The 53,940-nt window shown below is 36.0% G+C and overlaps 5 protein-coding genes across 5 annotated transcripts; 3 read left to right on the top strand and 2 right to left on the bottom strand.

The window, feature by feature from the left end:
• Positions 1-8,771: 8,771 nt before the first annotated feature.
• LOC131018633 (uncharacterized) lies at positions 8,772-9,401 on the top strand. The gene has a single exon (XM_057947347.1). The coding sequence runs from the start codon at positions 8,772-8,774 to the stop codon at positions 9,399-9,401; it is 630 nt and encodes a 209-aa protein (XP_057803330.1).
• Positions 9,402-9,409: 8 nt separating this feature from the next.
• On the top strand, positions 9,410-10,648 carry LOC131018634 (uncharacterized). Its single transcript, XM_057947348.1, has one exon. It carries the CDS (start codon positions 9,410-9,412, stop codon positions 10,625-10,627), a length of 1,218 nt encoding a protein of 405 aa, XP_057803331.1. The 3' UTR covers positions 10,628-10,648.
• Positions 10,649-10,901: 253 nt separating this feature from the next.
• LOC131014047 (aldehyde dehydrogenase family 3 member F1-like) lies at positions 10,902-26,458 on the top strand. Its single transcript, XM_057941970.1, has 10 exons — positions 10,902-11,262; positions 11,428-11,496; positions 11,581-11,677; positions 11,752-11,958; positions 14,381-14,505; positions 14,629-14,733; positions 15,682-15,854; positions 15,955-16,045; positions 20,792-20,941; positions 26,086-26,458. The coding sequence occupies exons 1-10, from the start codon at positions 11,065-11,067 to the stop codon at positions 26,326-26,328; spliced, it is 1,458 nt and encodes a 485-aa protein (XP_057797953.1). The 5' UTR covers positions 10,902-11,064; the 3' UTR covers positions 26,329-26,458.
• Positions 26,459-28,070: 1,612 nt separating this feature from the next.
• On the bottom strand, positions 28,071-29,081 carry LOC131018635 (uncharacterized). The gene has a single exon (XM_057947349.1). It carries the CDS (start codon positions 29,079-29,081, stop codon positions 28,071-28,073), a length of 1,011 nt encoding a protein of 336 aa, XP_057803332.1.
• A 33-nt stretch (positions 29,082-29,114) lies between these two features.
• LOC131018636 (uncharacterized mitochondrial protein AtMg00310-like) lies at positions 29,115-29,576 on the bottom strand. Its single transcript, XM_057947351.1, has one exon. The coding sequence runs from the start codon at positions 29,574-29,576 to the stop codon at positions 29,115-29,117; it is 462 nt and encodes a 153-aa protein (XP_057803334.1).
• Positions 29,577-53,940: the final 24,364 nt, after the last annotated feature.

Consider the following 53,940-nt stretch of genomic DNA (forward strand, 5'->3'; position numbering starts at 1 on the left):
TGAATAGATTCATCGAGTGGAGTGGATGAGTCGGTAGGGATTTTCTCAAGAGTTGCTCTTGGTGGAACATCAGTCGTAGTGCTCGGAGTGACAAGGTCAATTTCTATTGGACCTTTAAGACCAACAGGAGTTTTTCTTGACGAGGTTCTTGTTCGACTGAAAACACTAGTCGACGAAACAGGGCTTTTGCTGATCACAGTGGGAGGAGCTTTGGTATAGCTCTTCTGATCTTCGAACTGGTAGATGGATGAGAAAACGTTGGTGGTATCCTTCCAGTAGCACTGAATCCACTTTGTGCTGTGTAGGATTATTGATGACACTCTTGTTCCTTGTTGTAAGTATTTGGAAGAGTGAGTTTCACATTTTTCTTCTGCTAGAACTTGGAGATATGTTTTTTTCCAGTTATAGGGACCATCTTGTAAAAGCGCAATCAACACAAGTTTGTGAGGTCTTGATAGATGATCTTGCGATCCAAGAATACCAAACCAATATCTCTTGATCATCTTTGCGATCGGTCTGAGGTGAGGGTGAAGTCTTGACATGCTCAAGACATTCTTGATATTTGAATTGAAAGAGGCTTCGTCTTTCAGGGCTTTGTTCATGAGGCTGGTGGCTTCTTCGTCTGAGAAGGTTGGAGCAGGGCCTTTAGCAGGGAGATGGAACAATTCTCTTGCTGCTCTTGAGACGTTGATGACAAATTTTATCGATTCAGAGAAGTCTTCTGTGGTGAAGATGTTGATTTCTGCAAAGTAGTCTCCAGTTGATTCATCTAACTTTATTGTGTCGTAGAATTTCTTGATGGTCTGCTCGTCGAGTAAGAAGTCTGGCACTTTGTGCAGGAAGTTGATCCAGCCATGTCGACTTAAGATTTCATTAATCTTGTCGTGCTCTTCAAGATTCAGTAATGCTTCACGAGTGATTGAAGCTTCAAAACAAACAGATTGTTGTTTGACGGATGTGGAGGATTTTGCCATTGTGAGTAGGTTAGAGAGTTTCTGCAAAAACTAAGAAAATATCTCATAGGCAAATCTGTGGATTCAAATATTAGCCTAGTTGAAAGATATTTGAAGATTAAAGATCGTGTCAAGATTTGAGGTGAAAGATTCTGAGGGATTGAGTGAATCCTTGTAGGAGATGAAACGTCGTGGAAGAAGTTTTGGAAAAATGTGTCCAAGGGGGTTTCAATGAACTTTTGAAATTCGGACAAATAGGAGATCGACACGTGTCGTGGATTCCACTTGTTAGTAAAAAGAGCGGGATCGTGCGAACGTGGAGTTAACTGCTTTAAGATAAAATCTAAATAATTTTCATAAAAGGAATTAAATATGCTTAGCATACATAGAGCAGAAAACTTAGACTATTCCTAAGAAAAACATTTCAGTCAAACAATTTTAGTAACTGAGAAGTAGGCTTACAAATCAACTGATTTAAACAAGCCAGTTGAATTCATGATGATGATTGATTGATGTTTTGTTTTTCTTCAGTTGGTGACTGGTGGTGTCAGTTATGAGTTATCAGTCGATGAAGTTCCCACTTGACTGTTGTATTGACGCATGTTCTCATCTGATTCTTCTTCTTTAGTCTTGTCTTCATTTTCTTCGTCTGAAGTAGAGTCTTGTATATCCATGAGTGAAAGTTCGATCATCCAAGATGATAGGGTCTGCTGGAGGATAGACAACTGATCTCATTTCTTGCGATGAAGAGTCATCAGTCGAAGTTTCTTGATGCTTGGTTGTCAGTGAGGAATTTGTAGTCAGAGTTCTCTTTCCCTTGACATCTTCAATTTGCTTTATTTCAAGATAATATTCTCTTGAAATGGAAGGGAAGAGTTTTACATTAACTTTCTTTTGGCCGAATTCAACCCATTGCTCACACTTGACTCTTGTAGTTGCAGTTTTTATCAACGCCATGTCAAATTCTCTTCTCGTCCAAATGAGATTTGCATCTACGTCTCTGAGAAGTTGTATGAGTTGATTTCTCTCATTCTGACTTGTCTGCATCAAGATTCAAGCGTTCCAAATTAAATTGTGGCTAAAGGATGTGTACTGATAACACTCATGTTTCCATGGTTTTTAGTGTTCATATGATGTTAATTTTATAGGAATTTGAGTGTTGGATGATTGTTTTGTGCTTATACTTCTTTATCTTTTGAAATATGTTACTTGCTCGTACTTTGGTGATTTTTACAGAAATTTGGAGTTCGATTTTGGACTATTGGTCTTAATTAAAGTTGTAGATCGTCTCGATACAAGTTTGTAGGCGCAAACGGTTCGCAAATCCAAGTTCGGACGTGAAAGATATGGCCAGAACAAGAAAGTCGTGCGCAACAGTGAATAGTGTCCGACTGGAATTTCTGAATTTTCGGATTTTCTCAGTATTTTCGAGTCCTACACTGTATTTATCTCTTGTGCCTATATATAGGTCTTCTTTTGACCTATTTCCCAGCTTTAGTTTTTCAGTTTTATAGCTTTAGACTTTTATTGTTTTCCAGTTTTTCAAGCTGGGATTGGATTTTCACAAGATTGAAGATTCAAGTCATTACAATCGTTTTACTTTCGGTTTTTATACAATTAAGTTTTTAGAATTGCGTTCTTTACGATGATGTTTATGCTTTATTTTAATATGTCTGGCTAAGTTCTTAGTCTGATTCTAGGGTTTGTAAATAGTTGATTAAATTTATGTAATTAATTTGTTAATACATGTGTGCCTTCCAGTTTATGATTCATAATTCTTGGTGCTTAATTTCTTATGAATTATCTGATCAATAGTTTGCATGTTTAGCTATTCGGTTTGAGACCTAGCGGAGATAAGTGTTTAGCGGATTCAGGAATGTATGATACGATTTTAACCTTGAGACCTAGCGGAGATAGGTGAATCATAGGGAGCTATTCTTATGCGGTTTTGGGAGTTAGTAGATTTTCTTGAGACCTAGCGGAGATAGGAAATATACTAATCTACGATCGTTGCTGCTCTAGCGAGAGTAATTGATTAAATAAGTGATCTCTCATCATAACTGGATTAAACGGGTACATAGGATTAATAGATTAATTATGTAGATTTAGTTGATGAACTTAGTACCCTAGGATCAATTGTCTTTCTTTATTTGATTTAGATATTTGTATTGTTTATTGTTTTTGTTTGCGTTTTAGTTTAAGTAATTCGACCTCTACGTTCTGTTGCCTGTCTACTATTTATGTTTGTTTAGGAGATAGCTAGAGTGATTTCGACACTTCAATCCCTGTGGAGACGATATTCTTACTTGCTATTTATTACTACAATTGCACCGTGTTAGTTACGATTTAGTTGCTAGAAAAATAGTACATCATGTACATAGCGCTAACCCAAATGCAGAAGTTGGTTGACAAGTATTGGGAGAGAATTGGTGTCAAGTGCAAGTTAAAGTAGTTCTTGAACCTGAAGAGCAATTAATTTGACCTTATGGTTGTTGTCAAACACTTGGAGACGCACTTTGTGAAATGGTTGCATGGCCATGCGATTTGGTAAGTCATTTAATATTATTTTATAAGCCATTCCATTGTAAAACTTTTCAAACTTTTAATGATATGTTTACATATAGGTGACACCCATTGAATGACAATGAAACGTCAAGTTCTTCCATTGAATAAGTTTCTACAAGAAAAGCTACATGTTTCAAGGAAATTTTTGTTTTAGCTAAATATTATAAGTATTGTGTTTTCCATTTAGGAGTATGTACTTATGAGACAATAGAGTAGATTTGATATTTCTTGGTTATCAATCACTTTTATTAGGCACTTTGACTTTTAATTTTAGAATATTTCATTTATCAAAAGTAATATATATATTTGTTCATTTGTTATATACGTTTAAATTATTTTTATTTCCTAAAATTTGTAGCATTGAATTCATTTGAAGCTAATAAATCAAATAATGTGAATTTATAAATTATTACCTTATTAACAACGTTAAGAAATGTCGTTAAAAACTACTATATAAAATATATAACTACATATTTGAATGTCAGCAATTAATATAAAGTGACATTTTACATTGTCACAATAAATCACATCAGGTGTTGTAATAAAGTATATTTCTAGACAATAAAAAATGTAGTATTAGTCAGTTTTCGTGAAATTAGTAACTGTTGTATTATATTTTTAAAATTTGATAAATAATTAACATATTATGACATTATCAAGTGTCACCATAGCTAATTAACCCTTTAGCTACACTATTACACACGACACTAAAAATCAATGTGGAGATAGGTTAGATGTTGCAATAAACTATCTATTGGGACATTTCCAGGTGTCTTTTAAAGCTATTTTTTTGTAGTGAATTTTCAGCCATTAATTCAAGACCGAAAATTCGATTGTAAAAAATGTAAAAATGGCAAAAAATTAAAATCAAAATCGGTACTTATAATATTCGAATTTTTCGGTCACTAAAAGAGGGGGGACGACCATTGAAATAGTGATAGGCTCAAATAAATCGTTAATTATTTTTCTGAATCGTAATCAATCGTTAACCAATTTACCGACCAAAATTCTCATTTTTAACAATAGATTGCTCAATTATTAATGCTGGTTATATAGTAGTGAAATTGCGCCTAAATACAAAAATTTTCACTTAATTCTATTTTTGTCGATAAATTAAAAATTTTACCTCTAAATACAATAATTTTCAATAGTTCTACTCTTTCACACGATTATCGATTTTCGACGAATTAATGAGATCGTGACTAGCAAAAGTAAGATTGTTGCGACTAATTGAAGTGACGTAGACATTCCAACTACGTCGTTTAATATAAAATTCATTTAAACACTTTAGGTAAAAATTTCGGTGAAAGCCACGGCATTAAAGCGCTTTTCAGTCTTGTAAGAATCACTTAAAAATGTAACAATTTAGTTACGCATATATAATATTTTTAAACCATAGAGTATTGACGGGCAATGTAATTTATGAACTTGTCTCAACAACGTAGATTATCAATGCACATGCAAAGTAGAGGCAGTTTCAAAACTTAATTAATCGAAATAAGTGCTTTGTCTTTTGTTGGTGTTGGCAGTTAGAGAAAATTGAAGATAACATTGAATTTATTAGTGCGAGGCCTAGAGGACTGACCATATATGCATTCACAAATAATGAAAACATGAAGGAAAAACTGTTGTCCCAAACATCTTCAGAAACGTTGTGTTTAATGACGCCATCATTTAAGTAAATTTATTTCTCATCTCTTTAAGGTTCTCTTTTATGTATCCGGTTCACTTTTCTTTTCGAAATTATGTCCATATGTTTTTGTTTGTTACAAATATGGTTCTTTTTTTAATGTTTATTGAAATTACAATTAATTGGATCCATGATTTACGAAAATTGGCTCGTGTATTTACGTGTTAAAATTTGATCATTATATTAGTAGCATACTGTCTAATGCAAATACATTCAATACAAAAATTAAAGTATAATGCTTCAATTTTTATTTTTTTTTCCTTTTAAACGTGTCATTTGACACCTGAACTAATTAAATCTATAGTAATATGTTAAAACACCTAGTTTTCAAATTTTGATTCATCTATCGCATCGCTTCTAAATATCTTACTTAAGAGTAATATTATAATATAATACATTATATTTATTTATATACTGAGCCAGGATTTGATACATAATTTTGTTGCTTGGTTAATTTCTTGCATAACCATTTCCTGAGATCATATAATGAGAATAAGATGATGGATAAGAACATATATGGATGCAGATCAATCTGCTGCTGGAAACTCAACATTTCTTTAAATTTATGTTTCAAATGCCTAATAATGTATTCAATTAATTGAATACATTACTTGTTGTTTGGTTTAGGTGATAAGTTAACTATTATCCTTATTTGAGGATAACCCAATCATCCAATTTATTACACCTCAAAATACAGGGGAAACAAAAAAAAGAGAAACCTCTTCACGGACACCTTAGTCTATCGCTGATCTCTATCAAAAAGTTCCGTTTGAAACTCTTGGACTTTTTGAGGTAGAATAGTTGTGCAGTTGGTTTCAGTGAAATGGAAGAAGCAATTACGGGATATGCAGTTAAGTATTGATGCAAAATTACTTGTATATCATTTTATAAGTTTTATGAATAACCGTGTGTGCAATTGAAAGTAAATCTTGGCCATTTTTGTTTTATTTTGTTGAAATTAAGGGTTGTTATTGGTTTTTAGTTCTTGTCTTAGGGGGCTTCTATGTTAACCCGACTCTTTATATATATATATATAGGGAAGGTTAAAATAAGTACACTTTTTAAGATATAAAATAAGAATTATTTTCAGCCCTTAGATCATCAAGATCTACGATTGTCTTAGGGGGCTTCTATGTTAACCCGACTCTTTATTTTTCACAATCCGTAACCCTGTTGGATGAATTCATACGTGTTATACATAAAATTCGTACATTGAAAAACGTTTTTATTTTTATTTTAAGAAATGTTTTCACAGTAGCTCTACCCTATAAATATATATATATATATATATAGGAGGAAGTTCAATAGGAAAATAAATGTTTGCAAAGAAAGGAGAAAACAATCTCAGCCATTGATCATGATCTATCGAATGGTCAATAATTAAGATTAAATTTTGCATCCAGATTTTTGATGAACATATCTGTAATTGCGTTGAACGTATCCAGGTTTTGAACCCCAAAAACCCCAAACGTTTAATAAAATTATTGGTATGTTCAACCGCATTACTGATATTTTCAATGTTTCTTAATTTCTTGTATAAGCTCGTTTTCTTGTAGAACATAACCATATATATATATATATAGGGTGCGGTTATAGTGAGAACCACAATTATCGTGAGAACATAAGAACCAATAAAATTACTGCATCTGCTATACAAATTAATGCATCCGCTATTAAATTTAATGCATCCGAAAAAAATAATTTTTTTGCTCCCTTCAGGATTCGAACCCAGCACCTGCATCCATCCACTAAGATGATGCATCTACCGTAGATCTTGATGATCGAATGGCTTAAAATGGTTCTCCGTTCTTATTTTATTAGTGGTTCTTATTTGAACCTCTCCCTATATATATATATATATATATATATATATATATATATATATATATATATATTTAGAGAATAGAGAATCCGTGAAACAAAAACGAACAGATGTATAAATTTGATGAACAAATCAATGTACCGCATGAACAACAATTTGATGAAACAGAGAATGCTAAATATTTAGAGAGAGAGAGAGGTTAAACAGAGAATGCTAAATATTTAGAGAATGGAGAATTCGTGAAACAAAAACGAACAGATGTATAAATTTGATGAACAAATCAATGTACCGCATGAACAACAATTTGCCCTAGGTTCGAATCCTGCTGGTGGCGAATTTTTCTCTTTTTTTTACCAAATACGTATGTTCGTTAGTTATATTGATCTGTTCGTAAAATGTATAGATTTGTTCAAAATGAAATATATAATAATTCTCTGTTTAACTTGAACATATATATATATATATATATATATGGGAGGGCTAAAATAAAAACACTTCTTAAAATATAAAATATAAACAATTTTCAGCCCTTAGATCATCAAGATCTACGGTTGATTCGTAACCTTGTTGGATGAATTCGTGGTCCTGGGTTCGAATCCCAAAGGTAGCAAAAAATTATTTTTCACAATTCGTAACCATGTTTGATGAATTCGTAATCCTGTTGAATAAAATTCGTACATTAAAAAACGTTTATATTTATATTTTAAGAAGTGTTTTTATCGTAGCTCTCCCCTATATATATATATATATATATATATATATATATATATATATATATATATAGAGAGAGAGAGAGAGAGAGAGAGAGTGGGGTTATTATTTTTCGTGATAATAAAAATTGATATAAATAAGTTAAAGAAAATGTACGAATAAGTATTTTATAATGCACGAATAGTCATTAGAACTCGGGTTCAAATTCTGAAGGTGACAAAAATTTAAACAATTAATGAATTGTGACTATTCATATATTACAAGTAGCTTATTTATGGATTTATACTCATTGATTCGTTATTTTCATTTTTTATGCAAAATAGCATTATGAGTGGATCCTTCCCAACCTTAGACCACTCACATCGGTGACATGAGTGTCACCGCAAAAGACAAACAACTAAAGTAATAAATTTAAATGGAAATTGGAGCAATTGTTGTGACTTTGGGCGGTTCACCGCCTCAAAGGCGTGAGAAAGGCATGCATATGTGGCACCCTTTCATTGGGTGCCACTTAATTAAATATATAATTTTAAATACTATTTTTTAATAGTTTATTGTAATATAAAAAAAATAAAAATTAGGAAAAAAATTCTATATATAGACTTCCAATTTTTTTCATCAACACCACTTCAATATCCTTATTTTCTCATCAATCTTTCAATAGCCTTATTTTCTATCTTCATTTTTTCTTCATTTTGAAGTCATGGATCCAAATGACCCCAATTATTATTCAAATTTTGGATCTTTTTTTCACCCTCAAAATTTTTCAAATCCAGAAGATGTTCAAAATTCTCAGTACTACGAGAATTCTCAATTTTCTCCACACCTCAACCAAATTTCTACCCCTCACGAACATCCCATTTCACAAAATATCTCTCGGAATTTATTTCAAGATGTCGAACACCCAAAGAAAAATCAGAAAGCTGCAAAAAATGTAGCTTGGTGCGTGAAAGAAGATGTAGCGCTTATGTCTTCTTGGATCTGCGTTAGCGAAGATAAGCAAAAAGGAAAAAATCAAAGAGGGGCGACGATGTGGGAACGTGTGCAGAATATGTATCATGAAGCTCAAAAAGAAAATCCAGATGAGATCGGCCCAAGGAATATCGAATCAATGAAAGGTCGTTTTAAACGACTTAATGAAAATGCAAACAAGTGGATTGCTGCTTGCAAAGAAGCAAATGCTAGAAAAAGAAGTGGAATGAGCCAGAAAGATATAGAGATGGAAGCTCACTCAATTTATGAAGCAGGTGGCAGTAAATTCCAAGACTTGGTTGTTTTCAATGATGTTATGAGTAAACATCCGAAGTGGAACTTAGCAATCAATGAAGTTGGTGATGATCAAGAAAGTGGTGGCAGCACAAAAAGGTCTAAGACTTCTGAAGATGGTGATTACTTTATCCCGTCCAATCCAGAAACTCCAACTACTGGCGGATCTACTATGTCTCGTCCTACAGGTAGAGATAAAGCTAAAAGAAAAGGAAAAGGTAAGGCAATGGCATCTGAATCAAATGAAATATATGAAGAAATCCGTGCATTGAGACTTAGTAGAGATCATGAAAATGAGTTAATGACTGCTAAAATTGAATTGGAACGTGAAAAGCTTAAAATGAATTCTCTGAAGAACGACGTTATCAACAAAATCGTCAAATTGATCGCATAATTGACGATATGCTCATAAACAATCCCAATCTTATTTTAGGAACTTCTTCTTCCACCACTAAAAAAAGGTATTGTGATAGGGAACGTGAAGTTGGTGAGCAACGTTTGATGAGTGATTATTTTGTCCCTAATCCAACGTATACTCCGGAGCTCTTCCGGCGTAGATTTCGCATGCAAAAATCATTGTTCCTTCGTATAGTAGATGTTGTTACTGCTAACGATGAATATTTTCAACAGAGACCCGATTGCACTGGTAGGCAAGGCCTTTCACCACTACAAAAATGCACTGGAGCTATGAGGGTGTTGGCTTATGGAACCGCAACCGATGCCGTTGATGAATACTTACGAATGAGTTCAACAGTCACGAGGGATGCTGTCATTCATTTCGTAGAAGGTATCATTTCTTGCTTTGGTGACACATACCTTAGAAGGCCCAATCAACAAGATTTGCAAAGGCTACTCTATGTTGGAGAACAACGTGGCTTCCCCGGCATGATTGGAAGTATTGATTGCATGCATTGGGAATGGAAGAACTGTCCTACTGCCTGGGCTGGTCAATATGCAGGAAGAAGTGGAAAACCAACAATCATTTTGGAAGCCGTTGCATCATATGATTTATGGATATGGCATGCGTTCTTTGGAACTCCAGGTTCGTGCAATGATATCAATGTACTTCATCGATCTCCCGTTTTTAGTGATATTTTAGAAGGTAGAGCACCTAATATAAGTTATGTGGTCAATGGTCGTCAAAATGATAGAGCTTATTATCTCACTGATGGCATATATCCCTCTTGGGCTGCATTTGTTAAGACAATTTCAAGTCCAGTGCTCCGAAAGCACAAGTTGTTCGCTCAACACCAAGAGGCTGTAAGAAAAGATGTCGAGAGAGCCTTCGGAGTTCTACAAGCTCGATTTGCATTTATTCGACGTCCTTGTCTCATTTGGGATAGGATTTTGATGGGAAAAATTATGATGGCTTGTATCATCATGCACAATATGATAGTGGAAGATGAACGAGACACATACCAAAACTATTATGATCCCACAGAATTTTTGATGGATTTACCTGCAGATGAAGATGTATCTATTCACTACTCAACTGACAGAATTGCAAGTTTGTCTAATTACATGATCAACAGGGATCGACTTCGCAATCGCGAAGCTCACAAAGCTCTTCAGAAGGACTTAATTGAGCATATATGGGCAAAATTCGGCACGACTAATTGAATATGTAATTTGCGTTTATTGTACTTGTAATTTTAATTTTCTATATGTGTTTGTAATTTATTTTATGTATTTTTAATTTTGTTTTACTCGTGTAATTTTTGTTGTATGATCAAGTAAATTTTATTTTTTTATTTTTTTTTATTTTTTTTATTTTTTTCATTATTATTTTAATTTTTAAAATATATTTAAAAATTATTGTGACTAATATAAGAATAAAAATAAAACAAAATAAAAAAGATAAAGGTCATGTGAGTGTCACTAATGGGAGTAGATTTAAGATAAAGGTTGGGTTGTGTATGTGGAAGAGAGAGAAATGAATATTTTAATTGAAGGTTGGGTTGAGGGAAAGTCACTGATGGGGATAGTCTTATATATATAAAGAGAGAACCACGTTGAGCAGCTAGTATCAAAATTAAAGAATCGTTCAGTTGTGTAGGATGAATATGAGAAGGGATCTGGAAGTAGAGATGAAGGAGTTGAGGTGGACGGTTAAGAGTGGGATAACAAAGGAAGAAGGGTGGAGGAGATCACAGCTTCAAAATCTGCGTAATATGCTTGTTGAGAAAGAGGATCACATATTCCAAGCACTTGAACAAGACTTGGGCAAGCATCCAGTAGAGTCGTTTCGAGATGAGGTAAGTATACATTTACGCACACATTAACATTTTTCTTCTTTTTGATGCCGCCGATTAACAGACTGACTTTAACTTATATATGAAGATAACTTGTTAATTTTGGAAGCTCAAATCCAGATCGCAGTTAACTAGTTATTTACGAGTGCTTGGCTATGTTGTCTGTAGGTGGGACCCTTGATCAAATCTGTAAATTATGCTCTGAAAGGATTGAAGAAATGGATGGCAGGAAAGAAGGTAAATTAATATGTTAAATGTTTAGTAATTTTTTCATCCAATTTCTAACAATTATATATGAATGCTGGGTAACAAATATTGCAGGCTGATTTGCCGTTTGCTGCATTCCCATCAAGTGCAAGATTAGTCCCTGAGCCCCTTGGAGTTGTTCTCATCATATCATCTTGGAATTTTCCTTTTGGTACGATTTCGTGTTTGTTTTTTTGCAAGGGATTGCGATTTTTGATGGATTAGTTATGATATATATTGATTCAGGGATATCGTTGGAGCCAATGATAGGAGCAATTGCGGCAGGGAACGCAGTCGTTTTGAAACCATCTGAGCTTGCAGCCGCATCCTCTTCCACGTTAGCCACTTTGATTCACACTTACCTCGACACCAAGGCTATCAAGGTCATTCAAGGCGGCATCTCTGTTGGTCAGCAGCTTTTGCAACACAAATGGGACAAGATATTTTTCACAGGTAGGTACCTACTTCACTTCATCATCACATGTTAAATGCATTCTTCAATTCCATTTTACAATATACTCCCTCCGTCCATGAAAGAACTTCCTAGGAGGGAGTGGCACGGGTTTTAAGAAAAAATATTATTGAGTGTATTAAGAGTAGATAAAAGGTAGTTGAGTGTATTTGGGAGTGGTGAAAATGTGTTATAATTAATATTGGGAGTTGTGAAAAGTGAAAAGTGAAAAGTAAGAGGATTATAAGTGGTGGGGTATAGTCCAAAAATAGGTAGGAAGTTCTTTTGTGGACGTCCCAAAAAAGAAAGATAGGAAGTTCTTTTGTGGACGGAGGGAGTATCAACTTTCACTTGATGTTGGTTTTGATACATGAATTATAAAAAAATTGGTTACAAATACAATTTTTTTTAATTATTTTGAATTTTTTCACACAATTATTAATAGCCTTTAAATTAATGCTGATGTAGATGCCTATGCCACTTTATCTTATCACAATAACATTAATTTTTTTTGATTTTTTTTATACAATTATTAATAGCCTTTAAATTAATACTGATGTAGATGCCTGTGCTACTTTATCTTATCACAATAACATTAACTTTTTTTTGATTTTTTTTCACACAATTATTAATAGCCTTTAAATTAATACTGATGTAGATGTCTATGCCACTTTATCTTATCACAGTAGCATTAAATTTTTATTGTGTCACACCGACATTAATTCATCAAAAATTAACAATGATGTATAAAATCAGAATAATTAAAAATCAAATATATTTGAAGTTAGAATTATTTATTTATTTATATGCAATATAGGTGATCTCCTGTACATCCCGTTTGCACCGTACACAATCTTACCCGAACCTAAAACCCGTGGCCATCCATCCTCCTGGACTTGACGTGAATCTGGTTTTTTTTTTTTCCGCCTCATTTCATCTAGTTATTATACTCGAATGATAGTTTTACTAATAATAATAATACTTTTATTAACAACAATAATTCTTTTATTAATAACAAATGATATCATGTACATAAAACTAAATACTCCCTCCGTCCCGGCCAAGACGCTACATTTGCTTTTCGGCACGGGATTTAAGGAGTTGTAAATTAATGTTTTAAGTGTGTAATAATAAAGTGATAAAGTAGGAGAGAGAAAGTAATAAAGTGATAAAGTAAGAAAGAGAAGGTAATAAAGTGATAAAGTAGGAGAGAGAATGTAATAAAGAAATATTTAATTAGTGTTAATTAAGTGTTTAAAATTCCTTATTTTTGCCAAATATAGAAATGTAGCATCTTCGTTGGGACGGCCCGAAAAAGAATATGTAGCATCTTGGGCGGGACGGAGGGAGTATTAGATAAATCATAAAATACTCCATATGTCAACGTCTCAAAGATGACATATGATAATTGTGATTTTTTTTTTGTCATTTTTGTCCATTTATAATTAGTTTTCTACTTTATACATATTTTTTTAAAATTTGTTCCCTCCCATCAACACCAGTTATTGTGAACGGATGGAGTAATATTTTTTTAACAATAATTTGTACTTTTTTTAAATTCAAATGATAATTCGCAAATGATTTTTTTCATAAATCAAATGTTATTTGTATAAAAATCAATAATATATTACAAACGACAATTTTAATACATGTAAGTGGCACTTTTAATAATAGAAATTATAGTTTTCTTAAATGCAAATGATAAGTTTTATAAAATCAAATGATACTCCCTCCGTCCCGCTCAAGATGCTACATATTCCTTTTTGGGCCGTCCCAACAAAGGTGCTACATTTCCATATTTGGAAAAAATAAGGGAATTTAAGCACTTAATTAACACTAATTAAGTATTTCTTTATTACATTCTCTCTCCTACTTTATCACTTTATTATCTTCTCTTTCTTACTTTATCACTTTCTCTCTCCTACTTTATCACTTTATTACATTTTCTTTCTTACTTTATCACTTTCTCTCTCCTACTTTATCACTTTATTATTACACACTTAAAACATTAATCTACAACTCCTTAAATCCCGTGCCGAAAGCTAAATGTAGCGTCTTGGCCGGGACGGAGGGAGTATTTTTTATCAAAATAAATTAAATAATATTTTATATAAAAATAATTGATAAATTATAAATAATATTTTTAATGAATTTAAATGATATTTTTGAACGAATTGAAAAGGATCCGAATAAAATTGACATAGTTAGGACCCGAATGAGGTGAGAGGTCAGCCGGGCTGGAATGATCCGAACCGACCGCACACGCAGTAGGATGTACAGGGGAGTTTGTCTATGTGGAAATATCAGAATTGATTGAAAATTTATATATTTAGGTATAATTACCTTTTTATAAATATTTTTTTTGTTTAAAAAAAGAGAAAAAAGAAATGAAGGAAATGGTAACCGAATCTCCCACTGCAACAGGTAGCGCGGCCGTGGCGCGTATAGTGATGACAGCAGCAGCCAAGAATCTAACTCCTGTTGCGTTAGAATTGGGAGGAAAGTGCCCTGCAGTTGTGGATTCTCTTTCCTCTTCTTGGGATAGAGAGGTGACCCTTTTTTTTTATATACCGTTTCCTAATAATGAATTAAATTGACAGTATACATAATTGAGTATTTCAACATTACATTTATTATTCAATTAATTCTTGTTGTGACAACTATCATATCAGATGGCGTTAAATCGCATCATTGCAGCGAAATTCGGTACGTGTGCTGGACAAGCCTGTATAGGCATTGATTACATCCTTGTCGAGAAAAAGTTCTCGCACACTCTGGTATTATAACATGTTGCATAATGTTTGCTTTCATTTTTTATGAATGCAATTTTATATCCCATAGTTAATTATGTTTATGGACGTTTTACTAGTAATTTTATTACTATATAACTATTTATTATAGAAATAAAAAAATATTACTACCTCCGTCCCATTAATTATGTCCCATTATTTATGGCACATATATTTTTGACACGGAAATTAATGAAAATAAGATTGTAGTGTAAAAATTTGTAAAAGCATATGAGCTCATGTAATTTTCAGTATAAAAATGTGTAAATGTATGTGGATAATGTGATTTGTAGTGTAAAAGTATGTGAGACCATGTGATTAATAGTGTAAAATTATTACCAAAAATATAAATGAGTCATTTAACTTGAAACACCCAAAACGAAATATGTGTCATTAATCATGGGACGGAAGGAGTGTTACATAATGAATCACGATAAGCATTTATCACTAAAACTTGAAATTAAAATATATATATACTTTTATATCAATCATAATAATTAATATTTATTTAAAAATTAAAAATAAATATAAAAAATAACTATAAACCCTGATTACATTAGTGAACTTTAGTTAATTATTTTCTCAAAAAAAGACTTTAGTTAATTATCTTAAACTATACTAAAATATACTCTCTCCGTCACTCTCGAAGCTTGAGTATTTCGGGTTGTCTCGCGAAGTTTTGGTACTGTCCTTATATGGAAAAAGTTTTTTTCTTTATGAATCTTTTCACTTTTTCATCTATTAACGCACAAAATATTAACTCCTTAAAATCCAAGCTTCGCGGGACAGAGAGAATAATAAATTAAACGATTAAAAACTATGAAAATTAATAATGAAATACAATAGGCCGGAGTAGGACACTGAAAGTGGGACAAATGTGATTTTTTTTTATTATCAGTATATGCTTATTTTGATCGTACTTTCTGTTTTATTCAGGTAGAACTGCTCAAGGCAAAGATTCAGAAAATGTTTGGGGAAAATCCAAAGGAATCGAAAACAGTTGCAAGAATAATTAACAAAACTCATTTTGGGCGTTTAAGCCGTCTTCTTAATGATTCAATGGTCAAAGCTTGTGTTGTTCATGGTGGATCGCTGGATGAAGATAATCTGTAAGAAAATAATCAAGTATTCTTTTTCTTGCCTTAAGCTCTATAAATGATTCGGTGCAAATCATAACTATTTGTATATATTATTAATATCTTCTTGCAGTTACATAGAACCAACATTACTGTTAGATCCTCCACTTGAAGCTGAAATCATGACGGAAGAAGTCTTTGGTCCATTGCTTCCCATAATCACTGTGAGATATACCCATCTTTTACATATGTTAATTAAGGAGTGATCCATTAGCGAATTTAAAAGCCGAAATTACCTATCATTAATTAAAACTTTTAGTGATCCGTTAGCGATCGAAATGATTTTTTGTTTTTGAAAAAAAAAATTACAATAATTTTTTTTTGGTTCAATCATTAATATTACTATTATTTTTTAAATTATTTTAAAATCGATCGATATTTTGGTGATTAATATTATTATCTTTTATTATTTTTTATCGCTAATTTGAATGCTAATATTAATTTTTTTTTGAATCATCGTTAATATTAAACTTTTTATTGTTTTAAAATCGATCGCTAATGTATATATATATATATATATATATATATATATATATATATATATATATATATATATATATAGGCGACCGACTAGGGTGTAAACAATTTTTAACATATAAAATATGAATTAACTAAAATGTATGAATTTTATGTAAAACACATATAAATGTACTGTATAGCTATATGATTTGTGAAAAAAATAATTTTTTTGCTACCTATGAGATTCGAATATATATATATATATATATATATATATATATATATATAGGGAAGGGCTACCGTGAGAGCACCTCTTAAAATAAGAAATAAGAACTAGGAAAAATGTATGGATTTTATGTAGAACATGTATGAATTCGCTGTATAAAGGTATGAATTGCAAAAAATAAATTTTTACTATTACTTTTGGGATTCGAATTCAGGACCATGAATTCATCCAACAGGATGATGAATCAACCGTAGATCTTGATGATTTAAGGGCGGAAAATGATTCTTATTTTATATCTTAAGAAGTATACTTATTTTAGTCATCCCCTATATATATGTGTGTATATATAGTGATGAGCTAAAATAAAAACACCTCTTAGAATATAAAATAAGAACCATTTTCAACTCTTAGATCATCAAGATCTACAGTTAATTCATCATCTTATTGGATGAATTCATGGTCCCGAGTTCGAATCTGATAGGTAGCAAAAAAATTATTTTTCGCAATTCATATAGTTACACAACGAATTCATACATATTCTACATAGAATTCATACATTTTAACTAGTTCATATTTTATATATTAAGAAGTATTTATACCCTAACCCTCCCACCCACACACACACATACATATATATATATAGCGCTTTTGAAATAGTCATTTTGAATAAGGAAACACAATATATGGCCATTAATTGGGAAAATACAAAGTCTGATCATTTATTACGTGTAAAGACTATTTTGCCCTCAATTAGGGCGAACCGGATTCGGGTCGAATTCGGGTTTGGGCGTTGCCATATGTGCCAACCGAAAAAAAAAGTCTAAGAATATGGCACTAATATGACCATAAGTACCATTCGTGCAACACTATATAAGAGAGTGTATGGCACTAGTGGCACTAATATGACCATAAGTACCATTTGTGCAGCACACTAAATAGAGAATCTAAACCCTAAATGATAATCTAAACCTTAAATAGGGAATCTAAATCCTAAATGATAATCTAAATCCTACGGGGAAGTATTCAAAATGGTTATATAACTGTACACATCTAAATAATATCAGCACACAAGTATATAACACTAATGACACTAATATGGCCATAAGTACCATTCCTATGGCTCTAATGGTACTAATATAGCCATAAGTACTATTCATGTAGCACTGAGTATATGGCACTAATGACACTAATAGTGCCATGTGTGCCTAGCTCGTGCGCAAACCCGAATCCGACCCAAATCTAGTTTGCCATAATTAAGGGCAAAAAGGTCATAAAACATAAAAAATTGCCAGACTTTGTATTTTTTTTTAATTAGTGGCCAAATATCGTGTTTTCTTCTTCAAAATAATATATATATATATATATATATATATATATATATATATATATATATAGGAGGGCTAAAATAAAAACACTTCTTAAATATAAAATATAAACATTTTCAGCCCTTAGATCATCAAGATCTACGGTTGATTCGTAACCCTGTTGGATGAATTCGTGGTCCTGAGTTCGAATCCCAAAGGTAGCAAAAATTTATTTTTCACAATTCGTAATCTTGTTGGATGAATTCGTACGTGTTCTACATAAAATTCGTATATTGAAAAATATTTTTATTTTTATTTTAAGAAGTATTTTCACGGTAGTCCTTTCTTATATATATATATATATATATGGTCGCGTTCTACAAAAACATAACTTATACAGGAAAATCAGAAACATTGAACATGGCAGTTAATGTTGTTGAACGTACAAATAATTTGTTGAAGTTTTGGGGGCTGGGGGGTTCCATGGCTGTTCATGTTCAACAAAATTCTGCGTTGAATGTTGAACGAACGAACGCTGACCTTTAGATTAAATAAGATCAACGGCTGAGATTCTGTTTCCTTTCTCTACCTATATTTGCATTTTTATAGAACTTTGCCCTATATATATATATATATATATATATATATATATATATATATATATATATATATATATATCTTTAATTTTTTTTATACTTAAAACTGGTCATTAATATTACTCCCAACATCCACTATTTCTTGACCAATTTCATAATGACAAGAGTTTTAAGAAATTGATTAATTGCGTTGTGAGTTGAATAAGGATTTCATGTTATGTTAAAACCTTACTAAAAATGGAATGAGTCAAGAATTGGTGGACTGACCAAAATGGTAAAACGTGTCAAGAATTGGTGGACATAATAAGTACTCCATCCGTCCCGACTTTTGGTATCTAGTTGAGAACAACACGGGTTTTAATAAATTGATTGATGTGTTGTGAGTGGAATAAGGGTCCCACATTTTATGTGAGAGTTAAAATAATTAAAGTGGAGTAAGGGCCCCACCTACTTTTACCAAAAATAGAAATGGATACTAAAATGTGGGACGACCAAAAAATGAAAGTTGGATACTAAAAGCTGGGACGGAGGGAGTAATAGTTTTTATTATTATTTTAAAATCGGTGAGAATATATTAATTTTTTTAACAATAATCGTAAAATTTTAATTGTTTTTACTATTTTAAAACCAACCGTCATTTTTGGGGTCATTAAAAATAAAGTCGGATCGTTACAGTTGAAAATGAGTTTTTAATTTTTTGATTTTGATTTTTATTTTTTTAATGATCGAATTTTCAGTCGTTTATTCAAGATCGAAAATTCGATTGTAAAAAATGGCGAAAATTTAAAATCAAAATCAGTACTTATAATAACCGAATTTTATGTCGTTAAAATTAACAAACCAAAATTCTGTGACTAAAAGAGGGGGGACGACCATTGAAATAGCGACAGGCTCAAATAAATCGTTAATTCTTTTTTTTTAATCATAATCAATCATTAATACAGTTGTTAACCAATTTACCGACCAAATTCTCATTTTTAAGAATCGATTTTTCCATTGTTAATGCTGCTTTTTATAGTAGTGAAATTGCCTCTAAATACATAAGATTTCACTTAATTCTATTTTTGTGGATAAATTAAAAAATTTACCTCTAAATACAATAATTTTCAATAGTTGATGTGTGGATAATAAATTTACCTCTCAAATTCTCTTTCACATGATTGTCGATTCCTTGATGAATTAATGGAATTATGGCTAGCAAAAGTGACAAATTAATAAGATTGTTGCTACTAGTTGATGTGGCGTAAACATTCTAGTTACATCATTTAATATAAAAGTCATTTAAACATTATAAACATTTTAGGTAAAAAATTTAACTGTTAATAGGGGAATCTACCCACTCTTATAATCTATCTTACAAAACTACCCACACTACCCAAAAGCAAAAGTGATGGTGATAGGCATGATTGGTTTTTTGTAAAAGTTCTTACATAAGTACAATTGTGTAAGAAAATGTGTCAGATAAGTAGTTAAAAATGCACAAAATCTGATAAATGCCCTAAGTTTGAAAATAATGAGGATACATTTGTGTATAATAAAACAGTAATACGAGTGCTGAAAAATTCCAATTTAAGTATATTATGAATCACAAAAAAATTCTGAACCTAATGGGTCAATTAGCCGCCAGTAAAACCTAGCCGCTCACACTAGCCGCCTGTGTTTTTTTCCAACGGCTAGTGTTAGCGGCTACGATTTACTGGCGGCTAGTTGACCCATTATGAATAAAAAAAAATTATGGAGCGAATGGCGTAACTAGCCGCCAGAAATCCTTAGCCGGCAGCACTAGCCGCGGATTTCCTTCATAATACACATAATCGTGAATTTTTTTACCTTCGTAATAATATTTTTAACACACAAACGTTCCCAAATTTTTTCCAAATTTTCAACCTACAGTATATATTAACTACATATCTTACACAACTCTTACACAATTGTACTTGTGTAAGAACTTTTACAAAAACCAAGCATGCCTATCACCATCACTTTTGCTTTTGGGTAGTGTGGGTAGTTTTGTAAGATAGATTATAAGAATGGGTACTTTAAATTCCAACCCAAAATTTAATTAGTATGTAAGGCCAAAATTCGGTGAAAGCCACTGCATTAAAGGGCTCACGTATATGTATTTTCGGTCTTGTAGGAATCACTTAAAAATGTACTAACAATTTAGTTACGTACTTATAATATTTTTAAACAATAGAGTATTGACTGGCAATGTAATTTATGAACTTGTCTCAACAACGTAGATTATCAATGCACATGCAAAGTAGAGGCAGTTTCAAAACTTAATTAATGGAACTAAGTGCTGTCTTTTGTTGGTGTTGGCAGCTAGAGAAAATTGAAGACAGCATTGAATTTATTAGTGCGAGGCCTAGAGGACTGACCATATACGCATTCACAAATAATGAAAACATGAAGAAAAAACTATTGTCCCAAACATCTTCAGGAAGCGTTGTGTTTAATGACGCCATCATTCAAGTAAGTTTATCTCTCATCTTTAAGGTTATCTTTTAAGTATATTGAAATTAAAATATTTTTTATTCTAATCCATTCGCTTTTCTTTACGAAATTATGTCCATATGTTTTTGCTTGTTACAAATAGGGTTTATATATATATATTTTATGTTTATTGAAATTACAACTAATTGGATTATGATTTGCGAAAATTGGCTCGTATATTTCTGTGTTAAAATTTGATCATCATATTAGTTTCATACTATATAATGCAAATACATTCAATACAAAAATTAAAGTATTATTATTACTATTATTATTATTATTATTATTATTATTATTATTATTATTATTATTATTATTATTATTATTATTATTATTATTATTATTATTATTATTATTATTTTTATTTTTATTTTTTTTTACTTTTAAACGTGTCATTTCACACTTGAACTAATTAAGCTTGCAGTACTTCCCCGTCCCATTGATCTTGTCATGTTTTTCTTTTTTCGTTGTCCTGTTGATCTTGTTCAATTTCTATTTTTGAAAATGATTTCATACTACAAATAATATGGTCCACACCTTTACACACTTTTAAACGTGTCATTTGAGACCTGAACTAATTAAATCTATAGTAATATATTAAAACACCTAGTTTTCAAAATTTGATTCGTCTATCGCATCGCTCCTAAATATCTTACTTGAGAGTAATATTATAATTAATACATCATATATATTTATATATTGAGCCAAGGTTTGATGTATACTATTTCTTATGTAGTATATGGATCATAGATTAAGTGCTCGTTTGGTTCAAGTAGAGGAATCGAAAGGGAATAGAATCAAATAAAGGAGTGGAATGGTAACAATAACCATTACTTTTATTGAGTGTTTGGTTTAACAATGGAAATGAAACATTAGTAAGGGATTCCTTTTCTTTTGTTTTCCCTCTATTTTGAGGGGTAACAAATTTGATGATTGGGTTACCCTCAAGTAAGGGTAATGATTATCTCATTACCCAAACCAAACAACAAGAAATGGATTCAATTACTTGATTCCCTTTCCAACCTCTAAAAACATCCAACCAAACGTGGGCTAAGTAGATTTGGACACGCCAGATTAAATTCACAAGGATCCAAATTTTTGAATAAGAAACGTGAAAGGGTATGTATTATTATTATATATATTAAAGCAAAATAATTCCTATTCTATCTGACATTGTATAATCACTTCATTCTAATTTTCCTCAATTCTCATTCATTCTTATTTTTTTCTAAATTTTAATCAATTTCTATATCTAAAAACCATTAAAAATCTAAAAGTCATGATATATTTAATAACTAAATATATAAAAAATCATTATATAAATATTTCAACAATATATATATATATATATATATATATATATATATATATATATATATAGGGAAGGGCTAAAATAAGAGCATTTCTTAAGATATAAAATAAGAATCATTTTCAGCCCTTAGATCATCAAGATCTACGGTTAATTCGTAATCCTGTTGGATGGATTAATGGTCCTGAGTTCGAATCCTAAAGGCAGCACAAAAATATTTTTCACAATTCATACCCTTATACAGCGAATTCATACGGGTTCTACATAAAATTCATACATTTAAAATTGCTCTTATTTCTTATTTTAAGATGTGCTCTCACGGTAGCCCACCCATATATATATATATATATATATATTGGTGTGGTTCTAGAGAGAACTACATTATTTGTGAGAACGTGAGAACCATCAAATCTAATGCACCCATTGTAAAAATTAATGCATTTCGCTGTTAAAATTAATGCACTCAAAAAAATAAGAAAGATTGCTCCCTCCAGGATTATCTACATTCATCTAATAAGATGATGCATTCACCGTAGATCTTGATGATCGAATGGTTGAAAATGGTTCTCCGTTCTTCTTTTATTTAATGGTTCTTTCTTGAACCTCTCCCTATATATTTCCTTATAAAAGTATGAATACACCCATTCCTTAAAAATTGAAGAAAATCAATTCAAGATAATTTATAAAAACATTGATTTACATATGCACTTATGTGCTTATCTTTGTGCACTTTTATACATTTTATGTTCGCTCTCAGATAACTTAAACTTCCGTCATTCATCAAAAGTGTAGTATGGTTTGAAGGACATGAATTTCAATAACTGGTTGAAAAATATGTATAAAGTGAAAAAAGGACCCAATAAATTTTATTTGTTAGGTAATTAATAAATGATTTGTGAGATGAGTTTTTTGGTAAATATTGAGTGTAAATGAGGTTGAAATTATAAGGGCATGTCTATTTTAAGAGACCATAGTTATTGTGGACATATTAAAATGACAAAAATACCATACTTTTTTGTGGACGGAGGGAGTAATTTTTAAAATTTATATATGCACTTTAGAGTGTACGATTGTGTACTTTTATGCTAAACATTGTGCACTTTTTTGTTTAAGATTAAGTGCAAAAAATATAGATATACTCGGACTTCTTGATGGAAACCCTATTAAGCCCATGTTTGGTTGGGCTTGTTTGGAGTAGGGTTGTAAACGAATCGAAAAGTATCGAATATCGTGATTTTGTATTCATATTTAAATACTAACCGAATCGAATCGAATATGTATATTTCGAATCGAATACGAATATCAAAATTCGAATATCGAATCAAATACGAATTATTTGATTAGTTTACAATTAATTGAATCTATTACTTATTTAGTTTGGGTGATGAGTTAACCACTCTCTTGAAACCCTAACCCTACTCTAGCCGGCCGTCGCCATTCTTGCCGGAGATGGCCTCTGGCCTCTTCCAAGTTTAGCCTGATAAGGGAGGTCTCAACTCCATCCAGTTTCTGCCAACTTTGATCGACACAATCTTGCGCGCACTGCTATGGTCGTAGGGTCGCCCGACGTCGCTAGGGTGACTGGATCTGTGATTGCATTACACACGGCGAAGGGAGTAGTCTCTATTACTCCTCCACACGTGGTGGCGTGACTAGCCACTGCTTCGCCCACTGGCCCTCTGGCTTTGGCTACGGACTCTCCAGCAGATGCCGAGGCTTTCCATGCCTCTCCTACTGTTACCACAGGGCAAAATCCGGAGGGTGCAGAGAAGCCTTCCTATGCGTCGATTACTACTGCTGCTGTTTCTAAGGCAGCGAATGTCAAACCTATTTTGGTGAAGAAGCCTGATGTCCCGGCTCACAGGTTCCGGGCACTGAATCCCACTAGAGAGAGAGATATTGTTACGTTGTCGGTTCCTCCATCTTCTCAGAATCAATTGGATGATCTCAAGCAATGTGCCCTCATTGGTCATCTTGTACTTCGTAAGGGATGCAAGCCGCATCCGTTTGCGGAGTTTACTAGCGAATTACAACGTATCTGGGATTGCTTCAATTACAAGTTCGTCCCTATGGCGAAGGGTTATTTCACAGTGAAATTATCAACGTTGGGGGATAAACTTAGAGTTAAAAATAATCTGATCAGGAGCTGTCTTTTGGCCATATCCGTCTCCGTGAATAGATTCGTTACTTTGACTCATACAAAGAATCGTCGTTGTTAACTCAAATATAGGTTCGTATATATTATCTGCCTTGGGAATTTTGGAACCCTAAGGTGATTACGGGAATTGGAATAGCGTTGGGCCATCCTATTCGCATTGATCACGCTTCGGCTAACGCCGAAGTAGGACAATTCGCTCGGATTCTTGTCGAAGTGGACGTGGCTCGCCCGATTCTGAACTCTATGTACATTGATGATGGTAATACCTCTTTTTAGATTGAGTTTGATTTTGAGATGATGCATTTTTTCTGCTCACATTGTAAGATTACTGGTCATTCGATGGACAAGTGTCGGGGTTTGCCGGCTGACAAAGAGAAAGTAGGTACTAAAAAGGCTAGAGCTATTCCTGATGTGGGACAGAAGCCTGCTGAAGTTGCGGGTTTGAAGCCTTCATGGCAAGCAAAAGTTGTGGATACTAGCTTTCCTAAAGACAACATTCTTCCTGAGTCATTCGAAGGATTAGGGAAGGTTACTTCTCCGGCTATTCAGCAGTCGATTGATCAGCAGGAGATTGGTTCTGGATTGAGCTTCGGTGATAGCCAGTCAACTCCTTCTCCAGAGGATATTGCTAGTCGTATTAATCGTTTAGAGGAGTAGGTGAATCAGGGGATGTTGATGCTCCCAGAGCCGAAGCGAGGACGTGGTCGTCCAAAGGGTTCCGGAAATGGGAAAAGAGTCTATGCATGCAGCTCTGGAAGGTAGCATAAAAAGTCGCCTCAGGAATGCGGGAGAAATAGGTTACAAGCCAATGAACTTTGTGGTTGATCTTAGTAATAGTCCTAGTATGCGTGCCATGAATAATATTGTCCATGGACGTTGGTCGGATGAAATGGATGATTATCCTTACATTAGGTATTGATTTGGTGTTTTTTGTTTAGTTCTCTTTGGTTTTACGATCTCTTACCAAGTTTCGTGCCATTAGTCTGCGTCTTTGTGCTTTCAAGGGATGATATTTTTTCTTTTTCTTTTATAATAAGCCTCAATTTCATCATAGTGATGAGTTAACCATTATCCTTACTTGAAGGTAACTCAATCACCCAATGCATTACCCTCAAAATACGGGAGAAACAAAAGAAAGGAAATCCTTTACTAGTGATTCCATTCATTGTTGAACTAAATACTCAATAAAAGTAACAATTAATTCTACCATCCCCCCCCTCCAACCCCTTACTTGATTTATTTCATTTTCATTCCTCTACTTGAACCAAACAAGCAATAAAATAGGAAATAGGAAGAGATAAGTTGCATATTAGTTAGACAACGAAGAACATCTCAGTTGACAAGACGTTTCCCTTCTAACCAATAGGTCAAGGGTTCGAGTCACCACGGAGGAAATGAGGAACCATTATTGATCTTCTTAAATAAAAAATTATGTACTCTTATCCATCATATATCTAAGACGTGTGAATGAGATTAGGATTTATATATACTAACTAAAGTTAAAAGATCTATCTATATAGTCCTCTTTTTTCTGAAACGGATCCATACAATGATATAATCTTTTACTTTTAAAAAAAAACCGGATCCATATAATGTTTTGAATTTGCAAAGTTATTTATTGGGCGAGTATGAATTTTTATTGTTTATTTGGTGCAGTATGTTGGAGATTGTATTCCTTTTGGAGGAGTTGGAGAGAGTGGATTCGGCAGATATCACGGAAAATATTCATTTGATATGTTTTCTCATGAGAAGGCCATTATAAAAAGAAGCTTCTTAATAGATTTTTGGTTCAGATATCCTCCATGGAATGAGCAAAAGCTACAACTCTTTAGATTTGCCTATAGATTTGATTATTTCGGAATTCTTCTAATCATTTTGGGCTTCAAAAGATCAAAATAGCTCCCATTTTGAGCAATTCGCTCTAAATTGTGAACTATTTTTTATTTTCTTTTAATTTGTATAATTGATTTGAATAAGGCAAAATTAAGCTACAATTGATAATAAAGACGCAAAGGACACATTAGTCACATAATGATATCTTTTAGTCATGTCGCAATATTTAAATATGTGTAACTATATTGATTTCATGTATTGTATTTTATGTGTGGCATTCACATTCTAATCCCATGTAGTAACATTTTTCGGACAAGAACAAATACTTGGACTTACACAGTTTACACTTAGGGGGGTGTATTCATTGTGGAATTTGATGGATTTCTATGGATTTTAAAAGTCTGGGTGTATTCGTTCAAGACTTTTAAAAGTCTGCAGAAATCTGGGTGTATTCGTTCAAAACTTTTAAAAGTCCTTATAAATCTAGGTGTATTCGTTCAAGACTTTTTAAAATCCATACAAATCTAGGTGTATTCGTTATTCCATTGACTTAAAATCCGGAATGACTTTCATGAATTTCATCCAAAAAATACACACGACGAAATCCGGCCAAGAACCACGAGAATTGAAATCCATGAAGTTTTAAGCGAGCGCTGAGTTCCAGCGCCCGCGGCCAAAAAGCCAGCGAGCGCTGGAACTCAGCAATCGCTGGATTCCATTTGTCTTCTCACTGATGGGCAGCCTTTGACCACAGCGATCGCTGGGTTCAATCGCTGGAAAATTACTCAAGACCATACATTTTGTTCGTAAACATGGTGGGTCTCCCTTAAATGATGGACAACATATATATTGGCCAATCATATATATCCACATAGATTTTTGCAGGAACTGTGCAAGCAAGAAGGGCAGAGAGCAAATCGTGTTCTTGGTAAACCCTTTTGTTCTAGATGTCTATTCAGAGTCAAGTAAGAACTTTATATTCGAAAAGAATAAATAAAAATCAAATCTTTAATTAAGAAAGTAAAACCCCATTTCTCATTCAGCAGAATGCGAGGGGTTTAAGGCCACAGATCTGTAAAAAATATATAGCTGCTGGAGCCAAACATGACACAATTTTGAAAACAAAAAAAAAATTTCCACTTCCGTGAGCAGCTCCTATTGCAGTTTGCAGCCTCTTGGGCCAGTCCAGGACAACATGGTGGACTGAACCTGAGATGTTGTATGATCTGTTTTTACTATGAAGCCATCTATCCAGACTACGATTCTCCATGTACTCGCTGGAACCCAGCAGTCGCTGGGTTTCCAGCGGGTGCTGGGACTCTGCGGGCACTGGGTCTCTTCTAGCGGGAGCTGGTTCTCCGCGGGCGCTGGTTTCATGGAATTCAATTCCAAAATTATCCCATAAAGTCTTCGAAAATCAGTGAAAATCGGGGTGAAATCCAACCACGAATTCTTTGAAAGTCGTCTGGAATCTATGTGAATTCCATGGAATTTAAATTCCATAGACTTTTTAAAGTCTGTGAAAATCCACAACGAATACACCCCCCTTAGCTTAAACTCTTAATTCCTAGTTTTATGCTAATGAATATCGGTTATCAGAAGCATGAAATAAAACTTATGATCCAAAGGGGCGTAGCCCGACTTGTTATCATATTATTTGGATTTCAACAAGATTTCCCCTTCTTTATTTATATGAATTAATCACACATCGATTATAATTATTCCTTAAAGAATTGAGGTGTGACATTATGTCTAAAACTTTTAAGTATGAAAAGTTTTTTTTTTTTGAGAACCGAAAGAAACATCCATTAAGAAGAAAGAATGTTTACAGCAACAGGAAGCATCAAACTAGTCGACAAAGGTGCAAAATTATCCAAAGCAAAAGAGGTTAACTTATCGACAATAGCGTTTCCTTCACGAGGCGTCCAACTGAGAGAAGCATGGGTTAGAGAGTCCATCTTCCGCGTTATAGCTTGCAACATATTACCCAGATAGGATAAGTCTTCTTCTCTCTTGAGCAGCATCCAGTAGAGAGATTGGCTATCAGTCTCAATTATGGCATCTTCAACTCCTCTTTCTCGGCACAGATTCAGACCTTCAAGAACGGCCAAGGCTTCGCCTTCAAGAACAGAAAACTTCCCCTGAATAAAGCCAAATCTGCAACTCACCACCTCACCTCCACCCTCCGACATAACCACCCCAATCCCAATCCCAGAACCTCCGTTCCAAGCCACATCACACGAGACCTTCCTCTGTCCATCCCTGTCACAAACAACAGTAAGGGCCTGAGATTGTTGATTGCTCGCACGATTTGGAGGCGACCACATTGCCCTAAACGCCATCGTCAAACACTCAAAATGGGAGATCACTTTTTGTTGGAAGAAAAACATATTTCTCGAGTACCGGATGGACCATGCAAGCGTTGCAAAGAGAGCATGGGTCTGTCTTGAAGGAAAGCTTCGAATCTTCTCAAACCAATCAGCAATCGAACACTCTCCGGGTAATGGTGGGAGACGTAACGGCGAGACCGACCACAAAGTAGCTGCCCAATCACACTCCCTAAGAACATGCTCTAAAGATTCCTCATGAAGACCACATCTACGGCACCCAACATCAACATCTAAATTCCGGCTACGAAGACCCATGGCTATAGGAATCGCATTAGCAAGACATTTCCACATGAATAACTTAACCTTCGGTATCACCTCCAAATTCCAAATCCACTTCCACAGTTCCCCACAAGAAGAGGAAGAAGAAGAAGCCTCCATTCTCATTTTCTGCTCAAGAGCTAAGTTGTATCCCGCCTTAACCGAGTACATATTGAGATGACCTCCCGGCCAACAAGGTTTGTCTCAATCATGGGGACTACTCCGTAGTTGAGCCATCACTCTCCAACGATCATCCCCATTCAAAGTTTCCTCCAGATTCCGCAAATCCCAAGAGGACCCATCATCATCCAACAGACTCTTAACGTTAAGATATTTTGCCTCATCTGCCACCTTAACCACCTCGAACAAGCCATTTCCCTTAGGTAACCAAGGATCCGTGCCAATGCGTATACGCTCGCCATTGCCAATCTTCCAAGCCACACCAGCCTCAAGTAATTCTCGCCCTAGAATGCTTTTCCAGACAAACGATGGATTATGAGCATTTCTAGCAAGAAGAAAATCCTTACGTGGGTAGTAACGTGCTTTAAGAGAACGAGCAATAAACGAGAACTCATTAGTGAGCAACCTCCAAGCTTGTTTAGCAAGCAAAGCTTTATTAAAAGGAGTTATATCTCTGAAACCCAAACCTCCATCTCCTTTATCCATACATAACTTCTTCCAACTCTTCCAATGAATACGTTTCTCATCGTGTTTTTGTCCCCAGAAAAAGTTTGCCGCCACACTATTAATTCTTTGACAAATCTGTTTTGGGATGGCAAAGCAACTCATTAGATAAGATGGTATGAGTTGAAGTACAGATTTAATGAGTACCATCTTTCCTGCGCCTGACAGAAATCTTCTCTTCCAATCCTTTGCTTTCTTCCTCACTCTATCCACTAACATTTGGAAAATCTCACATTTTGACCTCCCCGCAATACTCGGAATCCCAAGATAAGTAGAACTTTGTCCACCTCTATTCACTTCCAGAAGACCGGCAAGACCCACCTGTAACTCTTCAGACACACCTCCACTAAAAAAAATGTTGGATTTGTCCAAGTTTACCTTTTGACCAGAAACTGCCTAATAACTCTACAAGATCTTCCGAACAGCCTCCACTTCACCAAATTTGCTCCTTCCAAAAATAATGCAATCGTCTGCAAAAAGAAGATGACTCACCCTAGGTGCCGACCGACAAAGGCGAGCGCCATGAAGCATATTTTGAGTTTCAGCTCGGCGGAGAAGTCCAGATAACGCTTCAGCACAGAAAATGAACAAAAAAGGTGACTGACTCATCCAAAAACACCTAACGGATGGACTCGAATTTATACGAGGTCGTCCTAGGGTGGTAAGGTGACTCAAGTCGTCTCACAAGGAAGACTTAGCAGGGCTCTAATCGTATTGCTCACAAGAAACTTAAAAGAAATCTAAACACTCTAATCGGGTAATTGGGTCTGACACTTTCTCTCCGATTAACTAATGCGTAATTAAAATAAAGCATATAAAGTTAACTAGGCAAAAGATAGGAAGCCAATAAGAACGCAAGAAGGTAAACAAAGCTAAGGTTCTAAACTAGCAATCTAGAAAGCAATCATCAATTCAACACCATAAACAACGATTATCTAGGCGAAATAACATATTAACATTTAATCAAATGAATGTTAAGCAAACACACACAATCAAAGAGAATTCCGCAAGTAACTCAGCGACGAACTAACTAGAACATGGCATTTGAACATTAACGAAATCAACTAGAGTTTCCAACTCCAACACTAAACCAAACGATCATAAACTTGTAAACATCAAAGATTAATAACTACCTAGGCAAGAAACTCAATCAAGCATAAGATTCTAATGCAAAGAAAATCTTAATCTCCATAAAAAGAAATATCTAAACCTTCAACAACAAAAAGGGAAAAACGTAAGCAATAGCAACGAACTACGAATCACGTAGATTATCTAAACTCAACGACAATAATCTCCAATCATCACATCCATCAAAAGTATAAAACAACGATTCAATTAACCAAAGGATTCATATAATCCAAAATTATCTAAACTCAACAATAATAATCTCCAATCATCACATTCATCAAAGCATAAAACACAAAACTTAATTAACCAAAAGATTCATATAACCAAGAGAATATAGAATCAACAACAATGATCTTCAATCATCATAATCATCAAAGACAAGAAACAAAAGATTCAATAACCAAAGGATTCATAAAACAAAGAGAATCAAAAGGAGTTCTTACAAAACGTAGCAATTCAAGGAAATCCAATCCGATGAAATGTTAATTGACATCCAAAGCAATCCAATGAATCCACAATCGAAAGTAATTGTTTTGAAACTCTAAAAACCCAAAGAAAATGGTGGAAATCGCCCCTAGAGGTTGCTGGAGACGAGAATGATTAATAAAACCCTAAAAATGGGTTTTTATACGAAAATCCGTACTGTCGGATCTGCACAGAGGCGGCCGCCGCCGTGTAACGGCGCCGCCGTGAGGGCCTTTCGCAGAATGGGCACGGCGGCCGCCGTCCCACGGCGCCCGCCGTCTACTGCAATGCGCAGCGGTTTTGTTTTGGCCTGTTCTCCCTCGTTTCAAGTCGGATTTTGGATCCGTTTTCGCCTACGAACTCGTATCGAGACGAACTTCGATTCTTCTTCAAACCAATCAACTAAATTCTGACTTTATTTTTGTCCACATATCAATCAATTTGAGCACAAAATCCTGAGACCACAAAATTAGCACAAAAGCTCAAATCATTCAACTCTTAAGTGAAAGAGACCAAAATAAAAGTCAATATAAGACGTAAATACCCAGAGATTCATCACAAAATAGGGCTAAACAACCCCCCCACACTTGATCCTTTGCTTGTCCTCAAGCAAAGTCACGACACCAAAAGATAGTTCACAAGAAAACTTCCTCACCATTCACATCTCCAACCAATCTAAGTCTCTTAGCCATTCACATTCCTCACGAGATGTTCATTGTTAAGATTTTAAGAAGCAACAACCACATGATACAATTCAATCCGATCAGACCCAATTCTCCGCTAGAGGTGAATTCCCTAATGTGATTGCCTTTATAATCAAATCCCATTTTCCTTGAAGATGATAAACATTCAAACCAAAAAATAATTTTATACATCTTTCTTTTAAAGGTGATGTTATTCCATTCTCAATAGATGGGCCAACTTTCGTGAGATCAACACTTTTGGAGGTAATCCAAAATGTTCTCACGTGGTTTTCCATGCTCATAACACTACCGTCAGAGGAGCAGAGACCCAGAGCTATAGAAAACTTCACAACAAACCAACATTCAAACTCAAGGGATAAGATCGTAGGCTATCACAATGAAAACACTCCCTCTAGCATCTACCGGACAAATCACGTCAAGAATAGCTCATAAGGGTGTTGCATCCAAAACATTAAACAACTTACATCAAGAGAGGAATATGCATAGCCTGAGAGACAAAGATAGCAACCAAGCCAACACAAAGCATGAAATTTACTTGTGAACAAATCATCAAAGTGTGCATTATTACTTGAAGCCAAACAACAATCAAGATAAAGGAGACCATTTGCCCCACACAAGAAAGCCCAAAAACACAACAAAAAGGCACCCATAGGATCACAACTACCAACAAACACCCTCCCCCCCACACACTTAAACTCTGGCACTGTCCTCAGTGCAAACAAAAAGAGGGGTGAAGGAGGAAACTTCCCTAAATTCCGATCCAGTGGTGAGTCTGTAGTGTCCCACGATGTTTGCCTCTCTCTCATCCAAAGAACAAGCAGTCTCCAACGCAACAACCTGCACCAAACAACAGATGCAACAAATCACAACACAAACAAAACGACAGAAAAATGAAACCAGAAAAAGCAAGAAAACAATGGGTTGCCTCCCATGCAGCGCTAGTTTTTAAGTCGCCAGCCCGACTAAGAAGGTCCCTTAACCAAAATCCGATTGGAGCTCCAGCTGTCTTAGCGCCCTTGTAAACACATCTTTTTGAATTGCAGCTGCGGGTCCTCCAAATGAGCGTTCCATGCTCATATCATGAGATGCTCCTCTATCCACCCATCCAAGGAGATTGAGTGACATAACCTCATCGAGCTTCTCTTCCAGTGGCAAGGCAGACAGGAAGCCTTGCTCTATGTCATATTCCTCGTGCAGCTTATCCAGAGATTCATGCTCAATGTCAGCCTCATCCTGCAGGTTAGCAAGGAATTCCTCCACGATCTCGTCCTCCTCTTGCAGCTGATTAAGGAATTCCTGCACAATATAGTTCTCATCCAAAGCATCAAATGCTTCAACATAAGAGCAGGTTTGAATTAAGCGAGTGGGGGTAGTAGGTTTTTGATCAAAAACAGAGAATGTTACCGCTCTACCCGCCCCTACCATACTTACAGTTCCCGTACCCACATCGATGCGAGTACGGGTGGTAGCCATAAAGGGTCGGCCAAGTAGCACGAGATGCCCATTCTCGCCTCTAATCCCTTTTCCCTCATCAAGTACAACAAAATCAGTGAAAACACTAATCCCCCTCACGACCACCTCAACATCCTCAACAAGGCCTCGTGGGCTGCTAATGGAGCCGTCAGCTAGCTCTATCTTAATGTTCGTGCATTTCAGCTCTTTATTTCCCAACCTCTCAAAAATATCAAGCGGCATCAAATTGACTGCCGCGCCCAAATCAAGCATTCCCAAAACCTTTTCAACCCCACCTAAGCTAATATCAAAAATAAAGCTACCTGGATCTCCTTGCTTGGGTGGTGGTTGGTCTAGTGCAACAGTGACGGGTGGCAGTGGCTCACTGGGGCATTGGGTAGCCTTGATTGCCTGCACAGTTTTGCTTCTCCATCTCCCCATGGTTATTGGGGCCTTGTCCTTGACTACCTCAACGGCATGAGCTTGATGCGGCTGTTTGTCCTGGTTTGGGAACTTTCCGGTCGGCTGTTCTTGCTGCAGCTGATTCAGGGCTCCTGTAAGTTGCCCAACTGTAGTCTCGAGACGCTTGATGGTAGCACTCTGAGACTCCATGTTCTGTTTGGTCATCTCCATGAAAGACTGCATGGTGTCCTCGAGAGACGGCTTCTGTGGTTGAGCTTGCTTCTGAAACTGTTGGGGAGCATTCTGGTATTGCTGCTGCTGCTGCTGCTGAAAATTCCCTTGTTGTATAGGAAACTGTTGATACTGCTGATACTGCGGGGGCTGCTGTTGCTGATAAGCTTGAGTGTAGTTCTGCTGCTGAGCTCTCCAACCCGAGTTGGAATTTTGTTGCCCTTGATTAAACACGGGCCTCTGTTCAAATTGAGGCCTCCCCGGATAGCTCTGAGCAGCATAGACCTCTGCTTCTCCTTCAGGTGTGCATTCCCCCATGCGATGGCACGCGTTGGTTCCATGACCAAAATCGCCACATATGCCACATCCTTCTGCTGGTGGCGCATGAACTGGTGGAGCCTTCACCTGGTTCATCGTGAGGTGTTGTACTTGCCTCATCAGGTCCGCTACTTGCTTCTGAAGCTCATTGTTGGGAGCTACTGCATTGGCTTCAACCCTCCTTCCTCTAACTGATTTCTGTTGAGAACTCGCGGCAAGTGTTTCGAAAATCCCTTTGAGCTCATCAGCTGTCTTCCGGGCAATGTTGCCCCCTGCTGTACTGTCCACCATAAACTGTGCCGTCTGGATCAATCCGTCATAGAAGAACTGCATCAACATGACGGGTGATAGCTGGTGCTGCGGGCACTGGCGGAGGAGCTCTTGGAATCTCTCCCAAGCCTCGTGGAAAGGCTCGTCAGCTCCTTGCATGAAGTCCATAATTTGGCTCCTAATCTCTTGAGTCTTGTGATTAGGGTAGTACTTGAGCATGAACTTCTCACACGCCTCTCCCCATGTAGTGATGGAGTTCGGCGGCAGGGACAGCAACCACGTTCTCGCCCGGTCCTTGAGTGCGTAGGGCAAGCACTTGAGTCTCAACTGATCCTCGGTGAGTTCCAGCAGTGGGAAGGTCTGCACTTGGGTGCAGAAATCACGGATGAACTGCAAGGCGTCCTCACTGGGCATCCCATAAAAGAGCGGCAACAGGTTTGAATCATTGGGCTTCAGATTATAATTTCGGACCGCCGTGGGAAGCACTATAGCTGACGTGCTAGTGGTCCCAATAACTGGTCTGGAAAAATCTCCCATGTACTGAACATTCTTCTCCGCCATTGCTTCTTGGTCAGGATTGGGCCAAGCTTCTTCTTCTTTTTCAGAATGCACTGAAAGTGTCTCCTCAAAAGTTTCCAGAATGGGATTGGAATCAATTCTCTCTTTAAAATTTTTCTCTCGAAACGGTAATTCCACAAAACTTCTTGAACTGGACTCGGACTCCTTCTCCAGGCTTGAAAGAACCTCCCGAGGTCGATGAATGTTGTCGTAGTAAGGTGCAAGCTTTCTCTTCAAGCTTCTACGTCCTTGCATACACAACACGAACAAACAAATCAAACGCACCGGAGGGAGAAAATAACCGAGTCAAAAGAAATAAACAAAAATAAACACGGAAAACAATGCAATACAATCAAATGCCTAAAGCCTTCCCCGGCAACGGCGCCAAAATTTGACTCATCCAAAAACACCTAACGGATGGACTCGAATTTATACGAGGTCGTCCTAGGGTGGTAAGGTGACTCAAGTCGTCTCACAAGGAAGACTTAGCAGGGCTCTAATCGTATTGCTCACAAGAAACTTAAAAGAAATCTAAACACTCTAATCGGGTAATTGGGTCTGACACTTTCTCTCCGATTAACTAATGCGTAATTAAAATAAAGCATATAAAGTTAACTAGGCAAAAGATAGGAAGCCAATAAGAACGCAAGAAGGTAAACAAAGCTAAGGTTCTAAACTAGCAATCTAGAAAGCAATCATCAATTCAACACCATAAACAACGATTATCTAGGCGAAATAACATATTAACATTTAATCAAATGAATGTTAAGCAAACACACACAATCAAAGAGAATTCCGCAAGTAACTCAGCGACGAACTAACTAGAACATGGCATTTGAACATTAACGAAATCAACTAGAGTTTCCAACTCCAACACTAAACCAAACGATCATAAACTTGTAAACATCAAAGATTAATAACTACCTAGGCAAGAAACTCAATCAAGCATAAGATTCTAATGCAAAGAAAATCTTAATCTCCATAAAAAGAAATATCTAAACCTTCAACAACAAAAAGGGAAAAACGTAAGCAATAGCAACGAACTACGAATCACGTAGATTATCTAAACTCAACGACAATAATCTCCAATCATCACATCCATCAAAAGTATAAAACAACGATTCAATTAACCAAAGGATTCATATAATCCAAAATTATCTAAACTCAACAATAATAATCTCCAATCATCACATTCATCAAAGCATAAAACACAAAACTTAATTAACCAAAAGATTCATATAACCAAGAGAATATAGAATCAACAACAATGATCTTCAATCATCATAATCATCAAAGACAAGAAACAAAAGATTCAATAACCAAAGGATTCATAAAACAAAGAGAATCAAAAGGAGTTCTTACAAAACGTAGCAATTCAAGGAAATCCAATCCGATGAAATGTTAATTGACATCCAAAGCAATCCAATGAATCCACAATCGAAAGTAATTGTTTTGAAACTCTAAAAACCCAAAGAAAATGGTGGAAATCGCCCCTAGAGGTTGCTGGAGACGAGAATGATTAATAAAACCCTAAAAATGGGTTTTTATACGAAAATCCGTACTGTCGGATCTGCACAGAGGCGGCCGCCGCCGTGTAACGGCGCCGCCGTGAGGGCCTTTCGCAGAATGGGCACGGCGGCCGCCGTCCCACGGCGCCCGCCGTCTACTGCAATGCGCAGCGGTTTTGTTTTGGCCTGTTCTCCCTCGTTTCAAGTCGGATTTTGGATCCGTTTTCGCCTACGAACTCGTATCGAGACGAACTTCGATTCTTCTTCAAACCAATCAACTAAATTCTGACTTTATTTTTGTCCACATATCAATCAATTTGAGCACAAAATCCTGAGACCACAAAATTAGCACAAAAGCTCAAATCATTCAACTCTTAAGTGAAAGAGACCAAAATAAAAGTCAATATAAGACGTAAATACCCAGAGATTCATCACAAAATAGGGCTAAACAGTGACAAAGGGTCACCTTGTCTCAATCCACGACTATGTTCAAAAGCTGTACCTGGAAAGCCATTAACAAGAACCCGAAACGATACAGAGGAAACACAACGCATAATCAAATCCACAAAGCTATGATCAAAACCCAAATGACGCATCATGGAGTCCAAAAAACCCCATTCAACTCTATCATAAGCTTTTGCCATGTCAAGTTTAAAAGCAAAAACACCATTGGATTTAGCTTTATTCAATTTCATCATATGGAAGATCTCAAAAGCAAGCATCGCATTATTCGTAATTTGGCGACCGGGAACGAAGGCTGACTGACTCTCATTAACAATGGCAGGGAGGCACAATTTGAGACGATTGGTTAAGACTATAGACATAATTTTGTAGACCACGTTACACAAGCTAATAGGGTGGAATTCAGAGGGATGGACACATTTTTTCTTTTTCGGAATAAGACAAATGAAAGTGGAATTAATAGCACCGGGAAAGGCACCATTATTCAGGATATCAAGAATCATAGGACAATATCAAACTTAGCAACAGACCAACAAGAAGTATAAAAGATAGCAGGCATACCATCAGGACCAGGAGCCTTAAGAGGAGACATCTGTTTAAGAGCTTGAGTAATCTCCAACTGCGTGAAAGGAAGAGTCAAATCCCTATTCATATTCTCTGTGACCATCGGTTCAATGGAGCGAAGGACCTCAGTAGGGTTATGGGTAGATCCAGCAGTAAACAACTCCTGAAAATAAGAACAAAACACCTCATCCATCTCGTCATTCTTCCGGGTCATTCTGCCATCAGCCTTTTGAATTTCACGAATGTGATTTCTCTTTTTTCTCCCCTTTACCACTTTATGAAAAAAACCGAAATTCCTATCTCCTTCCGCCATCCAATCAGCACGTGACCATTGTTTCCACATCATCTCTTCCCGCTTCTGGAGTTCGTCAAGCTCATCTTCCAAGCATCGTTGTTCATCTTTTGACCAAGGCTCTCGGGAAGGTTTCTTAAGGACAGCCAGCTTTTCACGAATATCAGCACTATTTTTTCTCACGTTACCAAAAACCTTTTTCTCCCAAGCTTTCAATTCACGTCCCATGTTCTCAATTTTACATCTGATATCATCCACCGAGTTAGAGCCAAGAAAGAACCCCCATAACTGTTCACAAAAGTCCTTGCAACTGTCATCTCTAAGCCACATCGCCTCAAAACGAAAAGGCTTTGGTCGAAATTGTATTTCATTATCCGTCTGCTCCAAACATAAAAGGAGAGGACAATGGTCACTTGCCTTTCGCAAAAGATGCGAAACTTCAAAACTGGGGAACATATTCATCCAATCATTGCTACCGAAAACCCTATCCAACCTCTCCATAATATTATCGGCCCCTCGTTGATTATTGGACCAAGTGAACGGATCCCCCGTAAAGCCGAGATCAACGAGACCACACTGTTCAATGGTATCGCGGAAAAGGACCAGCCTAGCATCATCAGTCATATTTCCACCCTTTTTCTCAAAATGATACATGATTTCGTTAAAATCACCACCACACAACCACTTGTCTGCCACCTGAGTTTTGAGCGAGAGCATAAGATCCCATGTAAGGTAATGTTCTTCCGTTTTGCTCCAGCCATAGACACCACAAAAGTCCCATAAATCATGCACACCATCCTCCACAAACACCAGGATATGATTCAACGACGAGGATTTGAGCTTGATAATGAGATCATCAGACCACAAAAGACAAAGACCACCTCGACGCCCTCTAGCTGAACAGACACAATCAATCGCCAAAAAATTATTAAAACCTGAAGCCACCAAAATCGGCTGCCACTCCACGTTGAGAAGTTTGGTTTCCATCAGAAAAACTAAATCTGGGCGCTTATGTTTGGTTATCCAAACAAGTTGACGAACTGTTGTGGGGTTCCCAAGCCCCTGACAATTCCAAAATAGGGTATTCATTGTGCCCGGCGGGATTGCACAGATGCAATCTCCACCGATAGTGCAAAAGAGGGGGATTTGTTGTTGTCAATCGAAGTTCCTTTGAGCCGTTTTTGATTAAGCTCTACGAACTTCTTATTAACATGAGGAACGTCACTATCCTCATCGCGCGAGTGACGTTTCTTCACAGCTGGTATAGTCGAAGAGATGGGAGATTGTTCAGAGGGAGAGGATCGGGCAAGGCGTTTCAATTTTTTCCATTCAGTCGTGAGGACTGAACGTCAGAAGTGATGTTCAGATGAGATGGGCTAGGTTGAGTGTGTGAGGAATTTAGAGTCATTCATGGGGATTGATTGGCTGGTGGGGTGGGTGAAGGAATATTAAACTGAATTAATGCTTCGTTTGCCCGATGATCGTTTCTTGGATTATTATTAATTTATCATACAACGATTAATTCTAACATACTCCTATGAATTTAAGTGCTGCACGTTGGAGTTCAGAAATACCTGAAGAATTCAGAAGAATTCGTCAAACTCGCAGCTGAACAGACCAGTCAGCTTCAAGCCTTCGATTGGAGCCTCAAACGTCCTCAAAACGTGTTCTGCCCAGAAATACGACTTCTTCGTCTTCGAGAGGGCTTTCCGTGGCCGCCTGTTTCGCTTGAATCAGAGTTCTTTGGAGGAAGTTATGGCCGTTCTCCCGAAACTGCCAGAACTTGATTTCCTGCGAAAATCTGACTCCAGCTCAGATCTTCTGAACTGTATCCCGCTCAGCTTTCACCGTTGGATAGACAACGTTCTATGAAAGTCCCAAGAGAGAATGCTCCACACGATTTCCTGCGCCCCACACAGCTCTCAAAACCCTAATTTTATCAGTGTGTATTTCCTGAGAGCTGACAGCTGTATTTATAATAAAATAAATACGTAGGAAGCGCAGATTAGGTGTAAGAGGCGTGTTCTCTCTCTTCTTGGGCTAGGAGACTTTGGGCCAGTCCAGGGACCAGATACAAGGAATAAAGATGGGCCTCAAATAAATTAATTATCTATGGTCAGCCCAGACCATAATTAATTTATAAATATCAGTTCATTCTACTAGAGAACCAATATTGACTTACCCCTTTATTGCCGGTGATGAGTCGGGGCTTGTATTTAGACTTATTAAATCCTCGTATTTAAAATATCCGACATCCATTAATTAATTAGAGCTCTGACAGCCTAAATTAATTAATCTCTTTGTAATCCTTAAGCAGTACCACTCAAACCTTATTATTGCGCCTGAACTTAATCAACCTGCAGGGTTTAGCACAATAAACATTATTGAGCTCCTTAAGGGGATGTCATTATCCTATACCGGATACGGGTACTAATACAGATAATCAAATATCATATATTAACCGCTATCACCCAAGATACAAAGTACTCAAGTTACTATATAACTCTCACTCATAGTAAATCAAAGTGATATACGAATTAACATATATATCTGAAATCTTATTAGTATTAAGATTTTATTAAGTCACCGAGATCTTGATTCTTCACTTAAGTCAGATAGAAGAATACATCTCACTGTGGTCCTATCAATACGTTATGACGTACCAGTATAGACAAGTAGTCAAGACAAACTACTTCCATCTATACCGCAGCCTAAACCGATGACTCGTCCTAAAGTCATCTCGGCTGTGATCATATTATATCTCTTAAGGTTAATCCAATTATATGGTCTTCTGTGATCTACAACACACCATATAATCTACTTGTATAGAGATAGAGAACATACATATGCAATCATGAACACAATCAGATAGGAGATTGGATAGTGAACTTAGGAAACATTGTATACAAGCATAAAACGTTCTTGCTTTCAGTATACAAATCCAACAGTGGGCAGATTGGAAGGGCTAGAGTGTCTTGGATTGAAGGAGCTGTTAGCAACACTGATGGTTCTGGTTGAACACCTTTATTTGTATTTTGGCTGGGTTTGCTAGACTGTTGGAGCTGTAGAAATTCCAAAATATCAGTGATAGGAGTGATACCTTCAGCAAGTTTGGAGGAACTAAAGGCCGATTTAGAGGATTTGGCAGAAGTATCAGTAGGCTTGGTATTAGTGAGGGTGGTGGGGTGGGAATCAAGTTTGGATTGGGTGATATCAGAGTTTGTAGCTATGGGGACTTGGGAATCATGATTTTTGTAGAAGTTCTCGACAGTAGGGTTAAAGGAGAGGGGTGGGGGGCGAGGTTTTCTGGCGTTATTGTAAGTGAGAATGGTAGCTTGGGTGTCCATGGGGAGAGAGGAGGGCGGAGGAGGTGCATTTGGGGGTTTAAACAGGCGGGTGGGGGATCCATTATTTTGACGGATTCTCTTGAGAGGAGAGGCTTTGAGAATTGGCCCATAAAGAAGATCCTCAAAATGCTTCCCATTGGTATCTTCATCCGTTTCTTTATCACAAGCCCTCGTATGATGACTCAACAAGCTGCAGCGATAGCAAAACACTGGTAAATTCTCGTACTTGAGCGGAATCCACAACTGTTGTCCTTCGAAAGAGATAGTGATCCCACTAAGTAGAGGAACCGATATATCAAGGCTCACTTTGAACCGGGCAAAACATCCAGCAAAATTTGTATTCGTATCAATCTTTTCCACAACTCCAACTTTAGCAGCAATATGACGTAGAACACTTGACCGCGTACATTTCATAGGTAAATCATAAGCTCTGACCCAGAAGCTCCCACGATCGATGCTAATGTTAGATGGTTGTTCAGATCCCTTAAGTTTGGAGACGGCGAACAAGTGATTATCAAAATGCCATGGCTGACGATGAATGACCCAATCCCTATCCTCTTCTGTCTGAAACGTGAATAGAAATAGGTTCTTTCTCCATTCTTTTGCCCCAAACTCCTTCTTAGTTTTCCAAGACCTGCGCATAATTTCCAAGATATGGAACCCATTTGGTGGCTTCATACAAATCAACTTACCCACCAAGCAAAAGGACTGTCTCTCAATTGGCGCTTCTTCCCCAACAATATCAGCCGAAATATCCACAATCTTGTTCTCTCTGTCAGTACGTTCTTCACCACCAGTATCCAACCTATAACCCTGATAACACTCATTTTTCCATGGTTTTTAGTGTTCGTATAATGTCATTTTTATAAGGAACTGAGTGTTGGATGATTGTGTTGGATGATTGTTTTGTGTTTTTATTGCTTTATCTTATAAACTATGTTACTTGCTCGAACTTTGATGGATTTTACAGGATTTTCGAAATGGAATTTGGAAATATTGTCTGAAATAGAAGTTGTAGTTCGTCTCAATAGGAGTTCGTGAGCGCAAACGGATCATAAATCAAAGTTCGGACGAGAAAGTTATGACCAAAACAAGAAAGTCGCGCACAGCAGTGAATAGTGTTGACGGAAATTTCCGAATTTTCGGGAATTTTCGGGTTTTTTATATTTTCTTAGTATTTTCGAGTTCTACACTGTATTTATCTCCTGTGCCTATATATAGGTCCTTTTCCTGACCTATTAGACACATCTTTTCACATCTCTTCACCTCATTTCTTTTTCTTTTTCTTTTTTTTCAGTTTTACATTCAGTTTTCATAGATTAGATTTATTTCTGCAGATTCAAGCTGCTCATCCAGAATTTCTTCCGGGTTTTATCTATTTCATTTATTTTAATTGCTTTCTTTTTATTTATGCTTTTGATTTATTTTAGTATGTCTGGCTAGTTCGTTAATCTGAACCTAGGGTTTGTACATAGCTGATTAATTATGTGTGTATGATTTATTGATATCAATTTGCCCTCCAACTTGTGATTCATGATTCCTGGTGCTTAATTTCTTGTGAATTATTTGGCCAATAATTTACATGTCTAGCTGTTCAGTTTGAGTCTTGAATGCGATAATTGTTCAGCCGATTCAGGAATGCATGTTATAGTAGTAGCCTTGAGACTTGAATGGGATAAGTGAAACTATAGGGAGCTATTCTTTGTGTACGCTTGGGAGTTAATTTATTCCTTGGAGTCTTGAATGTGAAAGGGGGTAAATTAATCTACTTTCATAGGTGTTTGTTAGAGAAGCTTGTGAAAAGTTCTGTGATCTCTCATCAGGGTTGGATTAAATTGGTAATTGAATCAATAGATTAAATGCATGTAATTGATTAGTAAAAGTAGATCCCTAGGGTCAGAGTCTTTAATTATTTGAGTTTTTATCATATTTTATTTGTTTTGTTTTGATTTTAGTTTTATTCTTCGTTCTTGTTTGAGTTTGCCTGAATATTACTAGAGTTTAGTTAGGATTACTTAAGGTGATTCGTTATAATAGTCCCTGTGGATACGATACTCGACTTGCTATTTCTGTGCTACAATTACACTGTTTAGATGCAGTTATTGTTGTTAAGAAATTAGCGATCAAACCCCGCGAGGAGCCGCCTCGTTCCATGACCTGCAGACACAGAAAACAGAAAAGAGAAAAAAACCACACCCAACACAAACAGTAAGAGAGGAAGGGCCAACAAGAAAGGGAGAAGAGGAGAGGGAAAACAAGGGAAACCAGACGCCGGAGAACCGACGAAGGCAGACCAAAGGGACGGAACCCTAAACCAAACTCGCAAGCGAGAACGAAATCTAGAGAAACCCTAGAACAAAACCCTAGACGCCTAGGGAACAGTATGAAAAGTTGTTAACTAGTGTATTCCCCCTACCCTTACATACACCATAATATACCCACTTGGAACGAACAAATATCATTTGATTTTGTAGACAGTATCTGATCACTATTTTATTAGCAATAAAAATACCGCAACTAACACGGTGTAATCATAGTATAAATAGCAAGTCAAGTATCGTATCCTCAGGGACTGATGAACGAATTACTCTAAGTAATCCTAAAAGACTCTAGTAATATTCAGGCAAACAAACTGTATGAAAGATTTAATAAAATGAATACTAAACAAAGCAAATAAAAATTCAGATATAAAAATCAAATGATAAAGCGACTGATCCTAGGGTAGTAATTTCAGTAACTAAATTCACATAATAAACCTATTAATCCTACTAACCAATTTAATTCAGTTATGATGAGAGATCACTTAATTAATCAATTACTCTCGCTAGAGCAGCAACGATCGTAGATTAGTGAATTCTCTATCTTCGCTAGGTCTCAAGAAAACTTACTAACTCCCAAAAGGACATAAGAATAGCTCCCTATGATCCACCTATCTCCACTAGGTCTCAAGGTTAAAATCATATCAAACATTTTTGAATCCGCTAAATAGTTATCTCCGCTAGGTCTCAAACCGAATAGCTACACAGGCAAACTATTGATAAGATATTTCACACGAATTCAAGCACAACGAATTATGAATCATAAACTAGAAGGCAAATAGGTATTAACAAATAAATCACATGAATTCAATTAACTATTTACAAACCTTAGAATAAGATAAGAAAACTAGCCAGACATATTAAAATAAAACAGAAATATAATTAAAAAGAACGCAATTGTAAAAACTGAATTGTATGAAACCGTAATAAAACGAATGTAACAACTTGAATCCTCAATCTTGTAGAAATCCAATCCAAGCTTTAAAAGCTGGAAAGCAATAAAAATCTAAAGCTATGAGATTGAAAAACTAAAGCTGGGAACCCTAGATAGGTCAAAATAAGACCTATATATAGTGCAAGGGTAAAACACATAGTTTGAAACTGAAAATAACTCTAAAAAATGAAAAAAATGTAAAAGCTGAAAAAATGCGAAAGAAACGGTGCCCTGATCGGCGACATGGTCGTCAAATTCCTTCCTCAAAACCACCAAATTCGGCGGTCGTCGAATTTCTCTCTCAAAGCACAAAAATCCTCTAGGGTTATCGGCGGCCAACTCAGCAATCACCGAATAGGTCGCCGAATTTCTTCTTCAAAATCCCCAAATTCAGCGGTCAACACCTCTGACCGCCGAATTGCTCATCTTCTTGATTTTCGCTCAATTTCTTCGTCTCTTCTCGATTTCTGGGCTCGATTCCCTCTCATATCTTTCCTTAGACATATTCCTCAATCAACATGCTCCAAGAAACACTCATTCTTGCATCAAAATAGCCAAAACTATACCCAAACGTGAAATCACGTAATGATAAGAGATAAACTCTAAACGATCACACAATGGGCACAAGTTTGACATAAATCACAAGATATAAGCCATAAAAACTATGCGAAATGAGTGTTTATCAGTATCATTGTGTGGTATAGTTGAGTCCAAAAAAAGTACTCATTCTGTCCATGATAAGTATGGTTATTTTGCCATTTTTTTTCGTTGTGGTCTTTCCATTTTAGGATATATACCCTTATACTTTACCCATTCACACAATATTTATAAAAAAAATTATCTCACAAATTTCCTTAGCAGAGAACCACCTGCAGCTGTGTCCGTATGCATCCTTGTACTTTTCGCGCAAGCATTGTAGAACATAACTACAATTGTGCCTTCATCAAAACCATGTGATGGGCACTTCCTTAGCTTCTCTTGATACCTCTCTCATGTCTCTGCCAACGTTTTTCCCTCGAACTACTGGAACTGCACAATGTCCATCTTCAACTTCAGGGTGAGGTCTGGAGGATGAAACTTGCGTAGGAATACATGTGCTACATACTCCCATCTCGGATTTGCTCCCATCTGCAGTGTATGGTACCACGACTTTACTTTATCCCACAGTGAGAAAGGGAAAAGACAAAGTCGGATAATATCATCTGAGACTCCGTTCATCTTTACTGTGCTACACAGCTCCATAAACTGCGCCAGATGCGCATTAGGATCCTCAATAGCTTTGCCTCCATACTGATTCTGCTGCACCATCGTGATCAGTCCAGTTTTTAGCTCAAAATTATTCGCATTCACTCTAGGAGGCTCCTGATACTCATATTGAGGAACGAATGCCTCATCGAACGGAGGCTGCTTCTGCTCCTTCAGATTTTTCTGTGCGTCCAGTACTTTTTGCAACTGCTCCCTCAGAGCACGAACTTCTTCGGCAGTAGCTAAGGGTGTAATCGAACCGAGTCGAACCGAATAGCAGTGTGCTAAAGTTTGGTTTGTTTAGTATCGAATCGAATCCCGAACTTTACTTACGGATACTTCGAGGCTCACAAGCGGCTCACGAGCCTAATCGAGCCTATACAAACTTTCTAAATTTATATTTATTTCAAAATATTGATTATTTTATTTTAAAAATAAATTATTTTATTCAAACTAATAAATGTATTAATTATTTTCTTATAACAAATAAAATTATTAATTTTAGTGGATAAATATAAGTTGTATCGACTAATAATTTATATTTTTCAAGTTGAATCACTTGACGAACATGTTCACGAGCTAACGAGCCGAATACTACTAAGCTCAAGTTTGGTTTGTTTATTTATCGAGCTTCTCTAAACGAACTTGAACGAGCTTTTTTCGAGCCGAGCTCTGAATAGTTCGCGAGCGGCTTGGTTTGTTTACAGCCTTAGCAATAGCCATATTATTCAGTGCCTGAAAGTACGAGAATTAAAAAAAAACAATAAACGCCTTAATTACTGCTAAGTCCTATTAGAAATATTAAAGAAATTTCTACATAGTCCCCGGCAACAGCGCCAAAAACTTGACCACTATTTTATTAACAATGAAAACTGCAACTCACACAGTGCAATTATAGTAATAAATAGCAAGCTGAGTATCGTCTCCACAGGACTGATAACCGAAATAACTCTAAGTACTTCCAAATTAAACTATCACAGTAGACAGACAACCAGAATAATAAGGAACGATTAAAGATAAATATAGAGCGAAGAAAAATCAAATATAAAATTCAGATGATAAACGAGTGATCCCAGGATTGTAAATTCGTTAATCAAATTCACATTATCAACCTATTAATCCTAATTACCAGTTTAATCCAGCTATGATGAAAGATCACACAATTAATCAATTACTCTGGCTAGAGCAGCAACGATCGTAGATTAGTAAATTATCTATCTCCAGATTTCAAGAAAATCTATTGTAGACAATTAAAATTGTCGTACAATTAAATCGTGCCATGTGTAAATTCATGAATTAAATATTCAATTATATTTTCTACTTTATTAAATGAGATTTTATTTCTAATTTAAATATATATATATATATATATATGTATATATAATTAATATTTAATATGATGAACTAATGGACCTATTAGCACTTAAAGCCCTAAGACCCATGCATGGAGGCCCAAAGCCCATGAAGCCCATCTCCTACATCTATAAATAGGAGTGTTTGGGTGCTCATTGATTTATGCCTAATTGTTCTTATTTTAGGGGTTTGCATGTGCGTATTTTAAGTTAAATATTCTGGAAATCGGTGCATTTATGGGTTTGTTTTATGCTTTGCAGGAGATTTAGGTTTTATAGATGGAAGAGTGTAATTTTGGAGATTTTGGGTTAGAATGGCGTTTGTAGGCGCAATCTGGTGTCCAGAGCTGAAAAGCCCGCGCCAGAGCTGAAAAGCCCGTGTTTAGAGCTAAAAGCCCGCGCGCAGAGCAGAGCGTAAATGCCAGAGCAGAGCTGACTTCATAGTCAGAGCTGACATCTCCAGAGATGAACTTCACTATCAGAGCTGAAATCTACAGAGCAGAACAAACTTGTCAGAGTAGAGCTAAACTCGACAGAGCTGACTTATGCGCCAGAGTAAACTTGACAGAGCAGAGAGCTAAAGATCGACAGAGTCAACATATTTTGCCAGAGTCAACATATACAGAGCTGACTTTTAGCTCTGCCATACTCGCCAGATCTGAACTTTCCAGAGCTGACTTTCAGCTCTGCCTTACCTTTCCAGAGCCGAATTTCCAGAGTTAGCCAATCTTCGCCAGAGCTAAGATGACATGCAGAACACGATCCAGGTGGACTTACCTTTGAGTTTACGATTCTATTTCCTTAAGAGTCCAGTTTTGCAAGGCGAGTTTGAGTTTGATGATGATTAGGATTGAAAGAAGTCTATAAAATGGGGCTTGAACGTGAATGACATCCTTTTGCCTCCGGCACTTAGTTAGACTTAGTTAGATTTAATCTTTGCCTTAATCTTTAGTTTCCGCCTAGGTAGCCATAGTTTAGTTTTTACAAGCTTTCTTAGTTCTTAGTTATTTCTTGTTCTAGTTTATTTTCAAGTTTAGTTTAGTTTCGAAGACTGGAATTGAGTGACAACAGTTTCATCTTTGCAACGTTTACGATATTTCTTAATCAAGTTCATTTATTTGATTTTACTTGCTTTCTTTAAATTATGCACTTTAAATTATGTAATTTCAATTATGCACTTTAAATTATGCACTTTAAATTATGCAATTTCAATTATGCAATTTCGTTTCTGCCTAGTTAGATTAGATTAGAAGCTTTTAATTAAAGTTATTTAAATTCAACTTGCCTAGTTAATTCCTTTACTTTATGTGTTTAATTTTGCCTAGGATTTTATAGTTTATTTCGCCTAGATAATTTTAAGATTAAGTTTTAGTTAAGTTTAATTTACAAGCATTAGTTAATTCCTTTTCGCCTAGTTAATTCTTAAGTTTAAGTTTCTAGTTAAATTTAAATTCCAAGTGTTAGTTAATTTTACTGTTTTCAATCCAAAGTTTACCGTTTTCTTGTGACATAGTTAAAAGCCCTTTAAGATCTTCCTTGGGAGACGACATTGAGTTAGCTTACCACTGCTACAGTGTCTTTGTCCTATTGCAAGTCAATCTAGCGTAGTGTTTAGATTGAGTCAAATTTTGGCGCCGTTGCCGGGGAAGGTTTTAGGCGTTTTAGTTGTGTCACTTTCTATCCGTTTTTACTTGCTTTCTTTACTTTACGTTTTGTTTTTACTTTTCTTTCCATCCGGTGCGTTTAATCCGTTTGTTTAGTGTTATGCATGCAAGGACGCCGTAGTCTTAAAGGCAAACTTGTGTCTCCGTTGCACAATACGAGCGAAGGGATTTTCAGGAAGAACAACTGCAAAGGTGTTTTTGTAGACGACGGAGCAGACGATTCTGAGTCTGACTCTGAGGGGAAAGAAACGTGCCAGAGCAGAGGCTTTCTACTCTGACTCTGGCTCTGGATCGAACACTGACTCTGACTCTAACCTTCCAGAGCAGACAGTAGACACGGAAGAAGACAACTCTACAGAGCTTTCAGCCAGCTCTGACTCTGACCGAACAGAGCATACCATAGACACGACAGAGCAGATCATAAACACGAAGGAGGAAGCCAGCTCTGACTTTGCTGACCGATCAGAGCAGAATGATTTATGCTTAATTGTTCTTATTTTAGGGGTTTGCATGTGTTCATTTTAAGTTAAATATTCTGGAAATTGGTGCAGTTATGGGTTTGTTTTATGCTTTGCAGGAGATTTAGGTTTTATAGATGGAAGAGTGTAATTTTGGAGATTTTGGGTTAGAATGGCATTTTTAGGCGCACTCTGGTGATCAGAGCTGAAAAGCCCGTGCCATAGCTGAAAATCCCGCGCACAGAGCAGAGCAGAGCGCAAATGCAGAGCAGAGCTGACTTGCAGAGTCAGAGCTTAGATCTCCAGAGCTGAACTTCCCTATCAGAGCTGAAATCTCCAGAGCAGAACAAACTTGTCAGAGCATAGCTAAACTCAACAGAGCAGAGCTAAATCATCAAAGCTGACTTACGCGCCAGAGTAAACTTGACAGAGCAGAGCTGGGAAGAATCGACAGAGCTGACTATTTTGACAGAGTCAACATATTCATAGCTGAACTTTGCAGAGCTGACTTTCAGCTCTGCCTTTTTCAGAGCTCGCTAATGCCAGAGCTGACTTTCAGCTTTGCCTTACCTTTCCAGAGCCGAATTTCCAGAGTAGCCGATTCTCGCCAGAGCTAAGATGACTTGCAGAGCACGATCCAGATGGACTTTACTTCCCTAGCACAATTCTATTTCCTTAAGAGTCCAGTTTTGCATGGCAAGTTTGATGGTGATCAGGATTGGTTTGAAGTCTATAAAAGAAGGCTTGAACGTGAATGAAGATACAATCCTTCTGCCTCCAGCACTTAGTTACAATCAACTCCTTTGCCCTAATCTTTAGTTTCCGCTAGGCAGCCAAAGACTTAGGTTTATTGCTTTCTTAGTCTTAGTTTCGAATTATGTTCTAGTTAGTTTATTATAGTTCTTTCAATTCATGTTTTAAATTAGTTCTCCGTTTAGAGTTGTAATTAAGTGATAGATTTCATTCTCGAGACGATTTATGGTATTTCGTATTTACGTTTATTTACTTGCTTTGTTTTTACTTGCTTTTCTTTAGATTCTGCAATTTAATTATGTTTATGCTTTACTTTCGTTTATTGCTTTCCTTTAAATTATGCAATTTAGTTTATGTTCATTAGATTAGAAGCTTTAATTCAAGTATTTAAATTTTGCCTTTACTTTATACGTTTAATCATGCCTAGGTTTAATAGTTTAATTATGCTTAAGTATTTACGTTTGTTCTTTCTCGCCTAGATAATTTTAAGATTAAGTTTTTAGTTAAGTTTAAGTTACAAGCATTAGTTAATTCCTTTTTGCCTAGTTAATTCTTAAGTTTAAGTTTCTAGTTAAGTTTAAATTCCAAGTGTTAGTTAATTTTACAGTTTTCAATCCATAGTTTACAGTTTTCTCGTGACATAATTAAAAGCCCTTTAAGATCTTCCTTGAGAGACGACATTGGGTTAGCTTACCACTGCTAGACTGTCATTGTCCTATTGCAAGTCAATCTAGAGGTGTTCTAGTTGAGTCACAGAACACAAACAAGGAGAAGAAGGAGATGGCGCAAGACAACTTACAATACATGGGAGATTTCACCCGGCCCATCATAGGAGACACTAACACTTTGGCCGTTGTGCTTCTGATCACTAATTTCTTAGCAACAAATACCGCAACTAACACGGTGCAATTGTAGCAAATAATCAGTAACCGAGTATCGTATCCACAGGGACTGACACAACAAAATAACTTTAGCTATCCCCTAAACAGACTATAACAGTAGACAGGCAAACGATTATGAAGAAGGTTTAATTAAAACTAAACTAAAAAAGCAACAAATAAAATCACGTAGAAAAATCAAATAATAAAGACAACTGATCCTAGGGTAGTAAATTCATTAACTAAATCTACGCAATTAATCTATTAATCCTATTAACCAATTTTAATCCAGTTATGATGAGAGATCACTTAATTAATCAATCACTCTCGCTAGAGCAGCAACGATCGTAGATTAGTAAATTCTCCATCTCCGCTAGGTCTCAAGAAAATCTACTAACTCCCAATAGCTCATAAGAATAACTCCCTATAATCCACCTATCTCCGCTAGGTCTCAAGGTTAAGATCATATCATACATTCCTGAATCCGCTAAACAGTTATCTCCGCTAGGTCTCAAACCGAATAGCTACACATGCAAATTATTGGCCAGATAATCCACAAGAAATTAAGCACCAGGAATTATGAATCATAAACTGGAAGGTAAATAGGTACTAACAAATAAATCACATAAATTCAATCAACTATTTACAAACCCTAGAATCAGCTAAACGAAACTAGCCAGACATAATAAAATAAAACAAAAACATAATTAAAAAGAAAGCAATTGGAAAAACTAAATTATATAAAAACTGAATAAGAACGAATGTAGCAGCTTGAATCTTCAATCTTGTGGAAATCCAATCCAAGCAGTAAAAACTGGAAAGCAATAAATTCTAAAGCTATGAAAACTGAAATATAAAAGTTGGGAACTGAAAAAGGAACCCAAAATAGGTCAAAAGAAGACCTATTTATAGTACCAGGGGATAAATACAGTACAGAGCTCGAAAATACTGATAAAATATAAAAAACCCGAAAATACGGAAATTTCCGTAACACTATTCAATGTTGTGCGCGACTTTCTTGTTTTGGCCATAACTTTCTCGTCCGAACTCCGATTTACGATCCGTTTGCGTTTACGAACTCCTCGCGAGACGAGCTACAACTTCTATTTCAGATGAGGTTTCCAAATTCGAACTCAAGAAACCTGAAATTTCCTTCAAAGTTCGAGTAAGAATCATGTTCACAAGATAAAGCAAATTAAGCACTAAACAATCATCAACACTCAATTTCCTATAAAATTAACATCATATGAACAATAAAAACCATGAAAACATGAGTGTTATCAACTCCCCCAAACTTAAGCCATTGTTCGTCCTCGAATAATGAGAAGAACACAATCAATAACATGAATGGGTAAGAAATCTAGCTCATCAATGCCTCCGAAAGATAAAGAAGAATGGAATTCTCAAATCTTCAATAATCAAGCACAAAATTCACCAATAAACACAACCTATAGCAAAATCAACCTTGACATTCCAAACAATTGAATCTCACAAGGTATGTGTATCACTCAACTCTCAATTTGATGGAATATATAGGACGTGTATGCTCTCATCGAATTTAATACAATGCAGATCTCTTACCATAGGCTTGCCAATCGTCTACAATCTCCATCGCTAAAAGTGTGCAGGACTAAGATCAAAAAGGTCTTTTTCTTCGGGTTATAATGTAGGGACATTGGTTAAGGTAGAAAATATAGGCTAAGTGACTAAAAATAATTAAGAACACCAACCTTATAACTTCACAAATCAAGTATGGAATAAATTCCATCTTCCACCCAATTATATCACCATAATCAACACAACTCAAGGGATTTAATCATCACATAAAGTCGATTTTCAACACATATTTATCAATGTACACTCGACTTCACACTTTTTTTTTCTTTTTTTCTTTTTTTTTTCTTTTTTTTTTGTTTTTCTTTTTCTTGAACAACTTTTTTTTTTTCTTTCCACAACTTTTCTAGAGCTTATAAGAGTAAATAGTAACACAAAATCATCCCTTCTTTTTCACAACCCACTATGAATATTCACCACACAGAGATCCCCATATACTACATCACCCCCTATCATCCGGCTAGAGAATAAAAGCTAAATAGGCTCAAAGTGGATAACAAAGGATAAATTTTTCAAGGACAGTGTTTGGGAAAAATTGTGGCTAACAAAAGATGGCCTAAAATCATCTCATAATCCTGGGCACAACAGCAACCCCGACACAGAAACCATGACAAGTTCTAGAAGATCACCACATGCATGACAAAACTCACAACAAAGAATAAACTGTGTATGATAAACAGTTATAGCTCAAAATCTCACAAGTTTATTCAACGTCTAAAAGTCAAGGTCAAAATCACTCTAGAATTATGCAAATTAGTTTCAATTATGCTCAAATCATCAAAGAAAATCAAACTCCAAATTTTTTTTTCACAGAAATCATCATTGGCATCTTACCAGAAATCTAATGGAGCAATAAACATCTAAAAAACAAAACAAACACACACCACCAACCAAGCATGATAAAACAATAAAACTAACAAAAAGATAAAAGTGATACACATATCTACTCTCACCCCCTCCCCCATACTTATTACAGAACATAAGTTCGAAAATAAGTTTGGAGGGATGATGATATGTGTGTCACTACTCACAGAAACACATGCTCCATGGTGGTGGTATGAACAAGGAGCGAGTTCCAGCATCTTCCAAGCTCAACACTGCACTAAAAACCCCAAACAAAACAAAGAAACAAAAAGAAAGAAAACGAAACCAAAAGAAAGAAAACAAAACAAAAAAACGATTGGGTTACCTCCCAACAAGTGCTTAATTTAACGTCTAGAGCTCGACGATACCTCAAAAACTCATGGAGGTCGGAAACAACACTCTAACCATTGGAAAGCTTTTCTACTCTTGGGTGCCCTCTCCACAAAAACACTTCTCTTGGCTCGGACATCCTCCACAAGCATTGCCCCCTTCTCATTCTTGTTCCGAAAAATCCGAAATTTCACTTTCTTCTTCTTGGGGGTATGGATTTTCAATGACCCCCCAT

This window comes from Salvia miltiorrhiza, chromosome 3 (assembly GCF_028751815.1).
Source record: "Salvia miltiorrhiza cultivar Shanhuang (shh) chromosome 3, IMPLAD_Smil_shh, whole genome shotgun sequence".
Lineage (NCBI taxonomy): Eukaryota > Viridiplantae > Streptophyta > Magnoliopsida > Lamiales > Lamiaceae > Salvia > Salvia miltiorrhiza.

Coding starts and splice junctions, on each gene's coding strand:
- LOC131018633 (XM_057947347.1), top strand. CDS start 8,772: ATGTGGGAACGTGTGCAGAATATGTATCATGAAGCTCAAAAAGAAAAT.
- LOC131018634 (XM_057947348.1), top strand. CDS start 9,410: ATGCTCATAAACAATCCCAATCTTATTTTAGGAACTTCTTCTTCCACC.
- LOC131014047 (XM_057941970.1), top strand. CDS start 11,065: ATGAATATGAGAAGGGATCTGGAAGTAGAGATGAAGGAGTTGAGGTGG. Junction 14,506..14,628: donor CCTCTTCTTGGGATAGAGAG/GTGACCCTTTTT, acceptor CTATCATATCAG/ATGGCGTTAAATCGCATCAT. Junction 16,046..20,791: donor CATTGCTTCCCATAATCACT/GTGAGATATACC, acceptor TGGTGTTGGCAG/CTAGAGAAAATTGAAGACAG.
- LOC131018635 (XM_057947349.1), bottom strand. CDS start 29,081: ATGTACTCGGTTAAGGCGGGATACAACTTAGCTCTTGAGCAGAAAATG.
- LOC131018636 (XM_057947351.1), bottom strand. CDS start 29,576: ATGGATAAAGGAGATGGAGGTTTGGGTTTCAGAGATATAACTCCTTTT.